The sequence below is a fragment of the Haliotis rubra genome, unplaced genomic scaffold (genome assembly GCF_003918875.1).
Source record: "Haliotis rubra isolate DU_JTF1 unplaced genomic scaffold, ASM391887v1 Scf157, whole genome shotgun sequence".
NCBI lineage: Eukaryota > Metazoa > Mollusca > Gastropoda > Lepetellida > Haliotidae > Haliotis > Haliotis rubra.
In genome coordinates, this window is record NW_025765525.1 from 1731998 (window position 1) to 1804086 (window position 72089).

General features: G+C 40.1%; 3 protein-coding genes and 2 long non-coding RNA genes across 5 annotated transcripts in view; 1 reads left to right on the forward strand and 4 right to left on the reverse strand.

Moving 5' to 3' along the window:
- Positions 1–820, reverse strand: part of LOC124271091 — a 19528-nt gene extending 18708 nt beyond the window's left edge. The window contains exon 1 of the long non-coding RNA XR_006896942.1: positions 636–820. This is a non-coding gene — a long non-coding RNA (uncharacterized LOC124271091). The remainder of the gene's footprint in view (positions 1–635) is intronic.
- Positions 821–5361: 4541 nt separating this feature from the next.
- LOC124271040 lies at positions 5362–8129 on the forward strand. Its single transcript, XM_046706097.1, has 3 exons — positions 5362–5470; positions 7197–7626; positions 7693–8129. Exons 1-3 carry the CDS (start codon positions 5363–5365, stop codon positions 8082–8084), a joined length of 930 nt encoding a protein of 309 aa, XP_046562053.1. The 5' UTR covers position 5362; the 3' UTR covers positions 8085–8129.
- Positions 8130–14178: 6049 nt separating this feature from the next.
- On the reverse strand, positions 14179–34551 carry LOC124271092. The gene is made up of 3 exons (XM_046706166.1): positions 34512–34551; positions 17218–17302; positions 14179–15535 (listed from the first exon to the last, which is right to left on the reverse strand). The coding sequence occupies exons 2-3, from the start codon at positions 17290–17292 to the stop codon at positions 14651–14653; spliced, it is 960 nt and encodes a 319-aa protein (XP_046562122.1). The 5' UTR covers positions 17293–17302; positions 34512–34551; the 3' UTR covers positions 14179–14650.
- Positions 34552–35875: 1324 nt separating this feature from the next.
- Positions 35876–36915, reverse strand: LOC124271093. The gene is made up of 2 exons (XR_006896943.1): positions 36799–36915; positions 35876–36764 (listed from the first exon to the last, which is right to left on the reverse strand). It is a non-coding gene; the product is annotated as an uncharacterized LOC124271093 (long non-coding RNA).
- An 18293-nt stretch (positions 36916–55208) lies between these two features.
- On the reverse strand, positions 55209–55844 carry LOC124271041. The gene has a single exon (XM_046706098.1). It carries the CDS (start codon positions 55842–55844, stop codon positions 55209–55211), a length of 636 nt encoding a protein of 211 aa, XP_046562054.1.
- Positions 55845–72089: the final 16245 nt, after the last annotated feature.

A 72089-nucleotide genomic window follows, 5' to 3' on the forward strand; every position in this document is an offset into this window, starting at 1 on the left:
TATACATGTGAGTGCCACTTTATATATGTGAAAGTCCACTTTATACATGGGAGCGCCCACTTTAAACATGTGAGTGACCGCTTTCTAAATGTGAGTGACCGCTTTCTAAATGTGAGTGCCTCCTTTATACGTGCGAGTGTACCAAGTCAACGAGCCTGACAACCCAGTCGAGTTAGTCGCCTCTCTTCACTGGTCCTATATCTCTTGTCCAAGGATATATCGGAGGGATAACTACACCCGTCGTTATAGCCACTGCCGTATTAAAGCCAAGTTATTGATATTGATAAAACAAAACTAGATATACGAAGCTTGAACGAACCGCATAAATAGTGAACTCCTCTGTTGTGGATATTACATGTCATAAAGATATAATAATCAGCAAAAAATGGAGACAAATGTGCAAACTATTTCTTTGTGACAAGGCAATGAAATAAACAGGGATCTGGTACATTTTTAAAATGGTGAAACTTGAAAATGAGCAGTTATCAACTATTTGCAAAATGTTCTATGGACTTGTATTAATTTTGAAAATCAACAATGTAAAAATCGAACTTCAGAAATAAAACCTTTGTTACAACGTATTCGAGTCTTCTAAACAAGTAAAAAAAGACCGTGTTTGAAAGTGATGCACCTACCGTACACTCAGTCCATAGTGTGCGTCGCCATGTCGTTACAGACACTAAACCATCAGCTGAGTGATCCTCGTCGGTCTCCCGATCGGTCTGTCAACTCAGTGGCATCGACCAGGACTGGGGATGAAGCTGATATGTCGTCGACGAGGACGCCTATCAGTAATTGTAGGACATGCAGTAGGTATACAGTGTCGCGCTGAAGTAATTATGACTGCTGGGAACTGAATCTCATCAAAAGCTGACCAATAAAAACCTCCGTATCCCGCTGTACCCTGCAGGCGTCTCCCGTCGCCAGACCGACTACATCCGTCACTTTTCCAACATGTCACTGACTTAAGTACAATCATAGTTAATGTTAAAGTCTTGGAAATTTATGGATTTCAACTTCTGTATGATGAGGAACAAGGCGTATATCCTTACCCCTCAATTTTACCTTATGTTATAAGCTTGAATGAAATTTCCAGGCAAAAGAAAGTAACTGTAATGGCGCTATAACGAGGGAGGCCAAGTCGGTCAAAACCAAGTCCATTAATAGATGTACATTTAATAATCTGAATCAGGGCACTCATTTGCCAAAAATAGTATCACCAGAGAAACAATACTAAAGGATTCATTCTTCATGAAGGTTAACGAAGGATGGAACAACTCACTGACTGTTGACTCCCAACAGCTCGTGTTCTGGAGCTGGCCACTTGGCAAAAACAGGTTAGCGTTATAACAAGGGAATTGGAACATTTGTCTTGACAAATGTTGGCGGTGGCACAATAAAACTAGTTTGACATTATGCCAAGTGAAGTTTAATGGTGGGAAATCTGTTCTGGCATCATAAACCCCATTTCACCTCACCTCACGTTGTTGTACAGATGATTGTTTGTTGTTTTATGCCGCACTCAGCAATATTCCAGCTATATGGCGGTGGTGTGTAAATAATCGAATCTGGACCAGACAATCCAGTGATCAACAGCATGAGCATCGATCTACGCAATTGGGATACGATGACACGTGCCAGCTAAGTCAGCGAGTCTGACCACCCGATCCCGTTAGTCGCCTCTTGTGACAAGCATGGGTTACTGAAGATCAATTCTAACCCGGATCTTCCCGGGTGATCACATACAAATGTCGGTTGTCACGCTTAAGTGCAGGATTTGATTTAAATTATTGCTCTAATTTTCTTGAAATTAACTCACTGTTCTGCGCTTTATAATGAGCTAGTTTCACGCTTCAGCAAAATACCTACTCGTGGGTTCAACCAAAGAAGTAAAGGTCTTAGACCTTCAAAGCGATGTTAAACTAATTAAACTAACTGGTATGTAAGAGTTTACAGGTTTCCTAGGAATATACAAACACGTTAGAGCACAAGAGTTATGTCCCTTCCATTTGCAGCGTACAAAAAATCATTCGTAATTATTAAGCGAGCGATAAATTACGGCTGAGATATTAGGAAAATATAATATAGAATATTAGTTTCATCATGATCGGTAATAGCTTAGAGAAAGACACCAGTTTAAAGTAATGAAAACTCATCTCACAGACATACTATTCAAGAAGGTATAAGTTACGACTACATAGTTTAAAAGATAATCCTAGCCTAAGGTAATAAGTACTGTACATGTATACTCATCTCTCAGACACACCTTTCAGAAAGACAAAAGCTAAGTCTACATTGTTTATTAACTGCTTTGATGTATAAAGTAAACATGTCATCGCCTATATTAGAACAACATTAAGCAAACACTTCAATTTAGTCTCACTAAGATCTAGCCCAGAGTAAGCGTCTACTGTACGTTGTTTTCAATATATGTGAACGACCTTGCTCACGAGATAAACGGTTTAGGATGTGGCATTGAAATTGATGATGTTAGGCTCAGTTTGTTATTATATGCAGACGACATAGCACTTATCGCTCCTGACGAGGTGTCATTGCAGAGAATGTTGGATGTTGTAGCTGATTGGTGCTCCCGCTGGCGAATTCTGGTTAATATTCAGAAAACCAAAGTTATTCATTATCGTCCTAAACGGTTTATGAGATCTAAATTTGTTTTTGTGATTGGTGATGATTATGTTGATTACACTAACGCCTATAAATATTTGGGACTTTGGCTTGAGGAAAATCTTGATTTAAATTACACTGCTAAAGAAATAGCGAAGTCTGCTAACCGCGCGCTGGGATTGGTGATGTGTAAGTTTAAGTCCGTGGGAGGTATGGCTTATAACGTCTATAATAAGCTGTACAACAACTTAGTGCAACCTATTCTGTCTTACGGTGCAGCACTCTGGGGAACTAAGGATTTTAATTGTATAAGTGCAGTACAGAACCTTGCTTGTAGATTGTTCATTGGCGTAAATAGCAAAACCCCTAATTTGGCAGTAAGGGGTGATATGGGATGGACTAGTACTTTGTCAAAACAAAGAACAGAAGTATTACGTTTTGGGGTTGCACCGTATGGCACCTGATAGATTGCCTTCTGTTATTAGCAGCTGGTCACGGCTTTAGCCAAATCATGGGATAACACAGTGTCATCTTTATTACAATCGTTGCAACTCCCAGTGCAAGACTTGCTACACATGTCTAGTAGTGAATTGACTTTGTCATTTCAACGTATACAGTTGTTAGATCATCAGGAGTGGCTACGGGAATTGTGGAATGACCAGGGTAATCCCAACGGTAATAAGCTACGCACATATAGACAGTTTAAGTACACTGTTACTCCAGAACCATACATAACTGCTATACTGCCCAGATGGCACCGTAGCGTTCTAGGTAAACTTCGCTGTGGTACACTTCCATTAGAAATAGAACGTGGTAGATTTTCTCGTCCTGCGACGCCACTTGCAGACAGGCTTTGTCGTCACTGTAGTAGTCAGGCTGTCGAAGACGAAGTCCATTTCTTAGTTAGCTGTCCTTATTATTCTGATCTTCGGTATGATCTGTTTAGAAAATCTAGTATCTTACACCCAAATTTTGCTCAGTTATCAAACACTGAACAAGCTACACTCCTCTTACAAACAGAAATTATTGTTAATCCACTGGCCGCTTTAGTTAGCCGTATGTATCGGCGTAAGCTATCATCCCTATAAATTTCTTTCTTTTCCTTAATTCTTTCATATGTGTGATACTCCTTAATGTTTAAATCTTATATTTTATACATTTTATGCACATATTGTCTCGTGTGTCTCATTGGCCATCTGGCCTTGTGTCTGTATTTTTCTATGTCTTTTTACCGTTGCCATTTTTTGACATGTACATTCACGTGACACATAAACATACTATTTTGTCTGTCTTTGTCTCTGTAATACTATAATCATTCAAGCATCCAGTAAATGTGTCAGCAAGACCTCACTTTGCCAGACAGCTGATGTGATGATAACCGAGAGTAACGACCCGCAAGTTTGCCGGCTTAAGGCTTTTCATTGAGTAGTTGTTACCCGTAGTCTCATTGGAGCGTTTGACAGACTGAGGGGTGTCGGTCCGGGAAAGAATTATTTCAATTTTTAGTATACCCGGGAAAGCGTCAAACCAGGTTCTGTCGGGTATTGCCGGGAAAGCGTCAACATGATAGAAAACATCAGATTACCGTAAATGAGTTGAGCGTCCATGTGTTTGGTATGTTAAACAAACATGTGAAAAGTTCTGTTTGATCCAAATGAATCCTATTAAAATGTGAGAAGCCATGTTATAGGTAAAGACAGATTTATCAATGCACGCAGGACAGAACCAGTCAGAAAACGCAATATTGACGCTCGACTCCAGTCGTTGAAGAGTGAGTTTAGTTTTACGCCGCTTTTAGCAATATTCCAGCAATGTCACGGCAGGGGACACTAGAAATGGGCTTCACACACTGTACCCATGTGGGGAATCGAACCCGGGCCTTCGGCGTGACGAGCGAAGGCTTTAACCACAAGGATACACCATTGCCCCCAACAGTTATTGAGACGTATTACTCCTCGTGTTTTTCCGAAACAGCCTATAAGTTAATCCTCTTGTTGAGGGATTAGCGCGCATCAGTGATTTTGTTTATCTGGAACCAAAGCTTCCGACAAATGGGGGACCCCAACAAGACTATTGTAGTGCCACACGAATTAGGATTAGCAGGATTAATTACTCCCCTTTGTCTGGCCATTTCATTTATTGTTGGATACTGTAGGGCAAACCTCATTTTGCATCATCGACGAAACATAATCGTTTTGTTGTTTCAATTTTAGATAAATACTTAGGAAATCAAAATGTTGGTCAGTAGGGTTTAGACTCTCCCAACAGGTTAGCTCTAGCCCTCAGCCCAGAGGGTTGTGCCGACTCTCTGTGTCCACCCCATGTTATTTCATTCTTGCAGGGGCGGTGGGGTAGCCTAGTGGTTAAAGCGTTCGCTCGTCACGCTGAAGAACCGGTTTCGATTTCCCACATGGGTACAATGCGTGACGACCATTTCTGGTGTACCCCGTCGTGATATTGCTGCGATATTGCTAAAAGCGGCGTAAAATTAAACTCTTCTCTCACTGTTTCATTCTTGTGAATAAAAATGTCATTAGCTTCTTGTGACTTCGAACTCTGTGCTGAGCTAAATCCCACAACGTCCGGCACGCCGTTTAGAAAAGGGGTTTCACCAGAAACCTCATCGGTACGTTACACAGGCGACCATAATAGTTGGTATTATACCGAGTATATTGACTGTGACGAAAATAGACGACCAGCTTCACTTGTTTCCTATCATGTGACAACTGCACTGTGCTTAATGTGTTCTTTTTTCTTTTCCAGTCCTTCGAAAATGGGTGCACGCAGAGGCTGGGTCCGATTCCTGAAGTTCCTTGCCTGTGGTGGCCTTGTCTTCCTTGTGATCCGGGTAAGTAGCAGTAGCAAAAGCATCTCTAATTATCATATTACTGTTTATAAAGACCTGTTAGAATTGGTCTTCAGCAACCTATGCAAGGGCGGGTACAGCTATTTGAGAAAGGTGGGATGCACAGTTCATTTTCATCCGTTTTCACTAGAGTTTCAATGGTCATTTAATAAACTTTCAGGACAAAAAGTCAGGGTGCGCGCACCCCCACCCCCACCTAGATCCGCCTAAGCCATGCCTGTCCTAAGAGGCGACTAACGGGATCGGGTGGTCAGGCTCGCTGACTTGGTTGACAACATGTCCTCATATCCTAGTTTTCGTAGAGCGATGCTCATGCTGTTAATCACTACATTGTCTGGTCCAGACTCAATTATTCACATACCGCTGCCATGTAGCTGGAATATTGCCGGGTGCGGCGTTAAACAACAAACAATCAAATAAATAAAAACATTTTCAAGAAGGTGCTGGTGGCCCAAAGCGTAAATTCGTTGACTGAGTAACGGCCCTTGGGGATCCAGGAAACCTACGATCGCTGGTTCTAATCCCGGTTCATCCCGATTATGTTTCTAGGTTTGTCTGCACCATTCATGCTGTGTTTCACCAAAGTGGTAAACGCAAACCTGCCTAAGCATTAATCACCTGGAGTGAGTGAGTGAATATGATTTTTCGCCGATTTTAGCAATATCAAATGCATTGTGTGAAGCTCATTTCTGGTGTCCCCTCTGTGGTATTGCTAAAAGCGACGTAAAACCATACTCACTCACTTCATGTAGTATTTGATAAAAGCAGTACATTTATCTGAAGCGTTGCAATTCGTGCCTTGAGTTCGAGACCAGGGCAATGCTGCGTCGTTCGTTTCCGTTGGGACAGTGGGGTAGCCTAGTAGTTTAAGCCTTCGCCCGTTGGCCCCATTCCCCAAATCGAGACACCGTTTGAAGCATATACCATGTCTCCTAGTCGTGACATTGCACGACTATTGCTTAAAAAACGGCATTGAACATGGGTCACTCACTCATAACACAACATCTATCAAATTCGACTTACTTTCCTTCAAGAGCTTCTCGGGGACGAAGGGGTAGCCCAAGCGTTCGCTCGTCATGCTGGATTCGATTCCCCAAATCGTAGGTATATCGGGGAAAAGAATGGCATAACATCATACTCACTTGAGTGATCCTTCCACATAACGTAACACTAAACAGACTGGCTGCGATATAACTAAGGAGCTTTTCAAACTGGCATTAAACTCAATTCACTCATGCTCTGCTTTCATAAAATCATTATGACCAGCTTTGTGATGTTTCACGTAGATACTGAAGTGTCTAGTCCAGTAGTAGTGAGTGAGTTCTACGGCGCACTCAGCAATATTCCAGCTATATGGCGGCGGTCTGTAAATAATCGATTCTGGACCAGACACTCCAGTGATTAACAGCATGAGCATCGATCTGCGCAACTGGTATATGATGACATGTGGCGACCAAGTCAGCGAGCCCGACCACCGGATCCCGTTAGTCGCCTCTTACGACAAGCATGGGTTACTGAAGATAAATTCTAACGGGTGTAGTCCAGTAGTAAAGGCGTTTGCTTGCTCCCCGGGGTTTTCCAGTTCGAACTCCAGATTAGTTGAGTATGTAAAGCACCTTTGTTGTTTGTGTTGTTGACGTTATATCATGTTTGTGCTATAAAGTCCTATATAACTGTTTGCTATTAAAATAACGTATTTCCGTTCCAGAAATTGCAGTTTCAACCATGTTCAGCGGACACCGACAACTTCTTCCGATCTTATCCCAAGTTTACCGGAGATACCCGAGTACCTCCGGACGTAACGGTAGTGACTGCTTTCTTCAGCCTGGGTAACTTCATAAAAGGTAAAGATGAGACGTTTGGTCCCACGTTGTATCTGGAGTGGGCCACTGTGTACAAGCATCTAAGGAACCCTCTGGTTGTGTACACCGACTCGGACCAGTTTGTCCGACTGTTCACGGACATGCGACAACACTTGATGAACATCACAAAAATCATCAAAATTGAGAAAAAACAATTATGGGCGTTTGACCATTTGGACAAAGTCCGTAACATATACTCTGACCCGAAGTATCCAAAATACCAACCCAATACAGTGGTTCCAGAATACCCATGTGTTCAAAATGCAAAATACTTGCGTGTGTCGAGAAAGCTATAGAGAGTGACTTCTTCCATACCAAATATTACATGTGGGTTGATGTTTGGTTACTTCCGGTTAATCACAAGCAGAAAAAGGGACTTCCGGTTGACACTTCCTCGCGACTTTGATGAGAAGAAAATAGCTATCAATAAAGTGGCTCGATATTCTTTGGAGGAACGGCCAGAAGATATTTTTAAAAATATGTACGTGTGGGTGGGAGGGGGAGTTCTTATCGCTGAGAAAGGCGTGTTTCGCCAGTTTGTGATTGAATACAGAAAGGCCGTGGAACATTATCTGGATTTGAAGCTGAGCAACTCGGATCAGCAGGTTCTGTTTGCGATGTACTCAAAAGCGGAGGTACACTTGAAACCTACTGTGCAACTACAGCCATATTCGTCTCATTGGTATGGAGATTGCTGGTTCTATCTCGGGTATATTTGCTACAGAGAAGTGTGAGTGAGGGGTTTATTCCTTTTTGGATGGTGTTTCAGTTATATTGCATCGTGTCAGATACAGACATAGACACAGATACAAACACAGGGACAGGCAGATACAGATACAGGCACAAATACAGACATAGACACAGATACAGACATGGATACAGACACGGAGACAGACACAGATACAGATACAGACATAGACACAGATACAGATACAGACATAGACACAGATACAGACATAGACACAGATACAGATACAGACATAGACACAGATACAGATACAGACATAGACACAGATACAGACATAGACACAGACATACACATACACAGATACAGATACAGACATAGACACAGATACAGACACAGATACAGATACAGACATAGATACAGACATAGACACAGACACACATACAGATACAGACATAGATACAGACATAGACACAGACATAGATACAGACATAGATACAGACATAGACACAGATATAGATACAGACATAGATACAGACATACACATACACATACACATACACAGATACAGATACAGACATAGATACAGACACATATACAGATACAGACATAGATACAGACATAGACACAGACATAGATACAGACATAGACACAGACATAGACACAGACATAGATACAGACATAGATACAGACATACACATACACATACACATACACAGATACAGACATAGACACAGACATAGATACAGACATAGATACAGACATACACATACACATACACATACACATACACAGATACAGACATAGACACATATACAGATACAGACATAGATACAGACATAGACACAGATATAGATACAGACATAGATACAGACATACACATACACATACACATACATAGATACAGACATAGACACAGACATAGATACAGACATAGATACAGACACAGACACATAGACACATACACATACACAGATACAGACACAGACACAGACACAGACACATATACAGATACAGACATAGATACAGACATAGACACAGACATAGATACAGACATAGACACAGATATAGATACAGACATAGATACAGACATACACATACACATACACAGATACAGATACAGACATAGATACAGACACATAGACACAGACACAGACATAGATACAGACATAGACACAGACATAGATACAGACATAGACACAGACACACAGACAGACACAGACACAGACACAGACATAGACACAGACATACACATACACATACACATACACAGATACAGACACAGACATAGATACATACATAGACACAGATATAGATACAGACATAGACACAGACACAGACACAGACACATACACAGACACAGACACAGACACAGACATAGATACAGACACAGATACAGACACAGACACAGATACAGACACAGACACAGACACAGATACAGACACAGACACAGACACAGATACAGACATACACACATACACAGACATAGATACAGACACAGACACAGACATAGACACAGACATAGACACAGACAGACACATACATAGACATACACAGACACAGACACAGACACAGACACAGACACAGATACAGATACACAGACACAGACACAGACATAGACACACACACATAGACACAGACATAGACACAGACATAGACACAGACACAGACACAGATACAGACACAGACATAGACACAGACAGACACAGACACAGACACAGACACAGACACAGACATAGACACAGACATAGACACAGACATAGATATAGATACAGACACACACACACACACATACATAGACACAGACACAGATACAGACATAGATACAGACACAGATACAGACACAGACACAGATACAGACATAGACACAGACACAGATACAGACATAGATACAGACATAGACATAGATACAGACACAGATACAGACATAGATACAGACATACACATACACATACACAGATACAGACATAGACATAGATACATACATAGACACAGACACACACATACATAGACACAGATACAGACATAGACATACACACATACACAGACACAGATACAGACATAGATACAGACACAGATACAGATACAGACACAGACACAGACACATAGACACAGACACAGACACAGACACAGACATATACACAGACAGACACAGATACATACAGACACATACACAGACACAGACATGGAGACACAGACAGACATAGACACAGACACAGACACAGACACAGACACACATACACATACACACACACATAGATACAGACACAGACATAGATACAGACACAGACACAGATACAGACATAGATACAGACATAGACACAGACATAGATACAGACATAGACACAGATATAGATACAGACATAGACACAGACATACACATACACATACACATACACAGATACAAACATAGACACAGACATAGATACAGACATAGATACAGACACAGACACAGACATACACATACACATACACATACACAGATACAGACATAGATACAGACATAGATACAGACATAGACACAGATACAGATACAGACATAGATACAGACATAGACACAGACATAGATACAGACATAGATACAGACATAGATACAGACATAGATACAGATACAGACACAGACATACACATACACATACACAGATACAGACATAGACGCAGACATAGACATAGATACAGACATAGATACAGATACAGACACAGACACAGACATACACATACACATACACATACACAGATACAGACATAGACACATACACATACACATACACAGACACAGACAGACACATACACATACACAGATACAGACATAGATACAGACACAGATACAGACATAGATACAGACACAGACACAGACACAAATGCAGATACCAGCGTCTTTCAGTGACTGAAGAAAATCATTTCCCAGAGAAATTAAAGGAAATTAAAGGAAATTAGAGTAAAATATCTAATTACATTCGCGTGATCGTACTGCCACGTGTGAGAGCACAGCAGCTGGACTTGGAGGATATCCGGTCAAACTGTACGGAACAGGTTGAGAGAGATTGGATTGAGAGCCAGGAGACTTGACGTCGGGACCATGCTACGTGGTCACCATGGCGCTCAACGTCTCCGTTATCTAAAATTATCCACTTGGTTGTATAGACATTACCTTGTTCTAAACTGATGTAAAAATTCATTTCTTGAAGTCTATTTGTGGACGAGTTATACATGTTTGAAAATACATTTTCGCACGAGAGTTCTGGGTTATGCGTTTCTTGTTTGGAATAGTATATATAAGACCTACTTTATCAGTATCACAGATAAAATCTACAAACTTGGCACATCAGAGGTGTAAAAGCTCCTTTCTCTCATGTTAGTATTGGGGACACTTAATCAAAGCATGGATCTCATCTTTTATTTGGTCATCTCAGAATGGGCATGTTCTCTCGTCCAAAGCCCTGTGTCGCTGTAACGCCCAGTTTCTACTCTCAAAGGAACAACTCTACTTCTGAACTGTACAAGGGCTCTTCTAAACGATCTCTTCAAATATCTAAAAACGTATATTTCACGCCCAAACACGTTTTTGAAGGTACTGTACAGTCTAAATTTGTTCCCACCACGTCCATTTGTGTTATACTGTCGTGTCGAATCAGCTTTCCACCCATCTATGAACTGTAAAAAGACGCTGTGTTGAACCTCAGCTGAGACGTGGCGACTACTGTAGCGGTTATGTAGAGGTATAAAAAGCTGCAGATTCATCTTCTTAAACTTCTTACGAATCTGTACAGTCTGATTGTTTCTCTCCCTCAGACCCAAGGGTAGACTAACAACTAGTCTCTGAAATGAACATAATTTACTGAAAAAAGTTCATAGTAAAAAAAAATAATATAATGAAAAGGAGCCCTGAGACTTTCTTCATTTTCAGAGACCCTGAAACTGAGGAAATCTAGACTTGCTTTCTTGGATATATTTGCTTCAGGGTCTGTACGACAGACTAACCCCAGGTGTGAGCCCATAAGAAAATCTTATGCGTCAGTCTTGTAGGCTGTAGATTAGGTAGTCTCATGTATAGAGGGGTGACACTTCCCCACTGCCGTACACTAGATGGAGTCCGCCCCATATTACCAATCACAGCATTAGTGGGTCCCAGGGTGCATTTTTACGGAAGCCAAGAAAAAAACTGCATTGCTCTGTTTTGGACAGCCTCTACACTAGAAGCGTCATACGCACCCCATATATTCTCCCCGTAGTCAAGAGGTGAGGTGAAATTGGGTTTAACGTCGAGAATATTTCGCTCATATCACGACGTGCATGCGTGTGTATGTGTATGTGTGGCTGCTTGTACTAGCCCAGACTTTAGCTGGTTTTATAGTGCTAGCCCACTGAGATACTATGCCGCAGTGAAGCATGAATACCCCACTCAGACACATTATACTGACTCCGAGCCGACCAGTCCTTGTTGTACCCATTAATGCCGAGCGCCAGGCAGGGACAAACAAGTACATGTACCATATTTTAATGTCTTTTGGTATGACGCGGTCGGGGATCGAACTCGCGACCTTCCGCTCTCCGGGCGGACGCTCTAACCACTACACCACGGAGGCGGTGTCTGTAGTCAAGAACAGACCAAACCATGGTGTCGTATAACTTAGTGAAAGTGGTGTTTTGCATCCCTCCGAGTATTTGGAGATCAACAGTCCAAGGGATGTGTTTAGCAATGGAAGAGAGACACATTAATGGCGTCCTGTGTCTCTTCGTGAATAGCTCCACATTAATGTGAATAGTATTAATCATACAACATACCTTTAGAGAAATTCAATTAAAGGTAAGATAGACGGAATTCCGAAAGACCAGGTATCACCGTTGCCATGTACACTTGGCTTCCGGTCTCCCTATTCTGACAACACGCTAGGTTAATGACTGGTCGTTCTGAACTTCAAGTCACCGAGCTATTCACTTCTTTAGTGAAGGAAACTGCACCATCATAGACGTGATGGGCACTCAGGGCTAATTACCGGTCCACTTAAAGGGACACCAGTCAGGATCAACATACATCAAAATGTATTTAGCTCCAGTCATTTTCAAACTGCCGTATTTCTTCAAATAGGCGCCGTGCCTCTAATAAGCACAAGGGTAAAGCAGCGGTTTAAGAAATAAGCGCCGGGTACGGTTTTTTTTAACTCTGATAACTCGATATCTCGATATAACATATCTGTCCCGGCAAAATCCTTCATTATTTATCATTATATAAGCTCTTTGAACTCGATACGGATGTCTCAATATTTCGGTTATCTCGATATAATTTCATGGTTCCAACATGCAAAATTACCCTTTTAACTCGATATTTGCAAAGAAACTCGATATTCACCTACCTTTCATGGGTAAGTATCCCTCTGAACTGAGGTTGTTTCCACACGTTTCCACACGGTGCGGCATGAATCAAAGGGATACGGTAGTGTATTCTCCCTTGATCCCAAAATAGATTCTTTAAGGAATGGTCCCTAACTTTGACGTTAACGCTCACTAACAATTAATTGCAGTACACCCAGTAAGCGCAATAAGTGCCGGGTCTTGAGGTCCGGTGAAAAAATAAGCGCCCGGGGCGGTTATTAGAGGAAATACGGTACTTTCTTTGCGTGTAATCTGACATTGTATCAGTTTTACAAAAAGCTTAGCAGTTAATGCGTTCGTTCGTCACGCTGGTGACCCGCGTTCGGTTCCCCATATTGGTATAATGTGTGTAGTCTTTTTCTGGTGGTCCCGCCGTTACGTTGGGGGAATATTGCAAAATGCGGCGTAAAACTATACTCACTCTCTAAACAAGTCACTGATCACAATTTGTGGAGTATTGCCTCCCTTTAAATCTCAAGCTTTGGCTGTGAGATCAACATCAGATGTATAGCCCTCTTCAGTTAGGGTTGTTACCTCCCTTTGGTAAATTGTCTCCCTTCCAATTTCCCATAATGCAACTATCTTCCGGAGAGCAAAAGATGACAACACATAATCCCTCCGATCTTCATGTTAGTTGACGACAGCCCCGCAGTAATTATTGGTGGATCATTGCTGAATGATTCGGTGGGAATGTCTGCAGAATTCAGCATGGAAAATGGAAAACAAACAACAAGAAGTAAACAAAAACAAAACAAAGCAAACACAGAAGATAAAAACGCCTGTGTGTTTTAATTAAATAATTTACTTAATAAGAACACAACTGTGGAGATAGGAATCATGACAAGAGCGGCAAGGGCCCATTTCTAGTGTCCCACGCCGTGATATTGCTGGAAAATTGCTAAAAGCGGCGTAAAACTAAACTCACTCACTCACCAATAACTGTTGAGAATTCATGACTCATCCACGCACTATTCTTGCGAGCAGATTGTCCAGTCGTGTTCCACTCCGCACTATGCTCCTGATACTACTATTATATATGGTGAGTGAGTGAGTGGGGGTTTTATACTTGTTTTGGGTTTTTGTCAGCACCATATATTACTAAAACACCACCCTCACTCACTCACCACATATAATCTCATGAGATTCATCAAAGTCTTAGTTCAAGTCTCCCATTAAGTCTGCTTCAAGCTGACACGATGCAATATAACTGAAACACCATCCAAAAAGGAATAAAACCCTCACTCACACTTCTCTGTAGCAAATATACCCGAGATAGAACCAGCAATCTCCATACCAATGAGACGAATATGGCTGTAGTTGCACAGTAGGTTTCAAGTGTACCTCCGCTTTTGAGTACATCGCAAACAGAACCTGCTGATCCGAGTTGCTCAGCTTCAAATCCAGATAATGTTCCACGGCCTTTCTGTATTCAATCACAAACTGGCGAAACACGCCTTTCTCAGCGATAAGAACTCCCCCTCCCACCCACACGTACATATTTTTAAAAATATCTTCTGGCCGTTCCTCCAAAGAATATCGAGCCACTTTATTGATAGCTATTTTCTTCTCATCAAAGTCGCGAGGAAGTGTCAACCGGAAGTCCCTCTTTCTGCTTATGATTAACCGGAAGTAACCCACATCAACCCACATGTAATATTTGGTATGGAAGAAGTCACTCTCTATAGCTTTCTCGACACACGAGTATTTTGCATTTTGAACACATGGGTATTCTGGAACCACTGTATTGGGTTGGTATTTTGGATACTTCGGGTCAGAGTATATGTTACGGACTTTGTCCAAATGGTCAAACGCCCATAATTGTTTTTTCTCAATTTTGATGATTTTTGTGATGTTCATCAAGTGTTGTCTCATGTCCGTGAACAGTCGCACAAACTGGTCCGAGTCGGTGTACACAACCAGAGGGTTCCTTAGATGCTTGTACACAGTGGCCCACTCCAGATACAACGTGGGACCAAACGTCTCATCTTTACCTTTTATGAAGTTACCCAGGCTGAAGAAAGCAGTCACTACCGTTACGTCCGGAGGTACTCGGGTATCTCCGGTAAACTTGGGATAAGATCGGAAGAAGTTGTCGGTGTCCGCTGAACATGGTTGAAACTGCAATTTCTGGAACGGAAATACGTTATTTTAATAGCAAACAGTTATATAGGACTTTATAGCACAAACATGATATTACGTCAACAACACAAACAACAAAGTTGCTTTACATACTCCACCAATCTGGAGTTCGAACTGGAAAACCCCGGGGAGCAAGCAAACGCCTTTACTACTGGACTACACCCGTGAAGGTCCCGGTTAGAATTTATCTTCAGTAACCAATGCTTGTCGTAAGAGGCGACTAACGGGATCCGGTGGTCGGGCTCGCTGACTTGGTCGCCACATGTCATCATATACCAGTTGCGTAGATCGATGCTCATGCTGTTAATCACTGGAGTGTCTGGTCCAAATCGATTATTTACAGACCGCCGCCATATAGCTGGAATATTGCTGAGTGCGCCGTAAAACGCACTCACTACTACTGGACTAGACACTTCAGTATCTACGTGAAACATCACAAAGCTGGTCATAATGATTTTATGAAAGCAGAGCATGAGTGAAAAGCTCTTTAGTTATATCGCAGCCAGTCTGTTTAGTGTTACGTTATGTGGAAGGATCACTCAAGTGAGTATGATTTTATGCCATTCTTTTCCCCGATATACCTACGATTTGGGGAATCGAATCCAGCATGACGAGCGAACGCTTGGGCTACCCCTTCGTCCCCGAGAAGCTCTTGAAGGAAAGTAAGTCGAATTTGATAGATGTTGTGTTATGAGTGAGTGACCCATGTTCAATGCCGTTTTTTAAGCAATATTCGTGCAATGTCACGACTAGGAGACATGGTATATGCTTCAAACGGTGTCTCGATTTGGGGAATGGGGCCAACGGGCGAAGGCTTAAACTACTAGGCTACCCAACTGTACCAACGGAAACGAACGACGCGAATTTCGACGCTTCAGATAAATGTACTGCTTTTATCAAATACTACATGAAGTGAGTGAGTATGGTTTTACGTCGCTTTTAGCAATACCACAGAGTGGACACCAGAAATGGGCTTCACACAATGCATTTGATATTGCTAAAATCGGCGAAAAATCATATTCACTCACTCACTCCAGGTGATTAATGCTTAGGCAGGTTTGCGTTTACCACTTTGGTGAAACACAGCATGAATGGCGCAGACAAACCTAGAAACATAATCGGGATGAACCGGGATTAGAACCAGCGATCGTAGGTTTCCTGGATCCCCAAGGGCCGTAACTCAGTCAACGAATTTACGCTTTGGGCCACCAGCACCTTCTTGAAAATGTTTTATTTATTTGATGGTTTGTTGTTTAACGCCGCACCCGGCAATATTCCAGCTATATGGCAGCGGTATGTGAATAATTGAGTCTGGACCAGACAATCCAGTGATTAACATCATGAGCATCGCTCTACGAAAACTAGGATATGAGGACATGTTGTCAACCAAGTCAGCGAGCCTGACCACCCGATCCCGTTAGTCGCCTCTTAGGACAGGCATGGCTTAGGCGGATCTAGGTGGGGGTGGGGGTGCGCGCACCCTGACTTTTTGTCCTGAAAGTTTATTAATGACCATTGAAACTCTAGTGAAAACGGATGAAAATGAACTGTGCATCCCACTTTTCTCAAATAGCTGTACCCGCCCTTGCATAGGTTGCTGAAGACCAATTCTAACAGGTCTTGAAAACAGTAATATGATAATTAGAGATGCTTTTGCTACTGCTACTTACCCGGATCACAAGGAAGACAAGGCCACCACAGGCAAGGAACTTCAGGAATCGGACCCAGCCTCTGCGTGCACCCATTTTCGAAGGACTGGAAAAGAAAAAAGAACACATTAAGCACAGTGCAGTTGTCACATGATAGGAAACAAGTGAAGCTGGTCGTCGATTTTCGTCACAGTCAATATACTCGGTATAATACCAACTATTATGGTCGCCTGTGTAACGTACCGATGAGGTTTCTGGTGAAACCCCTTTTCTAAACGGCGTGCCGGACGTTGTGGGATTTAGCTCAGCACAGAGTTCGAAGTCACAAGAAGCTAATGACAGTTTTATTTACAAGAATGAAACAGTGAGAGAAGAGTTTTATTTTACGCCGCTTTTAGCAATATTCCAGCAATATCACGACGGGGTACACCAGAAATGGGCGTCACGCATTGTACCCATGTGGGAAATCGAAACCGGGTCTTCAGCGTGACGAGCGAACGCTTTAACCACTAGACTACCCCACCGCCCCTGCAAGAATGAAATAACATGGGGTGGACACAGAGAGTCGGCACAACCCTCTGGGCTGAGGGCTAGAGCTAACCTGTTGGGAGAGTCTAAACCCTACTGACCAACATTTTGATTTCCTAAGTATTTATCTAAAATTGAAACAACAAAACGATTACGTTTCGTCGATGATACAAAATTGGGTTTGCCCTACAGTACCCAACAATTAATGAAATGGCCAGACAAAGGGAAGTAATTAATCCTGCTAATCCTAATTCGTGTGGTACTACAATAGTCTTGTTGGGGTCCCCCTTTTGTCGGAAGCTTTGGTTCCAAATAAACAAAATCACTGATGCGCGCTAATCCCTCAACAATAGGATTAACTTATAGGCTGTTTCGGAAAAACCGAGGAGTAATACGTCTCAATAACTGTTGGGGGCAGTGGTGTAGCCTTGTGGTTAAAGCCTTCGCTCGTCACGCCGAAGGCCCGGGTTCGATTCCCCACATGGGTACAGTGTGTGAAGCCCATTTCTAGTGTCCCCTTCCGTGACATTGCTGGAATATTGCTAAAAGCGGCGTAAAACTAAACTCATTCTTCAACGACTGGAGTCGAGCGTCAATATTGCGTTTTCTGACTGGTTCTGTGCTGCCTGCATTGATCAATCTGTCTTTACCTATAACATGGTTTCTCACATTTAATAGGATTCATTTGGATCAAACAGAACTTTTCACATGTTTGTTTAACATACCAAACACATGGACGCTCAACTAATTTACGGTAATCTGATGTTTTCTATCATGTTGACGCTTTCCCGGCAATACCCGACAGAACCTGGTTTGACGCTTTCCCGGGTATACTAAACTTTGAAATAATTCTTTCCCGGACCGACACCACTCAGTCTGCCAAACGCTGAAATGAGACTATGGGTAACAACTACTCAATGAAAAGCCTTAAGCCGGCAAACTTGCGGGTTGTTACTCTCGGTTATCATCACATCAGCTGTCTGGCAAAGTGAGGTCTTGTTGACACATTTACTGGATGCTTGAATGATTATAGTATTACAGTAGACATGGTTACTCTGGGCTAGATCTTCGTGAGACTAAATTAAAGTGTTTGCTTAATGTTGTTCTAATATAGGCGATGACATGTTTACTTTATACATCAAAGCAGTTATTAAACAATGTAGATATAGCTTTTGTCTTTCTGAAAGGTGTGTCTAGGAGATGAGTATACAGTACTTATTACCTTAGGCTAGGATTTATGTAGAAACATCTTTTAAACTATGTAGTCGTAACTTATACCTTCTTGAATAGTATGTCTGTGAGATGAGTTTTCATTACTTTAAACTGGTGTTTTTCTCTAAGCTGATGAAACTAATATTCTATATTATATTTTCCTAATATCTCAGCCGTAATTTATCGCTCGCTTAATAATTAATTAGAATGAATTTTTGTACGCTGCAAATGGAAGGGACATAACTCTTGTGCTCTAACGTGTTCGTATATTCCTAGGAAAACTGTAAACTCTTACATACCAGTTAGTTTAATAAGTTTAACATCGCTTTAAAGGTCTAAGACCTTTACTTCTTTGGTTGAACCCAGGAGTAGGTATTGTGCTGAAGCGTGAAACTAGCTCATTATAAAGCGCAGAACAGTGAGTTAATTTCAAGAAAATTAGAGCAATAATTTAAATCAAATCCTGCACTTAAGCGTGACAAGCGACATTTCTATTTGATCACCCGTGAAGATCCGGGTTAGAATTGATCTTCAGTAACCCATGCTTGTCACAAGAGGCGACTAACGGGATCGGGTGGTCAGGCTCGCTGACTTGGCTGGCACGTGTCATCGTATCCCAATTGCGTAGATCGATGCTCATGATGCTGATCACTGGATTGTCTGGTCCAGACTCGATTATTTACAGACCACCGCCATATAGCTGGAATATTGCTGAGTGCGGCATAAAACAAACAACAAACAATCAATTGTAGCTGATAAGTGATGATTTTACGGTACTTCCAACACTTAAATCACAACTTGGCTTCGTAATCTCATTGGGTGAGCATGGTTTTACGCAGTTTTTAACAATATTCCAGCAATATCACGGCGAGGGACACCAGAAATGGGTTTTACACATTGTACCCATGTGGGGAATCGAACTCGGGTCATCGGTGTGACGAACAAACGTGTTAACCACGTGCGCCCCCATCTGGATCCGCCTATGGTGCCTGTTCGCTTACTGAGGTCTGCTTCTGTTTGGCAAATAAACCAACCCACGAAGTCAAACCTGGATTTGGATGGTATACCACATACAGATATTATCACGTACGTACAATATTTTTCAATTTGAAAGCATTTCTAGCGGCAAGACCGACAGGATTATTGACGATGAGTCCACCAGTTCACAAGATTTAGGCCCAGTAGTGAGTGACGTTCCCGATCCCGACTATCAAATAGGTCTACTGCAGACTGAGATGCTAGTTACCTGCCTATCATATGTTGATGGAAACCCGATTAGATACTGAATTGATTTTTCAGCAGTCACGGTAAAATTTGCAGTCATGATAACGGCAGTGTTCGATCAATGTGTTGAGCCTGTCGTCATGTGTACCTATTTGAATATCACAGATGAAGAAATTACATCTGATTGTGTAAACAATCATGCATTAGTGTATGTAAGTAATAACTATCTGAACACATCAGATAAAGAAACTGCATCTAAATGGGTGAAAAATCCCACAGTAGAATCTGCACATGACACCTATTTGAATATCACAGATGAAGAAATTACATCTGATTGTGTAAACAATCATGCATTGAACCATGTGTATGTAAGTAATAACTATCTGAATACATCAGATAAGGAAACTGCATCTAAATGGGTGAAAAATCCCACAGTAGAATCTGCACATGACACCTATTTGAATATCACAGATGAAGAAATGACATTTGATTGTGTAAACAATCATGCATTAGTGTATGTAAGTAATAACTATCTGAACACATCAGATAAAGAAACTGCATCTAAATGGGTGAAAAATCCCACAGTAGAATCTGCACATGACACCCAATTTGAATATCACAGATGAAGAAATGACATTTGATTGTGTGAAAACAATCATGCATTATTGTGTAAACAATCATGCATTATGTAAGTAATAACTATCTGAACACATCAGATAAAGAAACTGCATCTAAATGGGTGAAAAATCCCACAGTAGAATCTGCACATGACACCTATTTGAATATCACAGATGAAGAAATGACATTTGATTGTGTAAACAATCATGCATTAGTGTATGTAAGTAATAACTATCTGAACACATCAGATAAAGAAACTGCATCTAAATGGGTGAACAACCCTACAGTAGAATGTGCACATGACACCTACTCGAATATCACAGATGAAGAAATGACATTTGATTGTGTAAACAATCATGCATTAGTGTATGTAAGTAATAACTATCTGAACACATCAGATAAAGAAACTGCATCTAAATGGGTGAAAAATCCACAGTAGAATCTGCACATGACACCTATTTGAATATCACAGATGAAGAAATGACATTTGATTGTGTAAACAATCATGCATTAGTGTATGTAAGTAATAACTATCTGAACACATCAGATAAAGAAACTGCATCTAAATGGGTGAAAAATCCTACAGTAGAATCTGCACATGACACCTATTTGAATATCACAGATGAAGAAATGACATTTGATTGTGTAAACAATCATGCATTAGTGTATGTAAGTAATAACTATCTGAACACATCAGATAAAGAAACTGCATCTAAATGGGTGAACAACCCTACAGTAGAATCTGCACATGACACCTACTTGAATATCACAGATGAAGAAATGACATTTGATTGTGTAAACAATCATGCATTAGTGTATGTAAGTAATAACTATCTGAACACATCAGATAAAGAAACTGCATCTAAATGGGTGAAAAATCCCACAGTAGAATCTGCACATGACACCTATTTGAATATCACAGATGAAGAAATGACATTTGATTGTGTAAACAATCATGCATTAGTGTATGTAAGTAATAACTATCTGAACACATCAGATAAAGAAACTGCATCTAAATGGGTGAAAAATCCTACAGTATAATCTGCACATGACACCTATTTGAATATCACAGATGAAGAAATTACATCTGATTGTGTAAACAATCATGCATTAGTGTATGTAAGTAATAACTATCTGAACACATCAGATAAAGAAACTGCATCTAAATGGGTGAAAAATCCTACAGTAGAATCTGCACATAACACTCTATTTGAACATCACAGATGAAGAAATGACATCTGATTGTGTAAACAATCATGCATTAGTGTATGTAAGTAATAACTATCTGAACACATCAGATAAAGAAACTGCATCTAAATGGGTGAAAAATCCCACAGTAGAATCTGCACATGACACCTATTTGAATATCACAGATGAAGAAATGACATTTGATTGTGTAAACAATCATGCATTAGTGTATGTAAGTAATAACTATCTGAACACATCAGATAAAGAAACTGCATCTAAATGGGTGAAAAATCCTACAGTAGAATCTGCACATGACACCTATTTGAATATCACAGATGAAGAAATGACATTTGATTGTGTAAACAATCATGCATTAGTGTATGTAAGTAATAACTATCTGAACACATCAGATAAAGAAACTGCATCTAAATGGGTGAAAAATCCTACAGTAGAATCTGCACATGACACCTATTTGAATATCACAGATGAAGAAATGACATTTGATTGTGTAAACAATCATGCATTAGTGTATGTAAGTAATAACTATCTGAACACATCAGATAAAGAAACTGCATCTAAATGGGTGAAAAATCCTACAGTAGAATCTGCACATGGCACCTATTTGAAAATCACAGATGAAGAAATGACATTTGATTGTGTAAACAATCATGCATTAGTGTATGTAAGTAATAACTATCTGAACACATCAGATAAAGAAACTGCATCTAAATGGGTGAAAAATCCCACAGTAGAATCTGCACATGACACCTATTTGAATATCACAGATGAAGAAATGACATTTGATTGTGTAAACAATCATGCATTAGTGTATGTAAGTAATAACTATCTGAACACATCAGATAAAGAAACTGCATCTAAATGGGTGAAAAATCCTACAGTAGAATCTGCACATAACACCTATTTGAACATCACAGATGAAGAAATTACATCTGATTGTGTAAACAATCATGCATTAGTGTATGTAAGTAATAACTATCTGAACACATCAGATAAAGAAACTGCATCTAAATGGGTGAAAATCCCACAGTAGAATCTGCACATGACACCTATTTGAATATCACAGATGAAGAAATGACATTTGATTGTGTAAACAATCATGCATTAGTGTATGTAAGTAATAACTATCTGAACACATCAGATAAAGAAACTGCATCTAAATGGGTGAAAAATCCCTACAGTAGAATCTGCACATGACACCTATTTGAATATCACAGATGAAGAAATTACATTTGATTGTGTAAACAATCATGCATTAGTGTATGTAAGTAATAACTATCTGAACACATCAGATAAAGAAACTGCATCTAAATGGGTGAAAAATCCTACAGTAGAATCTGCACATGACACCTATTTGAATATCACAGATGAAGAAATTACATTTGATTGTGTAAACAATCATGCATTAGTGTATGTAAGTAATAACTATCTGAACACATCAGATAAAGAAACTGCATCTAAATGGGTGAAAAATCCTACAGTAGAATCTGCACATGGCACCTATTTGAAAATCACAGATGAAGAAATTACATCTGATTGTGTAAACAATCATGCATTAGTGTATGTAAGTAATAACTATCTGAACACATCAGATAAAGAAACTGCATCTAAATGGGTGAAAAATCCCACAGTAGAATCTGCACATGACACCTATTTGAATATCACAGATGAAGAAATGACATTTGATTGTGTAAACAATCATGCATTAGTGTATGTAAGTAATAACTATCTGAACACATCAGATAAAGAAACTGCATCTAAATGGGTGAACAACCCTACAGTAAAATCTGCACATGACACCTACTTGAATATCACAGATGAAGAAATGACATTTGATTGTGTAAACAATCATGCATTAGTGTATGTAAGTAATAACTATCTGAACACATCAGATAAAGAAACTGCATCTAAATGGGTGGAAAATCCCACAGTAGAATCTGCACATGACACCTATTTGAATATCACAGATGAAGAAATGACATTTGATTGTGTAAACAATCATGCATTAGTGTATGTAAGTAATAACTATCTGAACACATCAGATAAAGAAACTGCATCTAAATGGGTGAAAAATCCTACAGTAGAATCTGCACATGACACCTATTTGAATATCACAGATGAAGAAATGACATTTGATTGTGTAAATAATCATGCATTAGTGTATGTAAGTAATAACTATCTGAACACATCAGATAAAGAAACTGCATCTAAATGGGTGAAAAATCCTACAGTAGAATCTGCACATGACACCTATTTGAATATCACAGAGGAAGAAATTACATCTGATTGTGTAAACAATCATGCATTAGTGTATGTAAGTAATAACTATCTGAACACATCAGATAAAGAAACTGCATCTAAATGGGTGAAAAAATCCTACAGTAGAATCTGCACATGACACCTATTTGAATATCACAGATGAAGAAATGACATTTGATTGTGTAAACAATCATGCATTAGTGTATGTAAGTAATAACTATCTGAACACATCAGATAAAGAAACTGCATCTAAATGGGTGAAAAATCCTACAGTAGAATCTGCACATGACACCTATTTGAATATCACAGATGAAGAAATTACATCTGATTGTGTAAACAATCATGCATTAGTGTATGTAAGTAATAACTATCTGAACACATCAGATAAAGAAACTGCATCTAAATGGGTGAACAACCCTACAGTAGAATCTGCACATGACACCTATTTGAAAATCACAGATGAAGAAATGACATTTGATTGTGTAAACAATCATGCATTAGTGTATGTAAGTAATAACTATCTGAACACATCAGATAAAGAAACTGCATCTAAATGGGTGAAAAATCCCACAGTAGAATCTGCACATGACACCTATTTGAAAATCACAGATGAAGAAATTACATCTGATTGTGTAAACAATCATGCATTAGTGTATGTAAGTAATAACTATCTGAACACATCAGATAAAGAAACTGCATCTAAATGGGTGAAAATCCCACAGTAGAATCTGCACATGACACCTATTTGAAAATCACAGATGAAGAAATTACATCTGATTGTGTAAACAATCATGCATTAGTGTATGTAAGTAATAACTATCTGAACACATCAGATAAAGAAACTGCATCTAAATGGGTGAAAATCCCACAGTAGAATCTGCACATGACACCTATTTGAAAATCACAGATGAAGAAATTACATCTGATTGTGTAAACAATCATGCATTAGTGTATGTAAGTAATAACTATCTGAACACATCAGATAAAGAAACTGCATCTAAATGGGTGAAAAATCCTACAGTAGAATCTGCACATGACACCTATTTGAAAATCACAGATGAAGAAATTACATCTGATTGTGTAAAACAATCATGCATTAGTGTATGTAAGTAATAACTATCTGAACACATCAGATAAAGAAACTGCATCTAAATGGGTGAAAAATCCCACAGTAGAATCTGCACATGACACCTATTTGAAAATCACAGATGAAGAAATTACATCTGATTGTGTAAACAATCATGCATTAGTGTATGTAAGTAATAACTATCTGAACACATCAGATAAAGAAACTGCATCTAAATGGGTGAACAACCCTACAGTAGAATCTGCACATGACACCTATTTGAATATCACAGATGAAGAAATTACATCTGATTGTGTAAACAATCATGCATTAGTGTATGTAAGTAATAACTATCTGAACACATCAGATAAAGAAACTGCATCTAAATGGGTGAACAACCCTACAGTAGAATCTGCACATGACACCTATTTGAATATCTCAGATGAAGAAATTGCATTTGACTGTTCAAACAACTCCACTATGCAAACTGTAAATAATACTCCTCTGAATATCATGGATAATGAAATTATAACTGATTGTGTCAACCAAGGCAACATTTGAAACTGTACATGACCATTCCTTGAACGTCATAGATAAGGGAAGTGTTAATAATAATTGTGTTTCTTCTGCTGCTGCGGACGGTAATGTTGATGGTGATAGTGATTTTGATGATAATGATGTTGTTGATGATAATGATGTTTTGTTGTTGATGATGATGATGTTGTTGATGGTGATGATGATTTTAATAACAAAGATGATGCTTTTGCAAATGATTATAATCAACAGATGGTAAGTTTTTTAAATGTTAATGTGTGTGGTCTAAGAAAGAGACTTGAATATGCCGAATTTACAGAGTTTATTGAGAAGTATGACATTATTGGTCTGCAAGAAACCAAAACTGACATCTTTGATGATCTAAGATTAGATGGATATGAATTACATATTCATCACAGGTCTGGGTCCTTAAGAAAATCAGGTGGTATTGGTTTTGCAATTAGAAATACTTTAAAAGATTTAGTCACATGTCTAGAAGAAGAAAGCACTTATGTTCTGTGGATTAAGATATCAAAGTCTGTGTTTCACATTGATCAGGATATGTACATTGGTATTGTATATCTCCCACCTGGAGGTTCTAAGTATGTGAATTGTAACCCATTTAATGAGATTGAACAATCCCTATTCCACTATCTATCTGTCAGTGATTATGTAAGCCTTATGGGGGATTTTAATGCCAGAACTAACACTATGTGTGATTACCTTTTACTTGATAAGCACATTGTTAATGATTTCGAAATGGACGTACCACAACTTGAAAATGATATTAACCCTCTGAATATATAAAACAAACTGAGCCTACCACACCAGAGGTGCACACAAGATAAAGATAGGGCTAACAACTTTGGGTTTAAATTGATAGAATTGTGTAAGAATTTAAATCTCTTTATCTGTAATGGAAGAGTTGGTTCAGACAAAACAATCGGCAAAGCAACATGTAAAGGCCAATCTGTTGTGGACTGTTATTTCGTCACCATCATGTCTATGTCTTCTTGTTAATTTTGAATAATTGATTACTCACCATTATATTCAGATGTCCACTGCCCTGTTCAATTTGTTTTAAAATCCCATAGAAACATCACCAATGAAAGTATCCATCCCATGGTAAATCCAATGGAAGATAACATTACTATAGGCAAACCGTTACGATATGATACCCATAAAATCCTACCTCGACTGCAATAATATAGATGTTGATAATATCGCACGCCTCACTGAGTGTACACAATGCGCAAGCGAACGCGGTGTTGACCCAGATCTGGTCAACGAGCTTGCAACAGACACAGCGCATGTGCTGGTGGACGCTGCACGTGAAACTTTCGGCGTCAGGAGTGTTCGCGCGAATCGTCCCGAACAGAATAGAAAGAAAAAAGATAAACCGTGGTTTAACAATGAGTGTAGGAAAATGCGAAAATCATTCCATAAAGCTAAAAGAAAATATAAGTCACGTAACATTCCATTAAATAGAACGCACTATCATCAAACGTCAAGAGCATATAAAAAATGTATGGACAAAAGTATGCGACAATTTCAAAATGAGACCACTAAACAGTTTCGTGACCTTATGAAACGCTCGCCCAAAGAATACTGGAAGCTACTGAGTAAAGAGGATGTCACTAAATCTGATAATACACCTGATATTGAAACATTCTTTGAGTTCTATAAAGATATTAATGAATCCCAATCTAATGAGGATATATCAGATGATGTTGTAGATGATCAACAATATGACACTGATGTCTTAAATAAGGTTATAACGGGTGAGGAAATCCTTTCAGTAATTAAAACCTTAAAAGAAATAAAGCTACTGGACTAGATTTTGTTGAAAATGATTATATTATTGATGCTTCCACACATTTAATACCACTCCTAACCCTTTTCTTTAACTTGATACTTTGTTCCGGATTTGTACCAGACTGTTGGCTAAAGGGTATAATCAGACCGATATATAAGAAAAAGGGCGAACACCTAAATCCAAACTCATACAGACCAATAACAATTCCCAGTTGTTTCGGTAAACTATTCACAAGTATACTTAATGCGAGGCTCACTAAGTTTGTCGAAGTAAATAATATTTTAACTCCAGCTCAATTGAGTGAGTGAGTGAGTTGAGTTTTACGCCGCACTCAGCAATATTCCAGCTATATGGAGGCGGTCTGTAAATAATCGAGTCTGGACCAGACAATCCAGTGATCAACAGCATGAGCATCGATCTGCGCAATTGGGAACCGATGACATGTGTCAACCAAGTCAGCGAGCCTGACCACCCGATCCCGTTTGTCGCCTTTTACGACAAGCAGTCGCCTTTTATGACAAGAATAGGTTGCTGAAGACCTATTCTACCCCGGATCTTCACGGGTCAACTCCAGCTCAAGCAGGATTCAGAAGAGGTTTCTCTACAAGCGACAACGTATATGCTCTACATGCTATTAGGGAAATTTTAAAACAAACAAAAACGAAAACTCTATTGCGTCTTTGTTGCTTTCACAAAAGCGTTCGACACTGTGTGGGGGGCTGGTCTGTGGTATAAACTGCTAAACTGTGGAATATCCGGTAAATTTCTTAACTTAGTAAAGAACATGTATAAGAATATAAAATCCACTGTCATGTTACATAATCAAATATCCTCATTCTTCCCATGCAACACGGGAGTAAGACAAGGGGAAAATCTATCGCCACTTCTGTTTCCACTTTTTATAAATGATATTGAGCCCTTTGTACTGAAACGAGGAAGTAAAGGTGTTAATCTAGATTACCAAACCGAAACCGAATTGATACTTTGCCTGCAGTTTATAGTCTTGCTATATGCAGATGATGCTGTCGTATTCAGTGAAGACCCTGAAGACTTACAACAATCACTCGAAACTTTTCATGTATATTGTTCACGATGGAAACTAAAAGTAAACTTGTCCAAAACCAAAATAATAGTTTTGGAAGCGGGCCTGCTAAAAACAGTAAACAAAAATATAGATTCACATTCGGCAATCAAACTATAGAAATTGTTGATACATATACCTACCTTGGAATAAAGTTACACAGAAACGGGAGATTTGTAGAAGCCATTAAAGTCTTAGCAGAAAATGCAACAAAAGCTATGTTCTTATTATTAAAAAAAGCACGACGAGTTAATCTACCGTTGGACTGTTTAATATCGGCATTTGACACTTTGATTGCTCCGATCCTAATGTACTGCTCTGAAATCTGGGCATTTGAAAACATAAAACTAATTGAAAAAGTTCATTTAAAATTTCTTAAATTGGCAGCAGGTCTTCGAAATTCAACACCAAACTATATGATTTATGGAGAACTTGGTAGGGAACCCCTCTACATCAAAATATATAAACGTGCTGTTCTATTCTGGCACAAAATGGCAAGTCATAATGAAACTCCAAAACTAACAAATATTATCTACAGATTTATCACCAGTAATTTCACTGACAACACTGAAAAACTACTATGGACAACGTTCGTTAAGAAAATATTAAATAACTGTGGATTAGGTGATATATTTGACAATCCGTTTATGTGTTCTTCACGGTGGTTGGCTTCAAAAGTTGAAGACATATTGAAAGACCAGTTCCTGCAGAACTGGCATAGTTCCATTATTGAAAGCCCGAAAGGTGTGTACTATAAAATGTTTAAAGAAAATATAAGTTTTGAAAAATACCTCTATCTACCTAAAAACGTCTATTATCCAATCTTGAAATTTAGAACAACAAATCACAACTTACCAGTTGAGACCGGACGCTGGTCTGATACCCCTAGAGTGGAACGTTGGTGCCATCTATGTAATTCCCCGGCGGTTGGTGATGAGTTCCACTACCTGTTCAGGTGTGAAGCCCTTCTCCAGCCGCGGTCTATACACACACGTAAAGATCTCTACGAATGGCCTAATATGTTCAAGCTTAAAAAATGTTTATCTAGCACCAGAGTAAAAAATGTGAAAAACCTGTCTAAATTCATCAACATCATCTTTAGTTTAGTTGCAGCTGCATGAGAATCATGTTAACTTATTTTGTCATATTTCATTGAAAATTTCACTATATATATATATTTAGATATATGTATTTACCTTATATTGCTGTCATCTTGATTGATTATATTATCATATGCGAATTTATATTGTACTTTTCTCATGTACCACCGTTGATGGGTTCTTTTGAGAATAGTCTGTCTGTCTGTCTGATACTGGGCACGTCTCTGTCATCGAGGGGCGGTGGGGTAGCCTAGTGGTTAAAGCGTTCGCTCGTCACGCCGAAGGCCCATGGTTCGATTCCCCACATGGGTAGAAAGTGTGAAGCCCATTTCTGGTGTCCCCCGCCATGATATTGCTGGAATATTGCTAAAAGCGGCGTAAAACCATATTCACTCACTCACTGTCATCGAGTATGCCGAAAGGGATAACTTTGTTGAAACGTACATCACTATGACTGTTACATACGCGAAGTTGTGTCACATCATGTGAATAATGGTGTTATACATATGGTTATTTATAAATTGCTTGTTAAAAAAACCCGGCACAATTTGAAGATGTCATGTTACATTCAATCAGATATATAAATGTACTAGTAGTTTTGTTATCGACATCGCCTGTTCATACATCGAAGGGACTTAGACAAACATTCGCTCGCCCATCGGGAAGGCGACAGCATTCGCGGGAAGACGAAAACTAAATTCGCTCAATGTTTGTTTATACACGCCGTAAAAAGTCGCCTGACCGCGAATGAACCGTCTAATTTAACATAGGGGTGTTGTTAGGCATCGGCTGCTTAAAACAACCAATGAATAACTTCAATCTGAAGAGCGCATCTTCAGGAGACAATTGGAACACGGCGGTACCAGACGTCAGCGGTCCCGAATCTACAAAGAGTGAGTGAGTTAGTTTAACGCCGCACTCAGCAATATTCCAGCTATATGGAGGCGGTCTGTAAATAATCGAGTCTGAACCAGACAATCCAGTGATCAACAACATGAGCATCGATCTACGCAATTGGGAACCGATGACATGTGTCAACCAAGTCAGCGAGCCTGACCACCCGATCCCGTTAGTCGCCTCTTATACGGCAAGCATGGGTTACTGAAGGCCAATATTCTAACCCGGACCTTCACGAGTGAATCTACAAAGACTTGGACTTCAAAATACAAAGACGGAAAGACCAGTTGTCTACAGGCAGAAAAACACCGCTGCAGTTTATTGACGCTGTGGGACATCTAGTCAAACTTCAGTGACATTGAACATTTATTGATCTTTGTGATAATGTGACTTCAGTGATGTCAGTGACTTTTGTGATTATGGTGACTATGGTGACTTCAGTAGAACTGTGCTAATAATGCTGTGCAGATATTAAAATAACACATACTGTAATAATTATTATTACTTATATTAAATCTTATTCATCCAATGAGTTCATTTGCTAACATAGGTTAGAATAACCCAATACACAAACACTCATGCATTGATTTTTTCGATAGCAGTGTAGGCAACCTGGGATGTTGGCACATTGGGAACCACCCTCTGAGATAAATTGTGATAAATAGGATAAACACTTCAGAAGGAAGCTTCTACTATTAACTAACTTTAGGTTGAGATTTGAAATATGTTTTTTAAATAAAAAAGGAAAAAACTTGAGAAGGAGACTTTACATTGAGAAGGATATATTAATATATATAAATAAATGGCCCCAATACCAGAAGCCGACGTAAAACCCCAAATCATTATCATCATCATCATCACCGTTAGTCATTGCTAGAGATGGCAAGCGTATTAGTAGCAATATCATTCCTAGTAATCTCCTACCTCATCAACGTGGCGGACGCCATGCGTACCACGGCTGGCTACAGATGCAAGACCAAGAAGGTAGACACAACTATTGGTGTTGTACCGAGTTACAGTGCAAGGGACAGACAGTAGATGATCGCCTAGTGAAGATAGGACCAGAATAAAACCATCATGCTCCCTACCTCTATGACGTGGTGAAGATAGGACCAGAATAAAACCATCATGCTCCCTACCTCTATGACGTGGTGAAGATAGGACCAGAATACAACCATCCTGCTCTCTACCTCTATGACGTGGTGAAGATAGGACCAGAATAAAACCATCATGCTCCCTACCTCTATGACGTGGTGAAGATAGGACCAGAATACAACCATCCTGCTCTCTACCTCTATGACGTGGGGCTAGTGAAGATAGGACCAGAATACAACCATCATGCTCCCTACCTCTATGACGTGGGGCTAGTGAAGATAGGACCAGAATACAACCATCCCGCTCCCCACCTGTATGACGTGGGGCTAGTGAAGATAGGACCAGAATAAAACCATCATGCTCCCTACCTCTATGACGTCGAAGTAAGGCTAGCTCAGCAACAAGGACATCAGCGTGAACCCAGAAGGAATAGGAAGTATGTCGCTGTTGACAGTAGATTACCGCGGGCGAAGGACGATTTGACCTGGAGCGAGATCTGTGTGATGGACTAGGTGTACAGAGTCGAAGGCTCACCTTGCACAACTTGAAGTGATTTTACTGTGTGATAATGAACTTGACTTGTGTGATACAGCCCACCAATGTTTCAACGTGAACTCTTCCACACCCATACCGGTTATCTCCCAAAACTTAGACAGCCATATCTTACACAGCCACAACTTGTGAATGAATGGGATTAATTAAGACAACACACATGGCTGAAATGGAACAGTCCTAATTAGTGTTCCCAACTGAGTAGACCCAGCTATAGCTTGTATTAATATGTAAGTGATGTGAACTGTACAAGGGGGTTAAGCTTAAAGATGCATGATATCTTTTCATTTGAAAATCTCCTCACAAGATGAACGGGGTCACCTAAATGTCATCAATTAACCAACCATGACTAACCAACTCCACCTACTGGCCTACCCCTACCTAATACATACAAATTAGGCGGTATGGGTGGACACCACACACACACCATAGGCCCCCCACCCTCTGTCCTGAAAGATTTATTACATGACCATTGAAACTCTCTTGAAAACGGATGCAAGTGAACTGTGCGCGCGCACACACAGGCACCTGTATCCTCCCCTGAAGTTCGCACGAAAACAGTAACCTATCGATGCCCTTCTTGTCAAATGGAATTGCTCAGGAAATGTACATCCGTGTAAACGACGTGTTTATTACGGAAATGGATATAGTGTACACCCATATGCTACACAATAGATAAAGTGCACTCTAGCCAATGGATAATCATGAAAACTCGAAGTGCAGTTGTCAGTTTCGAATAGGGTAGCTTTGTGACTTATAGTGCTGTAGCTGACCGACTGCCAATACTCATGTTAATTGAGATGATCTCAAGGTCAATGAATCCTTAAGACCCTCAAGTGCTTTTGTGTGATAACGCGGAAGTGGTTGGGTTATAAATGGATAAAATGTTTGTGATTAATTACTCTGTCAAGGGCTATAAGATTATAACGCGTGTTGGGGTCGCCTAGTGGTGAAAGCGTTCGCTCGTCACGCCGAAGACCCGGGATCGATTCCCCATATGGGTACAATGTGTGAAGCCCATTTCTTGTGTCCCCCGCCTTGATATTGCTGGAATGTTGTTAAAAGCGCCCTGACAAAATAAGCAATCAGTTTTATCAAGCTAACCGCATAATCACTTTCTTTGCCCCTCACCTATTTATGTAATAAGTCATTGCACGGAAGTATTTTTCCCACTATATGGAAAGAAGCTTCAGTATGTCCTTTGCATAAGAAGGGCAGTGTAAATGAATGTCACAATTACAGGCCCGTTGAACGTACGAGATGTATTGGGAAGATATTTGAAAAATGCGTATTCAAATATGTTTTTAACTTTTTAAGGGACAATAATGTTTTAACAAATTTGCAATCTGGATTTATGCCCAGGGATTGTACTGCTAATCAACTTATATATCTATATGGCTTTACAGCAAATGCTTTGGATAATGGAAAAGAATTTACTTCTTATCCATTATCCAAAGCATTTGCTGTAAAGAATTCTGTGACATTAGCAAAGCGTTTGACAGAGTGTGGCACAATGGTATATTTGTTAAAACGCGAGTGTTGGGGAATTAGCTCGCTTGGCAAGAGGTCTGACTATACCAACCCACACACAACACAACACCTGAGTAAAATAAACAAGGAGTTTAATACACAGCAGTCACAGGATGATTTCACCTAATCAATCAATGATAGTATGGTTTATAATTAATTATTAGAACATGTTAACACTGTAATCATCTATCAAAGTACATAAACATCACACTTGGATTCGTTACACATACTACATTAATCATGATACACATTCAAAAGTAAACCACGTAGTGTGATTGTTCAGTACTCTACACACCAGCCCAGTGGGGGTTCATACAATCTACATTCTGTAACGGTCCCAACCAGCATAGTATTCACAACGTAATACAATAGTTAAAATATCCGACACACTCTATACATTCTATAATAGTCAGTATTAATAAACAATCCTTAACTTAATACAGAAGAGATGAGACACATACTAAGGGATGCCTCGTTCCACATAAACCTGAAGGTACTGCCAAGGGTGGTAACATATAGTTAAGGTATTTACAATAGGTTAAAGTTAACATAGAATAGCAATAGTATGTCAAAGTAGAAGAAAGTAAAATTTCTTACCTGAGTGAATTTACTAGACAGCCACCCCCTGATTTGTGACTGTCATCCGTAATATATATCTATTCTAGCTATCGCAAATAATCACGTTTACAGATAAAACTTACGATAATGTTGTTATTGTGAACGTGAGATTATGTCATTTAGTTGGACCGAAGCATCGATGGCCAGTCGCGAGTATGCCACGAAGGTATATGTGGCACGCACGTGATTTGACCAACGTGGAATACAAACAGCCGTAAAGACAGATAAACGTAATGCACCTTGGTTCTGTTAGCTTTAGAGATACTGGTCCCGGATTAAGTCCGATGTTCGTTATCAATGTGACCCTTGGCAGGTTTAAGATTGAGGAACGTAGTCGGTTAGTCTGTAATATTTCCAGTTTTCAATAACGCATATCGTTATGAAATATTGGTAAAACTTTGTCTAGTTTTTCCGTGTTAATAGTATCCCCCTGTTCTTTTAAAGTTTCGTCCCGAAATTTCAATAAACAAAAATTGACATCATACAGTACATTACGAGTGATGAGTAAATTGCGGTACGGAAACAACTGGTACCGCGGATCCATAAATAGTCAAATGATCGTAATGGTTTTAGATAAGATATACACGAACGTACAAGTAAACACATAAGTCGAATTGCCAACATCGGCGTAGCAAAATATAACAATAACAAGTTCAACGGAATTTCTGACGTGTACACACAAAACACAGGTGAGCGGCCTTCCAGCTCGTACAAACAAAACACTGGACGTTTCCACCGAGCGGCAAAATCCTGCTCGCGGTTGACCAGATAGTCGGAATACCTGACTGATAAGTACATATATGACATATAGAAACAAAAACATAATGTGCGCAATGCGTCGTCGTTTGCATATGAATGTAATATTTTCATGATAGCAGTAAGATCCTTGAAGTTGGGAGTCTTATATTGTGAGCCTAGACTCGGCAAGGCTAACAGATATTGTGATCTGCTCTAAACAAAGTAAGGACATGAAGAGAAGGGAACCTAACCAACTTCAAAAGCCTAAACTGACATATAATGAAAAATTCATTCAAGTGAATTTGGCTCGACGATATTTCTACGAATCGTTTATGTGAGCCAGGGACCCGAAGTTACTTACTTCCGCCGGTATCATAGTTAAAGTAAACTCACAGAGGCGAAACGAAGTACATGTAGTACGATACAGACATGGTATACAGTCTCCACTAAATAGCTCGGTGAATATGCCTAGCAATGGGTCTCCATAACATGGGTATTCTTGTATAGAAGCTGTTACGACAGGGAACGATATGTCATATCTTTCATAATGAGTACTTATAAATTTGATGCTCACATGTTCAAAATGGATGACATGAAAATGTAAGCAGGAAATCATATTGTATTGAATAGCTTATGGAAAGCTATTATCTATAGTGACGGTTATAGACCTACAAAGTATGAGAAAAATCCTTGAAACCGGGAGTCTGGTTTGTATGGGAAGACTCGGATCCCGCAGATAACGTTGATCTGCACTAAATGCGTACATGTGTAGGGCGTAGGGTGTGACCAGATCGTACCGTAGAGTAAGAACCTAGCCGATTTCAACAACTTAATCTGATAAAGATGTATGTCTGATAACATCACATAGATTACAATACATACTCAATATATGAAAATATGACAAATGTGAACACAACGAAACAATGACCGGAGAACATACAACATACCTCACATAAACAAGAACGTCCTTGAGAAGTTCACGTACACAGTTCACGGTGAGAGTCAGAACCAAAGTTCACAGATATTGTCACACACATCGGAAGAAACTTGCAGATGATTCGTGATGTATGCCTAGGTTGACTTGAACTTGAAAGTTGGTTCACTCACATGAATGTTGGGTTACCGATGATGTCCTGATTATCGGCTGACATCTTGATGATGACGGGGTTGTCTGGGCTTCTGACTCTGGTCATCTTCTTCTGTGATCCGTGATGACGACTGCCGTGACGCTGCCTTTGTCGTCCATCATGTCAACTACCGGTGCTTTACTGCGATATGGACCGTGTAGGAAGTGGGACCCCATATATAGTGACTGGAGGAGTGCCTGTGGTGTTGGTACCTGGGGCATTGGTTTGCGGGATCCTCCAGTTGCTCGTCTGTTCCGTCCGGTTCTGTGGTGGAGTCTTGGGTTGTCAGTGGATGGGTCGTCTCGGTCCTGCGTCAGGTTTTGCCATGTTTGTGGGTTGGTGTGTCGCCATTGCCACTTTCGGTCCCCTGCCACTTATTAAGAGCGAGCTGAAGTTTCAACTCGCTCAGCAGAGGTACCAGTGGCACAACCAACCCACACAACACCCGAGACCCGAGTGAATTTACTAGACAGCCACCCCCTGATTTGTGACTGTCATCCGTAATATATATCTATTCTAGCTATCGCAAATAATCGCGTTTACAGATAAAACTTACGATAACGTTGTTATTGTGAACGTGAGATTATGTCATTTAGTTGGACCGAAGCATCGATGGCCAGTCGCGAGTATGCCACGAAGGTATATGTGGCACGCACGTGATTTGACCAACGTGGAATACAAACAGCCGTAAAGACAGATAAACGTAATGCACCTTGGTTCTGTTAGCTTTAGAGATACTGGTCCCGGATTAAGTCCGATGTTCGTTATCAATGTGACCCTTGGCAGGTTTAAGATTGAGGAACGTAGTCGGTTAGTCTGTAATATTTCCAGTTTTCAATAACGCATATCGTTATAAAATATTGGTAAAACTTTGTCTAGTTTTTCCGTGTTAATATATTGTTTAAACTAGAGGCTTATGGAATACGTGGTTGTTTAATTGAATGGTTTCGCAGTTATCATAGAAATAGAGTACAAAGAGTACTTATAGATGGCCGATCATCAGATTTAAAACATATCGGTAGGGGTCCCCATGGATCAGTCTTAGCGCTGCTATCATCAGATTTAAAACATATCGGTAGGGGTCCCCAGGGATCAGTCTTAGAGCTGCTATCATCAGATTTAAAACATATGGGCAGGGGTCCCCAGGGATCAGTCTTAGAGCTGCTATCATCAGATTTAAAACATATCGGTAGGGGTCCCCAGGGATCAGTCTTAGGTCCGCTACTGTTCTTAGTATATATGAATGATGTAGATGGCATCAACAGCAATATTCGACTATTTGCTGATGACACATCAGTGTATATAGTTGTAGAAGATCCAGAGAAAGCAGCAGTAAGAATTTTGATCAATGACTTAAATCGTATTTCTGATTGGGCCGATATGTGGCAGGTAAATTTTAATCTAACCAAAACTGAAACGATTTTATTCTCCCACAAATTGTTTAAGAAGCTTTAAATAATGAGATTAACGTATAGATTAACTAGACATACATTAGAATGTATGTACACCTATTATATACTTCCACACTTCGATTATTGTTGCCACATATGGGACAATATGGGACAACTGTACGAAAGAACAACCAATGATTTACAATTAGACGCTCTAAGAACGATTTCTGGAGTCTTGAGAGGAACGAGTCATGAACAAATTACAAGGAGACCGATTTCCATTAGTTAAGCGTAGAGAAATGAAGAATCTTACTTTATTTCACAAAATGAAAAATAACCTTACTCCAAACTACTTATCTGATTTAATTCTAGAACATGTTTCAGTTTTAAGTTCTTACAATCTGAGAAATACTGATAGTATTCGCACAATTCGTTGCCATACAGACTCGTATGCACGTTCCTTTTTAACAGACTCTATACGTTTATGGAACAATTTACCAACCGAAATTATTAACTCACAATCAGTAAATGCGTTCAAAACACGATTACAGACCAAACAAGGAAATATTCTCATTGATAAAAAAACTTGGGATCTAGATTTTGTCAAATAATCCATGCTCTCCTCAGGTTGGATTGTAGTGACTTGAACGCTCATTGTTTATCATATTTCAAATAATCCGAATTGTGCATGTGGGTATCCGTGGGAATATTCTCTCCATTACTTCTTTTCTTGCCCTTGTTATGACTTAATAAGATCAGATTAATATTTCTACACTAATTGTTTTGACTTAAATTCAATTCTTCAAGGTAATCAAACTTCCAGCAACAGAATTAATCAGCTTATTCTTGACTGTTCATAAATGCATACTACTTTTAAATAGATTCAAATTATTCTAAACTCATATGTATGTAATTACTATGAACCATTTAATGTAATTTTGTAGATGGTTTCCTATTAATATGCATTTCATGCCTTTGTGGAAATTATTGCTACTGTACTTTGTTTGAAATTAATTATTGATTGTATTGTGTTATATTTGATGGAGCGGCACTTACATAAGCCGTTGGCTTGTGTCAATCCATATTCATGATATGTTTATAATTCATGAATAAAATATGTTCATAAAAAACGGCGTAAAATCATACTCACTCACTCATGATCACTCACTCACTATAAGGCTATACACTAAACTTGAACGTTCATGTTACTTGTGTAATCTGTCTTCATAAAACCCAAACCATCAAATTCTAATTTTGCTTGTGGCATATTGCACTGCTTTGTATCAGCTTCTTATGCTTTTCAAACATTTTATCAGATTTCCCACAGTAAATAGTTAATAATAAATATATCAATTTATAAATTTGAAAATTTCATTTGAAGGGACGGCGGATGTTATGTTGTGGTTTTATTGATTATAGTCCATAGTTTACCCTCTTGTTTCCCTTAACTTGTTGAATAATTATATTTATAAGACCAGCTTATTCAACATGATTGTTGATTTGAGGTTCTTGATTATGTAATTAATTACTGTCGGTAAAGACCATGGACACCATAGAAAAGTACTAATTAACGTTTTGGTCACATGACTCTGTTGTCAATACTGATTGGTGGTGTGGGTGAAAAACACGAATAAAGTTCAAGTTCAAGTTCAGTTTATTCTCAAATAACCACGTTTGGTGGTACAAGAGAAAATCAAACATAATCCATTTAAATACATATAAATAAACATGACAAAATGACAGGTAGAACAGTTTAAAATGAAACATAATAATGCCATAAATTAAGATCTGTTAAGTGATTTGTTATCTATAGAAAGAGCTGATTGAGGTTTAACCATTTTTGACAAAAAGTTCATCTAATACTAGCAGATATTTGGATAGATTTCTTATTTCTTTTGAATTTCTACTATTAAATATTTTCTTCAATGTTGATAAATTGGGGAAGTACATATGTCTAGTTGGTAAATATTTCAATCTTATATCTGTAAGGGCTTCACATTTAAATAAGTAATGAAATTCGTCGCCTATTGCTGGTGACTTGCAAAGTTTACATGTTCTGTTTTTTCTAGCGATACCATGCCAACGACCAGTTTCTACCGGGAGATTGTGATTACAGGTTCTGTATTTCAAAATAGGATAGTAAATATAAGCTGGGAAGAGAAGATAGTTTTCAAATATGGGAGTATCTTTAATATGTTTATAGTAAAATCCCTTAGAGCTATTTTCAATATCAGCTTTCCAACTTTGTTGGAACTGGTCTTTTAATACAGTCTCCACTTGTGAAACTAGCCATTGGCATGGTACGCTTACAGGGTTATAGAATACAAAAGATAAGCCACATTTATCTAACAAAGATTTAACATGATGCATCCAGGGATCAAAATCATTCTCAAAGATACTTTGTGCATATGCATAATTGTTGATCAGTTTTGATAATTTCTGCTGCATTCCAGGATTATTAAGTTTATGCCAGTAACAAATAATACGCTTAGCTGCAGTGATATATAAAGGAAATCTTCCGAGTTCTCCATATACCATAAAAGTAGGGGTAGAATTTCGTAAACCGCTGGCCAATTTCAAAATTTCAAATGGGTTTTTTCAATTATATTTAAATTTTCATATGCCCAAGTTTCGCAGCCATACAAAAGAATTGGGGCTATCATAACATCAAATGCCTTAAGTAAACAGTCCAACGGGATATTATGATTTCTAGATTTTTTTAAAAGACAAAACATTGCTTTGGATGCGCTTGCTGCAAGGTTTTTGATTGATAGATTAAATTTCCTATTTCTACTAAATGTCACTCCAAGATAAGTATAGTTATCTACAATTTCAATTGGAGATTGTTCATAGACAAAATTAAGTTTACTATTATTAGCAGGGCCACTTCCAAAAATTAAGACTTTCGTTTTATCAAGATTCACTTCTAATTTCCAAATTTTACAGTATTTGCTAAAAGAATCTAAGGTACTCTGTAGTTCGGATGCGGAATCAGCAAACAGGACAGTGTCGTCGGCATAAAGAAGTACAATAAATGATAGACATAACTGTATGTTTACCTTCTCGAGCATAACACTTTTACAACTGTCATCGATGAGAAATTGTTCTAAATCATTTATGAATAAACAAAATAAAAGAGGTTAAAGAGTTTCCCCTTGGCGGACGCCCGAATAACATTGAAAATAATCTGAGAACTTATCATTTGAACATACACAAGATTTGATATTTGCATACATGTTTTGTATAAGCGTAAAAATTTACCTGTAATTCCATTGTTAACTATTTTTGCCAAAGTCCAATCCTCCATACATTATCAAAAGCTTTAGAAAAATCAATGAACGCACAATATAACTTTCTTTACAGGCCTTTAAAATCTGAGTAAGCATGTTGAAAACAAATATGTTGTCGTTTGTGGAATGTTATTTCCTAAAACCTGCCTGCGCAGGGTTAAAATATTGTTTGTTTCAAGAAAATGTTCAGTCTGTTGTTCAATATACTAGTGAAAAGCTTTCCAAAGCAGCTTAAAATAGTGATTGGTCTATAGGCATTGGGGTCTGATTTCTGGCCTTTACCTTTGTAATATAGGTCTAATAGAGCCAGTCAACCATGCTTCAGGCATTATTCCTGTGGAGAATATCAAATTGAAAAAATCAACAAACAAAGGACCAAGTAGATCAGAGAAATCAATAAGATAGTCATTTTCAATGTCATCAATACCAGAAGATTTATTTCGTTTTAGCTTTGATAGCATGTGTCACTTCTATCAAGGTAATATCATCATTTAATATGTGATCATCATAATCTTTAATTTCTTGATCTATTTCACAATCAGGAGTAGTCTGTTTACTGTTGATATGCTTGAAATGTTCAAAAAATTCTTTTATGTCTGGTATTTCAGAATTATCATATTTGTTACCTTTTGTTAGTATTTTCCAGAATTCTTTAGGGGAATGCTTTTGTTTTTTTCTTACCAAGTGAGAGAATTCATTTTTATACTTGTTTATATGTTTATTCAGACATTTCTTATATTCTTTTGAACATCGGCGATATTCAGCCTTATTAGAATTCGTCTTACTTTTAAAATACCAACGTTTTGATTTTTGAAAGCATTTGCGATTTTCTCGACATTCTTTTCCAAACCAAGGCTTATCATTACAATCTCGTTTCGACACTGGTGGAGGCGAGCGTCTCACACCAAATGTTGCACGAGCTGCGTCAGCCAGAAGGTGCGCTAACCCAGAGGCAAAGTCATTGACTGCACGTGCTGGGTCGTCTTGACTTGATGTTGATTGCAATAAATGGGTTAATTCCAGGACAGAGTTTTTGTTAATATTATTTACAAATGTTTTTGCTTCATTTATGTCATACCGCTTTGGTTTTGTAGAAACTTCTTTTGGTGAATTGTTTGTTACATTTTCCCGCCTATTCTCAGGTGGTTTTGAGTTAGAGTTTAATCCTATATTTAATGAGAAAGTGATGGGAGAGTGAACATCTGAATACAAAGGTGCAAAATCAATAACATCAAAATCAACAAAACATGGAAGACATTGTGGCGAGGATAAACATAGTCAATTAAACTTGAGTCATTACATGTCACTTTACCTTTATCCTTATCTTTTTATAGTCTCCCATTGCATATAAACATATTAGTGGTTTTACAAAGCTCTATGAGCTTAAGTCCTGAAGCATTAACCTTTCCTAAATCTTGGTTAGCTCTTGTTATAGGGAGAAAAGAGGCATAAAGAATATTTTCAGGTCAAAAAAATATCTGTCATAGTTTCAATATCAATATCAAGTTCTTCAATTATATGCTTGTCAACTGTGCAATACTCTTTCAATAGTCTAGTCCTAGCATTGAAATCACCCATAAGTAAAATGTAATCACTCTTAGCAAGCATTTGTAAAATAGATTGTTCTACAAGGGGAAACATATCATCTTTTGCATATCTAGAACTATCTGGTGGTAAATACACATTACCTAGATAAAGATCATTATCAATATTGAGCAATTCTTTAGATATTCTATACCAGATAACATATTCACATTCATGGTTATATAATGAGATATGGTCAGAAAAGGTGTTTCTTACTGCTAACACAATACCACCAGATTACCTACGGAAGCCTGGTCTATGGTGAAGATATAATTTGTAGCCTTCAATTTCTAGCTCATCAAGCGAATCTGTTTTTGTTTCTTGTAGGCCAATTATATCAGCACTGTTTAATCGAGACGTGAATTCAGGATACTGCAGTTTTCTTCTTAGCCCACATACATTTAGATTGATAAATTTTAGTTTACTGGCAGAACTTGATGAATCATCATTAGTTGCAGTTTCATTACTAAACTGGTTGATTGATGTAGGTTGTGTCTGTGGTATACTATATTCTCCAGCTTCAGCGGTGTGAGTGAGTGAGTGAGTTTAGTTTTACGCCGCACTCAGCAATATTCCAGCTATATGGCGGCGGTCTGTAAATAATCGAGTCTGGACCAGACAATCCAGTGATCAACAGCATGAGCATCGATCTGCGCAATTGGGAACCGATGACATGTGTCAACCAAGTCAGCGAAACTGACCACCCGATCCCGTTAGTCGCCTCTTACGACAAGATAGTCGCCTTTTATGGCAAGCACATGGGTTGCTGAAGACCTATTCTACCCCGGATCTTCACGGGTCTTCAGCGGTGTGAACTGACTTAAGGGGAGTTGTGCTGGTGTGGAGTTCATCAGTCTGGCTAGTGGAATTATTATCATAAGCATGTGTCATAGTTTCTGATGATAATTCTGATACATCAATAGTGTTTATGTTCATTACAGATTCATCATTTACATCATTTGTCAAAGTGTTGTGATCATAGCTAGCATCTTCATTGTTAAATGCAGCATCAATGTTACTAGCATCAATCATATGGGTTGAGGATTCATATACACACATGTTTTTATCTGAGAGACATGGATTTTCAGGGGTAATAGATGTGTTGCTAACAGTGTTAGCATCAACATTATTAGGCACTGTATGTTCAACACTTGTATCATTCACATAAGAAGTTGATCTATAAATGTTCTTAGGTGGAGGGATAGCATGACTATCATCACTTATTATGGTATTGTAAAGGGTACTTGAATGGTGATCTTTATACATACAGTGTATATTACTATGTGTATCAACATTAGACATACTTTTACACTCACTAGTGTCCACACAAGGGAACATAACACAATTAGTGACAGTCAAAGGAGTAACACAGTGTACAGTGCATGTATTTACACTGAGGTGCATATCATTTACATACCTGGAAGTATTCACAAGATAAGATGCTTCATGTGCACAAGTGTTCACATGTGGGTGGGTAGCACTATATGAGTGTTCCAGACAGATGGGACTCAAGTTCTCAAGACCACCATCGCACCCCCTATGGGTACCTAGGGTGGGGCCTGGCACAATGTCATTTAATACCTGGTAGAGGTACTGGGTGCTCTGTATGGGGGTGGCACAGGCACAGTTTGCAGTCTGTTCTCAACATAGAGTTTGTCAACAGTGATATGTGCCTTCTTATTGTCTCTCCTTGCCTCTCTAAGCAGGGGCATGAGAACATCCTTCATATAAGTGCTCACTTCCTCAGGCAACTGTTCAAATATGCTGAACTGCTGTCCCTTAAGTTCCCTCCCAGCCCTCTTGACATCATCCCTCTCAACAGTGTAGATAAACTTCGCTATCATAGGGCGGGGTCGCGGGGTAGCTCCCTGGGGTCTCCTATATTGGCCAAGGCGGAGTACACGATTAAACTTAATGTCCCCACTGTTACTCATGTGTAACTTGTCTTTTATGAAACTCCTCAGGACCTTTTCACACTCTCCATAGCTGGAGTCGGGCTCAGACTCAGGAATGTTAGTGAAGATGAGATTGTCTCTCATACTGCTACATCTAGAATCAATCAGTGATTCCTTCAATTTCAAATTTTTTCTAATTTGAAAGAGTCTTGTGTCCTGTCTTGAGATAGAAGTTGGTCCTTTAATTGTTTAACATCCCCTTCCATTCTAGTTTTGTCTGTTTCCCAAGTGTCGAAACTAGCACTGACAAATGAGACACTCTCTCTAACTTGTCCACCCTCCCCTCACCTCCTCAAACTCCCTCACACGTATCTCTAACGAGGCTACGTCAGCTTTGATGGATGAAATATCGGCTACGATCTTATCCAGTTTACTCAGTTTCTTATCCATACCTTCAAGTTTGGCCATAATGAGTGTCATGTCGGGTACCGGGGTGGGAGCAGCGTAGGTGTAGTTGGGACAAGTGTAAGGTGTGGCGCCCGGGTGGTTGTAGTGTCCCTGGGGGGGCAGGGTAAACATGGGGCTGCAATATATGTTCCTGAGAGTACAACGTGTCTATAGATTGCCGTACCAGGTTCCCCGTGCTTCTTTCTTGAGAAGCGGGTGGGCTCGGGGTGTCACCCATATTCGTGTCTGTCTCGCTCACTGACGAAAGGGACTCTTTTTTCCTCTTGTTAGCCTTTCGAGAATCGCTATTTTTGCCTTTAGACATCTTAGTGGGTAAACAGTTCAAATACTAACCACATAGTGTAACTAGATGTCTCTTGTAGCGCTAAAAACTTGTATATTAAAACACAATGAGACTCATAGCAGTGTTACCCGCCATGTTGCCACGTCATGGTGGTCTAAAATATTTCCAGTTGTTTGTTCAACGAAGATCACACACCATCAGCTAGGTAGCCTTAGCTTGCTCCAAGGCTGTACTGAATGAACCGAATATACCGAGCCCATGGATGTATAGTAATTCTATCCTTTGAAGAGGCAAGTTTAGATAAGCGGACAGCAACGGTCCAGTACCCCAGTCTGTTATTTATCATATTTTAGAAATGATCATTTTACTATTAGTATTTACCTTAGAGACGCGTGCAAGTCTAACCATCAGGTTAAAACCCCTCGCACTAGCATCACAGCGCGATGCGATAAGGGACCGTTCATAATTTATAGCTTGTGTGTGTGTGATGATGATGATGATATTTATGGAGACGCATGTGTATGACCCCACTCCCTACCCCCACAAAAAATAGTACAAAGTAAGTAACTCACCCATGCACAACATCAATAACCCCCCCTACGTTTTAAGCAATTTTTTTTATGCAACTGTGTACAAAATGTCTTTCTATCTCTCTCTCTCTCTCTGGTGAGTTATACATACAACAAAGTGTGACATTTCGACCTAGATTTATACACCGTTATCAAGCTAAAATTGATAATGTTCAGTGTTTGAGTCTTCACCGAAAGGTCGCTCTATGCAGTACACTGAGTTGTAAGTTTTATATTTGACGTGTCTAAATAAGACTTCCGTAGCAACACCGTCATTTACACACATGTTGTTAAGATTCTAACTTGAATTTCATCCATCACATGTAAACCTGTTCAAAATCAATGAAAACAACTGAAAGACGTACCTGCGTGACCCGGTTCACTGAACCATAGTTGTTGGTGGCAGGCCGGATTACAAAACATAACAGTGAATGGCTTCATTTACAAACCTTAGTAAATCTCCACACCTATCCTTCATCGTCGCGGACACCCGAGCTGTGTTACATCCCTTTTACAGACCGTGCAAAATCATCGTGTCTCAAACTGCATATCCCAAATTGTAAGCGACGGATTTGATTCAGCATGGCGTGTCCGACAGCGTGACTGAAGCAGACAAAGGGTTGCTAGGCACCTGTGTTTGCTACCCGGGAGGCTCTACACAGGTGGGTGGAAAATCTGCTTACAATTGTCTAGCGTGTATATGAACGAACGTGCACATGCTATCCAATAGAAATCTCGCGTTGGTAGCCTCGCTACGCACAGTTTCAAACAAACGTTAACGATGGACCAGGATACCCAATAACCATTGTGTTACCGACAAGGTACGTGCTGCAGGGTGTATTCAGCCATGGCGCTTTTAAGCGTTACGGTTGGCCCCCACCTCGTGGACACGTAACCATGACAACCAGCCTCCATTGTTACAATTCTCCCACCAGCATCACCCATGAAGATCTGGGTTAGAATTGATCTTCAGCAACCCAGGCTTGTTGTAAGAGGCGCCGTCTAGTTAACGGGATCGGGTGGTCAGGCTCGCTGACTTGGTTGACACATATCATGGTATCCCAGTTGCGTAGATCGATGCTCGTGACGTCAATAACTGGATTATCTGGTTCAGACTCTGTTATTTGCGTTTGACAACATAAATAATGAAATGAACATATAAGTACTGACCTCTTTTGATTTGATTGAAAACTATTGGAGCTCGAAGGGCTAGTCACATAAGCGGATTGCAATTGGGCACAGAGGACCGCAAAACTGTCTCCTGTAGTATTTCCTGCCGAGGTCAAGCTCTCAGAAAACCGAAAGTGAATATATATATAATATTGTATTTTTGTTTCTGTTTTGCGAACTCGAAACCTTCCTGTTTGTCTCACGCATACTATCTCTGCTGCAAAAAGGACTATCGTATTGCAATGTGTCAAGAATTGAGAGAGAGAGAGAGAGAGAGAGAGAGAGAGAGAGAGAGAGAGAGAGAGAGAGAGAGAGAGAGAGAGAGAGAGAGAGAGAGAGAGAGAGAGAGAGAGAGAGAGAGAGAGGTTGTACATATTGTTTCTATGTGAGAAACCGGATCTTCGGCGTGGCGAGTGGAGGCTTTAACCACGACACTGCATGTACCTAACAACATATATAGCTCCTTGTTTAAGACCACGTCCGTGGTTTAGTGGACAGAGCATCTGTCCCAAGAGTGAAAGACTAGTGGTTCGACCCATGACCCATGGCACTATAGTGCTTGAGTGAGTAATGTCTTACGCCGTTTTTAGCAATACTCCAACACTATTACGGCAGGGGATACCAGAAATGGACTTCACACATTGTGCCCAGGGGAATCGAACCCGGGTCTTCGGCGTGAGGAGCGGACGCTTTAACCACTAGATTCAGAATACATATCCAAGAAAAAAGGCAGATTCTACTGCGTATTTATAGATTTTAGTAAAGCGTTTGATTGTGTAAACCACAATGTTCTGGTAATTTTCTTGATTTTATTGTCTCTATGTATTCATCTTTATCATGCTGTGTAAGAACAGGTGGTGGATTAACAGAGTACTTTAAGTGTAATATTGGAACCCGCCAGGGGTGTATTATGAGTCCTCTTATATTCGTTATCTTTATAAACCAATTGTCTGTAATGCTCGAAGAGAAAGGAGGTAATGGTATACTTGTTTCACAAGAACATCCAAGTATTGTAGCATTATTCTTTGCTGATGATGTATCAGGGGTCTCTGATTCTGTTATCAATCTACAAAGAAAAATAAATGTTTTAGAACAATTTTGTGCAGCAACTGGTATGAAGGTAAACATACAAAAAACTAAGAAAATGGTATTCCGAAGAGGTGGTCCTCTAAAAAGTTACGAGAAATGGTACTTTAAAGGTAAGAAAATTGATGTTAATAATAATTATAGGTATCTTGGGGTTGTCTTCACTCCAACTTTGTCATGGTCTAAGGCACAAAGCTGTTTAGCAGCTCAGGCTAACAAGGCACTAATGTCATTATATAATTATCAAAGAAAGCATTGTTTTGTCTCTTGTACTGATGCCTTCAAGATATTTGATACAGTTATTGTTCCAATTATTTCATACGGAGCTGATGTTTGGGGTACCCACTATTGTAAAACCATTGAAAGAGTACAAACTAGCTTCTGCAAGCGAACACTAAGGTTACATAAGAACACATGTGATGTTATGGCACTTGGTGAATGTGGTAGAGTACCACTTCAGTATAACCATATGTTAAAACTAATAAAATATTGGTGTAGAATAATTCAATTAGATTATAAACGTTTACCTTGTCAGTCTTACTTAATGCTTAAAAACCTTGATGATGTGGTAGAACTACTTGGGCCTCTCATGTGAGAAACATTATATTTCAATTCGGTTTCGGAATTGTGTGGCTAGGTCAAGACATTGGCAATGTGACAATGTTTATTTCTATCTTTATACAGCGATTGTTTGACTCCTTGAGCCAGGAATGGCACTGTATTACTCCACACTTGAGCAAGTGTCAAACTTATTGTCAATTTAAAACAATGTTACATGTTGAGTCTTATCTTTCAATTGACATTCCACTACATTTAAGAACTGTTATCTGTAAATTCAGGTGTAATAATTTCAGGCTAGCAATTGAAACAGGAAGGCATTGCAATTTAACTGCTGGTGAAAGATTTTGCTTATATTGTCATAGTAAAAATTTATTTCTTGTTGAAGATGAATTTCATGTCTTGATGATCTGTCAGCGTTATGAAGCCGAAAGAAGAGAATGTCTTCATAGTGGTATAAGAAATAGCCCTTCTATTGACAATTTTGTTAGAATTATGTCAAGCACTGATAAGATTGTAATATTACTGACTGACTGAGTTTGGTTTTACGCCGCTTTTAGCAATATTCCAGCAACATCACGGCGGGGGACACCAGAAATGGGTTTCACGCATTGTGCCCATTGTAATATTAAGTTTGGCAAGGTTTTTATATAAATCCTTTAGGATAAGAAATGCAACAAATTATAATTAGATCTTCAGTATATATGCTGAAATATTGTGTGATAGTTTAGTGTAGCATCTCTGTTGTTATTTTACAAGAGCTTTTTTCGTGTGTCTCGTCCGGTGACAAGATACCTGTAATATGACCAGCATGAATACACCTGTTAAAACCCTTTTGTAATATGGGCCATGGCCTTGAATACTCAAATATATTGTCTGTCTGTCTGTCTGTTTAACCACGAGGCTACCCCACAACCCCCATGGTACTATAAGATACTGAGAGAGGGTACATGTTGTTGCTGTACCTGGTGCTCGTCATTCTGGGAATGATAGTCAACTCTGAGTACAATGTGTTTGAGGAGGATATCAGTTTCAAAGAGCTAGGGCCGGTTGGGTAGCCTAGTGGGTAAAGCGTTCGCTCGTCACGCCGAAGACCCGGGTTCGATCCCCCACATGGGCCACATGCGTGATATTGCCGGAATACTGCTAAAAGCGGCGTAAACCTAAACTCACTCTCATTCGTGACCAACTCGTGTTATTTCGGGACAAGCCGATTCGTGACCAACTTGTGTTATTCCGGGACAAGCCGAATAGCGACTCGTGCCCCTCTGGAAGGATTTCATATTGTCACATGAACATCGGAACTACTTTAAACAAGAACGATAACTCTATCCCTGTTTGATTCCAATGTTTCTTAATTATCACCGAAGCACATGTACATTGTATTGCTAGGTTGTTGTTTGGGGGGGTTTGTTTATTTATCTATTTTAAAGAATTAAACCTCTTTGATACAACTAAAAGAAGGAGAAAAACATATTTCTTAAAGACATATTCTCATGTAATTATTACCAGCTGTTAACCTAATTTTTCCAATTAGGGTTTACTAATCACACCTGGGAATTGTTTTATTGAATATGCCAATAAAAGTTTAAAAATTTCAGCTATATTAAATCCCAAAGCACATACTCAAGAATGACTTTAATATATTTCTCAAACTGAACATTCGTGTAATCTTGCTGTCATACCCCTGGTGGAATTTTAAATGGAGTCGCTTAAAAAAATATGAATGACCAAAAGAATAGTCAGACTAAAATATCCTCCGAGATGTGAAATATAATCCCAATGTTTGAGATTAAAGTTGATTAGTTACATGCAAATATAATGTTATTGTTTTGAAACTCGTGGCCGCCTCCGTGGTGTAGTGGTTAGAGCGTCCGCCTGTAGAGCGGAAGGACGCCGGTTCGATCCCCGACCGCGTCATACCAAAATACGTTAAAATATGGTACTTGATGGTCCCTGCCTGGCGCTCGGCATCAACAAACACACGTGCGTGTTTTTGAATCTCTCACCGTCAATCGCATGATTCTCATTAAAAACTTCATAATATGCAGCAAAATCCTGTTAGCTACGTTCTTTGTACTTTCAAAATCAGCGATATATATTGTTCATGATTTTTTAAACAATGACATAATGCCATAAACGATTTAAGTACTCGGGATTATTTTTATCAAAGCACCGCGGTCATTTGCGCGCGTTTTGATTGGTTTGTCGAGAACAAGCATCAAGAGGGGGACGAGTCTTCTTGGAGTTTACGAAAAGGGGCGAGTGGTGACGAATGTTCGTCAATCGTCAAGCAAATCCACATGACCAAGGTAGATAACTCCTCCTAAACTGATAGAACCTGATGCAAACAGCGAGGATTGTACGTCCGCTTTGGTCCATTTTACTACTATTTGATTGAAAACCTGTTTTTGTCTGAAACCATGGTTTTGTTTCAGGACCGGTATTGGAACTGTCTAATCTCACTGAGGCTATCTGTTACTGAATATGATCAAACACATATCTTGATGGTGCAGCTTGGAGCAGACGGCAACATTTCCAGAGCTTGAATTCCGATGAACCCCCAGGATCCATTCCACTGGTTCCTTGTGATCGCAGATTACCTTCCCTTGAAATCCCCCAAGCAAATCACCACCCTCATTCGTCACCGCACGGTGCCTCCTTTCCGTAACCGAACCGTAAAGATTCGTGTTAGAATTGGTATTTAGTATCCCATGCTTGTCTTAGGAGGCGACTAGCGGGATCGGGTGGTCAGGCTCGCTGACTCGGTTGACGCATGTCATCGGTTCCAAATTGCGCAGATCGATGCTGATGCTGTTGATCACTGGATTATTTACAGACCGCCGCCATATAGCTGGAATATTGCTGAGTGCGGTGTTAAACAACCAACCAACCAACCAACCCTTTCCGTAACCTCCAAGAAGTTCTTGTCGTGAGGAATAACACGAAGGGGTCACGAGGTGAGGTGAGGTGAAATTGGGCATGCCGCAGTGAAGCACGAATACCCAACTCAGACACATTATACTGACTCCGAGCCGACCAGTCCTTGATGTACCCATTAATGCCGGGCGTCAGGCAGGGACCAACAAGTACCATATTTTAACGTCTTTTGGTATGACGCGGTCGGGGATCTAACCCGCGACCTTCCGCTCTCCAGGCGGACGCTCTAACCACTAACCACGGAGGCGGTCTGAAGGGGTCACGAACAATGGGAGAGGTGTATCTTCAGAATTCAGTCCTTTCCTGATAAATCAACAAACAACCAACAAAACGCCCAATTGTAATACTATTTTCATTATGAACACGAAACCTTCGGCTTTTGAAAAATAAACAAAACAAACAAAAACTGATATTGCATATAAAACACCTCGTATGGAAGCATCCATTTTGAGTTGGTGTACCTACATTGGATATTTTCCCAAAGCTGTATACAAGAGACAGTAGTTCGTATTTTTTTCACTGTGTGCCATCAAAGTCTATTATCAACTGTCATGGCGTTTGACGTCAACTCTTTTCACGTTTAGGTATTATCACAAATGAGGTAACTTCATGTTCAGTGAACACGAGCCTATTTGTTGACATGGTTATCTTTCACTTATAAAACAGACATTAAAAACTAAACATAAAAGTTGAACAAACATTTATTTGGAGCATTTTATGACCATGTTATTCATCTAAAAGTTCCCATCCCTCCCAGGACAATAACCGATGCTTCTGTAGCAAGTACCAACTGACGCATTCTTTCCAAATTCTAAAGTAAATAAATAAATAAATAAATAAATAAATAAATAAAAATAACACGCCTCTGCCTTCGACGAAACAATTTACAAGGGCCCCATGCTACAGTACGTATATGACTTTTAAAAAAGGTGATGAGCGAACGCTTTAATCGCTTGGCTGACCCATCGCCCCACGAGTTTAGTATGTCGTCTCGCGTTCAAGATAATGGCACTTACAGTGAACATAGGTTTACGCCGCGCATCGCAATATTCAATCAGTTTGTATTCATGTCGGGAATCGAACCCGGGTTTTCAGCGTGATGAGCGAACGCTTTATCCACTAGGCTGCCACACTTGCCACAATGGTATGTAGCGACGTGACTTCTCTTGACTGGTGTCATGATACCCTAGCAAGGTATTCCGCTAACGGTTATGAGTGAGTGAGTGAGTTTAGTTTTACGCCTCTTTTAGCAATATTCCAGCAATATCACGGCGGGGAACAACAGAAATGGGCTTCACACAATGTAACCATGTGGGGAATCGAACCTGGGTTTTCAGCGTGACAAGCGAACGCTTTCACCACTAGGCTACCCCACCGCCCCTCTAACGGTTATGTGGGCGCTGTGTAGACTCATAGTTAAAGCGTTCGCTTTTGACGCCGATGACCAAGTTTCGAATCCCCAAATAGCTACAATGCGTGAAGCCCATTTCAGGTGTCCCTCGCCGTAATATTGCTTAAAACACGGCGTAAACCCTTACTCAAACCCTCTAACGATTGTTGCGCTGTATTTAAAGATGTATGAATGTCACAGGCAGTCTCACCTATATGCATTTCAACATTAAACCCTTCCCTAAAAGCTGGGCCTCGTCCAATAGAGAATATTTCCTTAGCTTTGTGATACGACTGCAAAACTGTGTCTAATCTGGTGACGTTGTCCTTTGACCTCAGTACTAGTTCCAGCAAAATTACAAAGGTCACATGGATCCCCATAGACGGACAAGCTTTAATCTCAATAAACATTGCGAAGTGGACAACGGTCGAGCGGCGTTGGTCAATTTCAGCCAAAACCTCTCGATTCATACTGCTGATAATATAATTGCACTTCGTATGGCATTGTTTCATGAAAAAATTAACAGCTGGTACGATAGTTCTCGTAAATTCTCGCGCGACCACACTGACAGAATATCTGGTGGGAACTGAACATCAGCCATTTAAGTTGACGATATCCAGCTAGTCCAAAACTAATAACTTGTGCTGCGGACAAGCTAAAATCTCAATGATAGTAGTCCATACGGATTAATTTTGTTAAAAATTGGAATTAAATCAAAGCTGAAATTTTCAAGAAAGATTGAATTTTCACTTCCGCTGTGAAGTGGTGTTCCCTTATTCGTTGCCATGAGTATATTTTGTCCAATTTGGGCAAAAATGACTTGCATCAAATTAACCAGGTCTTTATAGACCTCGCAGCTTTGCAACTTTGTTTGTATGACACTAAAGAAAAATGATTGATACATCTATTCCACACAAGCGGTTTGAAATATGATAAAAGATCAATGATTCTGTTAATCCACATTGTTAATACAATCATAATTATTGCAAATATTCAGTAATTAATGTCATCAGTTATTCTTGACTGAATGCATGCTGGCTTGGAATCTTCTGGAAAATACGAGCCAAATACTGCTTATATTGCACTGAAGAACCGCACAAAAATGGATTCAGCCGGTAACAAATTACCTCCCTTGCGCAGAAAATGACCAATAATTATGTATTTGGGCATATACAATTACGCTCGTCCTTATCCAATGGACAGTTTGAGTGAGTGAGTGAGTTTAGGTTTACTCAGCCGCATTCAGCTTTGTTCCAGCTATATGGCGGCGGTCTGTAAATAATCGAGTCTGAACCAGACAATCCAGTGATCAACAGCATCGATCTACGCCATTGGGATATGATGACGTGTCAACCAAGTCAGCAAGCCTGACCACCCGATCCCGTTAGTCGCCTCTTACGACAAGCATGGTTACTTAAGAACAATTCTAACCCGGATCTTCACGGGTACAATAGCCAGCTTGCTGACCCAGAGCATGCCAGCAGGGGCAGCAAGACAGCGAACCCCCGTTAACCCGGATGATACATTTCCCAATGAAATCACACAGAGCAGAAAAGCATCTGGTTAAACGAGGTATTAAAGAGCATTGAGCTATGCAGGTGTTATACCTTCCCAACAGGTATCGGTCAGATAAAAGTGTTTCTGGATTAACGGTGGTAGATTGTTTATGACATTAACGTCGGTTGATATGAACGATTGTATCTTGTGTGTAAATCGCAAGGCACATGAAGGTAAATACACCAGATGGAACACGAAACACACTATGGAGGAACACGAGTATCAAATGTCATTTGATCATCAAGTCTGTCTTTATAAGATCATTTATGAGAGATGAAGTATTCTCCTGGACCAGAACAGCAGAATACAACTTTGTAGATTTTGTACATGTTTAAAGCCCTGTACGGTGGCCTTCACTTCCTGATAAGTAGAATTGAACAAGCACTTTGCTGTGTAAACCCCTGGTTTATACACTTTGTGATAGGGTCAACACTGAACTGACGTACACGTGTTCGATACACCAGGGTGTTCGATACATCAAGGTGATCGATACAACCGGGTGTTCGATACATCAAGGTGATCGATACACAAGGGCGTTGGATACATCGGGGAAAATTCTTGGTTGACAGGAGCATGGATATCAGGCATAGGTGTGTGTGATGCATGGAAGTGTCCTACACAATGATGTCGTCAAACCTCCCTGTAGCACTGGTAGCCGAGGTAGTACCAGCAGCTGCCCCAGACGTCCCAGACGTAGGGTTGGATCTGTACTGTCAGTTTCAGTTTAGCACGTTCCGCCTTTGTTGACATTGCAAACAGAACTTGCTGGTCCGAGTTGCTCAGATTCAGGTCCAAATAATGCTCCACGGCCTTTCTGTAATCCTTAATGAACTGGCGAAACACGCCTTTCTCAGCGACAGAAAGACCCCCTCCAACCCACACGTACATATTTTTAAAAATATCTTCTGGCCGTTCCTCCATTGAATAGTCTAGATTGACTTGATTGAGAGCTATTTTCTTCTCGTCAAAGTTCCGTGGAAGTGTCAACCGGAAGTCCCTTTTTCTGCTTGTGATTAACCGGAAGTAACCAACATCAACCCACATGTAATATTTGGTATGGAAGAAGTCACTCTCTATAGCTTTCTCAACACACGAGTATTTTGCATTTTGAACACATGGATATTCTGGAACCACTGTATTGGGTTGGTATTTTGGATACTTCGGGTCAGAGTATATGTTACGGACTTTGTCCAAATGGTCAAACGCCCATAATTGTTTTTTCTCAATTTTGATGATTTTTGTAATGTTCATCAAGTGTTGTCGCATGTCCGTGAACAGACGGACAAACTGGTCGAGTCGGTGTACACAACCAGAGGGTTCCTTAGATGCTCGTACACAGTGGCCCACTCCAGATACAACGTGGGACCGAACACGGTTCCTCGGTCCCCTTGTTGAAACGGCCGAGGTTGAGGGTAGGCGGTGACCACCGTGACATCGGGTGGTACTCGTACATCTCCGTCAAATAGCGGAAACGTCCGGAGTGGGATGAAGCCAAGTATGCATGGTGGTTGCTGTAATGAGAATGATAATGAATTAATCGATGGAAATAAATCATGCAAAAATCTACCCGATTCATTTTACTGTATATCCAGATATCGTTTTTATTATATAGGTAGCATTTTCCTGTACCACGATTGGTCAAAAGACCGTCACATGATTGACTACAAAACACGATACTGACTTGAGTTTTCTGATAAATTACGATATTGACTTGGGTTACTAAAATTAGACAAGGAATCCCGTACGAAGGGGCTTCCCCCGCTTTTCAGCCAATCAGATCACTCGGATAGATGGCACAGTGTGTGCATTAAAAGTTTATGTTAAAACCCGTTTCTCTTTCATTATATAATAAAACAATTATAGACTCTTGTAGAGGTCGATATCGGTTTTATGGACCTGAAAAACAATATCGACCTCGCAAGCTCGGTCGATATTGTTTTACTCAGGTCAATAAAAACCGATATCGACCTCTACAAGAGTCTATAATTGTATAATGTCATTAGCTGTAATTTCTATTCCTTTGTTACTCAGCGTCGTTAACATGAAAATCAGATCTTTGTTCTCTGTTCCTAAAGAGTGAGCGAGTGAGTTTAGTTCTACGCCGCGTTTAGCAATATTCCATCATGTTTACAGCGGGAACACCAGAAATTGACTTTCCCCTGTGGGGCATCGAACCTTTGTTTTCGGCGTGACGAGCGAACGCATTAATGCATAACCACTAGGCTACCCAACCGCCCCACAAGTGAACGAGAGTACGGGTGTACGTAGTACAACGAACAGCGTCTAACTGAATCCACCGTTCCTCTCTTAAACCAATAAACCAGTGGGAGAAAGTGGGTCATAACGGTCGACATTAGCGGTCGACCCGTGACGGTCCGGGTTAGAATATTGATCTTCAGTGAGTGAGTGAGTTTAGTTTTACGCCGCTTTTAGCACTATTCCAGCAAAATCACGGCGGGGAACACCAGAAATGGGCTTCACATATTGTACCCATGTTGGGAATCGAACCCAGGTGTTCAGCGTGACGAGCGAACGCTTTAACCACTAGGATCAGGTGAGTGAGTGAGTGAGTGAGTGAAGTAATACGCTGCTTTTAGCAATACTCCAGCAACATCACGGCGCCAGAAATGGGCTTCACATATTGTACCCATGTGGGGAATCGTACCCTGGCCCTCCGAGAGACCAGCAACATGTGATGATGATACTTACAACAGAGAACCTGACACACACGATGAAAAGAAGGAATCCGACTAAGATCTTCAAACAGCGTCGCCAGGTTTGTCTGATTATCATAGTGCATCCGAACGTCGACATCCTACAGAAAACACAATACAGAATATACAATTAGTGAGTGAGTGAGTTAAGTTTTACGCCGCTTTTAGCAATATTTCAGCAATATCACGGCGGGGACACAAGAAATGGGCCTCACACATTGTGCCCATGTCATGGGGTTCGAAAAAGTTTTAAAATCACCATAAATACATGTAAATTATAAAAACCTGTCAACGAAGGACAGTAAAACCAACTAGAATATCACAGTGTCAAGAAATAAAACTAGCATCTCTCTCTAAAACTTGATTTCAAATTAGGACAACACAGTATTAAAAAAACGGGCTATAGATCGCCAACAATTGAAGGTAGATCACTATATAAGGGACCATGGGGACTTACAGTGCCTTTGCTACTTGCATGGACCCTAGTTGGATTTATACCATCCCTTCAGCCGCTGGCGATGGTTGGATGAGAAAGACTAAGGAACACAATGTGGTATATATAGAGATTATTACATTCGTGACCAACTCGTGTTATTCCGGGACAAGCCAAATAGCGCCTCGTGCCCCTCTGGAAGGATTTCATATTGGCGTATGAACATCAGAACTACTTTAAACAGGAACAATAACTCTATTCCTGTTTCATTCCAATGGTAGTTAATATCACCGAAGTACTCATACATTGTATTGCTGGTTTTGTTTGTAAAGAATTAAACCTCCTTGATACAACTAAAAGAAGGAGAAAAACATATTTGTTAAAGACATATTCTGACGTAATTATTACCAGATGTTCACCTTATATTTCCAATTATATTTCTGAAAAGGGTTTAATAATCACAAATGGGATTTGTTTTATTATATATGCAAATAAGATTTATAAAAGTACACAGCTTTATTAAATCCCGAAGCAGAAACTCAAATATGACTTTAAAATATTTCTCAAACTGAACATACGTGTAACCTTGCTGTCTTACCCCAAGTGGAATTTAAAATGAATTCGCTGAAAGATATATGAATGACCAATTGCAAAATAAAGTTAGACTAAAATATTCACAGAGATGTGAAATATATGCCAATGTTAAAGATTAAAGTTGATTAGTTTCATACAGATATAATATTATTGTTTTGAAACTCGTAGCGATTTATAATTACATTCTCTACAACTGTTGGAAGAGCACGTACAATTACCACAACAAGCCCACAGGATCGTCAGAAATACACTCAGTTGGACCAGTGAGAGCCGTTATGTCAACAAACGCACGTTCGTGTATTTGAATCTTTCACCGTCAATCCCATGATTCTTATCAAAAAGTTCACATAAGACAGCACAATTCTGTTAGCTATGCTTTTAGTACTTTCAATATGACGAAACATATTTTTATTATTTTTTAAGCAATAACATAATGCCACAAAGGATTTAAGTAGTCGGGATTATTTTTATCAAAGCACCGCAACCATTACGCGCGTTCTGATTGGTTTGTCGTATTTTCGCACATAACAAGCATCAATAGGGGGACGAGTCTTCTTGGAGGTTACGGAAAGGTGCGAGTGGTGACGAATGAAGTACGGACGCTACTGAAGTCCCTTGTTCCGCGTTGCGGCGGTGGACAAAAAACTCTTGGCAACCAAATTTTATTTTGAGACGCATTTGTCGAAATATTGCCATTGGTGTGACGTAGTGGCAATGGAAAACTCTACCGCCATATACCAATACACATCGATTCATCTGTTCACTTGGCAATCCTCCAGAAACGAATCCTATTTCAATACAAACAGATTCATTCGGAGAATCAAACCGATTAATTCATTCGTTGTGTAAGCATAGCCAATGTCGTCTCCATGACAACGGATGAAGCCAAAGTCCTAATTCCCGAGCTCACCAATGTGCAGAGTGGAGATAGAGACTGTGAACCGTTCTGGGGAATAATACACTCAATCAATAACCACTTTCCATATAGCGACAAAATATGTCAAATCACGGAACAATGTCATGCCGCCGAAACAGGTTCTCTCAATACGAACACAGTTTAACTATTGTCTGGTCTGGTTTTTGCAAGAACTGCAGTTTAGAGCACGTACATTTTTAGCAGTGCTGCACTAAGTGCCGCAGACTAACACTCAGTCTCTGAATATATATAACGTTGATAGTAACAAATAATCAGGTTTAATTTGAAAAGGAGTCCCAGTGAGGCGGAACCTGAGGAAATCTAGATTTGCTCCATCAAAGGCTTTGGCTGGGCAGAAGGGGAGACATATAATGTGTTTTAAAGAGCTGTGAGAGAACCCTAGCGGTTAAAGCGTTTGCTCTTCACTCCCAAGACCCGAGTTCGGTTCCCCATACTGGTACAACGTGTAGCCTTTTCTTGGGTCCTCGCCTTTCTAGATTGAGTTACTGCCCTAAACGGTGTCAACTTGTGATTCTGCCAGAAAGTAATGAAATAGATGCTATTCAATTATGATAAGAATAGTATTAAGGGCTTTTCGCCTAATGCCGATGTTGTACATGTGTCAACTCGTATATGAGTGAGTTTAGTTTTACGCCGCACTCAGCAATATTTCAGCTACATGGTGGCGGTCTGTAAATAATTGAGTCTGGACGAGACAATCCAGTGATCAAACTCGTATATGCGTCGATAGGGGAATTAGCTCGGACAATAATACCTTGACGAAGACGAAGAAATACGTTGAGTTCAGACTTCTTTAGTTGATTATACAGTACCTGATAAACAAGTATACATGAACGAGGTGAGCAGAGTTCCAGCTCAACCCCAGGGCGTTTCCTACAGCGACATTATCCTGCTCGCGGTCGCCCCTACACCCGACTGGTTGACAATATAGATGTGAGCATATATACAGTTTTTGACAACAATGGACAGGCGAAGACTCAATAATGGACAGACAGAGAAACAATAGCAGTTCCTTGGACCATTTGAGGCGATGGCAGGCACGACCAAGGGGGATGACCAATTAAGGCTATAAATGTTTTAAATAGTAATTAAAAGAAGTGACAGTGGCTGACAAGACAATGTACACTTCGGTAGTGATAAGGATTAAGTATGCAGATTAGCGTCATATACATAAATACAATTAAGTCTCACATGGCTTGGCTACATAGTTTTTGGTCTTTAAAAATATTTGGACGATGGCTGTCCTGAATTAGACGCTATGACACATGCCATGGGTGTAATTTCGTATATATGCCATTTCGTTGTCAGTTCAACAGTTATATGCACCAGAATCGTAGCACCCAATTTCGTATTTAAAAAAAAAAAAATCTTTTTGATGTAACCACGTGCTGCTGATAGTGTGCACTGCCCTGCCCTGCCCTGCCCTGCCCTGCCCTGCCCCGCCCCTGGGATAATATCAGATATATCCTTGATAATTTGTCTTTTTGTTTTTGACATCCTATTGTTCCTACTTTCACTTTAGAGATGACGCCAGCTATTCCTAACGAGACAATACGTCGAGCGTTCTGGAGCAGTTTTTGTAAACGAGAGCCAACAAACACGGCTCTGCACACCTTATAAGCCGCGATAGACAGTTCTGCTCCTCTAACTCAACTGCAGGTGTTGGCTTTACGCACCATCGGACTTGTCATTGTAAACAAAAGCACTTAGTTTGAAATAAAAACAGGTGGTCCCAAGCATGTCGGTGCACTTTACGTAATGTGTTGCATAATTCCATAGCTACGACAGTGACATGCATGGTTTCCACGTAGGGCTGCGCAATATAACCGGTTTACCGGTATTTACCGGTTCAGACATGAAAACGTTACGTATTGCGATACGCTGATCGAAAACCGGTATTTTGACATGCATTCGGAAAAGTTCGTAACACTCGGAAATCTTCCGATATTTCCTTGTTTCATTTGTGCCAAATATTATTCACATTTTTATTTTATCATGATTAAAATTTGTTATTAAAGCTTAATCAAGCATAGTGATTTTGTTGTGTTTTTGCTCTATAAATCAGGACCAGGTGGTATACATATTCTATTGTGAATTGTATGCGATTTGTATACCACGGGACACGTTAATAAACTTTCTTCTTCTTCTAACGCCGCACTCAGCAATATTCCAGCTATATGGCGGCGGTCTGTAAATAATCGAGTCTAGAATAGACAATCCAGTGATCAACTGCATGGGCATCGATCTACAAAATCCGTAGCACGGAAACCGACTGGTGTCTCACTTACACCTTGCCGGGATCTCGCGCGATTGACAAACCCTTTTTTTCTGTCTCGAAATGACGTGCAAGTGTCTTGCTTAATCCGGTTTAAGATTGAGGTCGTTTCCAAAGCAAAGAGCAAACGAATTCTGGGGTTAATGTAGATACGTTATTGCATTCCATACATTGCTCTTTATTTTCTCTATTTGCATATACATGTATATAGATAGACTATCAAACGTTTTTTCACAAAGATTCACCTCACACAGGAGAGCTGCATTTATTGCTGGTTGAAGTCGCTTCGGTCCCAAACGACAATGACGGCCGAGTGAGTAAACTTTTACGACGAATTTAGCAATATTCCAGCAATGTCACGGCGGGGGACACGGCGGCGGTCTGTAAGTGATAGTGATTGGACCAGACAATCCAGTGATCAACAGCATGAGCATAGATCTAGATAATTGGAATACGGTGACATGTGTCAAAAAGTCAACGAGCCTGACCACCCGATCCCATTGTCCGTCGCCTTTCACAAGATAGGATGCTGAAAACCAGTTCCAACACGGATCTTCACGGGACACCAGAAATGGGCTTCACACATTGCACCCATGGGGAATCGAACCCAGGTCTTCGGCTAGACGAGTGAACTCTTTAACCGCTTGTCTACCCCACCCCTACAAAATACCGGATACCTACCAGCCATTTTGTTTAGTGTCACGTCACCCTAACCCTAAAACTTACCCTAAACAAAAGTAAACTACCGTGCTTTCAAAGATGGCCCAAGGTATCCGGCATTCTGTAAAAAATAATCTTACCGAAATTTGAATTTGACAGCGGAAGAAGAAAGTTTTGACAGGACCACCTGGGAAACAGACAAAAGAAGCTTATATCCAAATATTCTCAGTTTGTTCCACGTCTTCCTTAGACTCTTCTATTATGTTTTTCATTAGGATAAGGAGAGCAAACGGTAACGGAAGTGTGGGCAAGCGCTTCGAGCTGACCTAAAGCGATTCTGATATTGCAACGCAACTGTTCTGGTGAGTTCAAACGGGAAGAGGTATCATCTATATACACCTCCTTTTTTCAAGAAACTGACACGACCTCAGCCATTGGCGGGTCATGGGCATTTTCTGTAACACACAACACATTTTTGTAGTCTTACCAGCGGTAATCATGCGGCTTGTCAACACGATGCCACATATGACAAAAACAAAGATGACAGTGTCCCTTGTAGCATACACAAAATCGGTGGGATAGTCTAACCGGGGTTATCTCCCCTTACTGTAGGTTATACGAAACACCTCCGTGGAAATTGACTCCAGATGACCAGGTTAAAAATTTAATAATAGGATATTTTTCCAAATGAATTTGTTTAAATCTAAATATATGGTATTGAAAGATAGTTCAGAAAACACACGTTTATTAAAAATGACAAGGCTAGTGGTCATCGCCTGTGTTCTACCTAGAGTAAAACATTGTTTCACTGCAAGTACCATAATTATGTTGGTAAATATTCTTGTTGTCATTTGAGAAATGATAAACTTGCATGGAGTCTGCTTGTTCATGTACTTGTACATGGTACATGTAGCTTAGCAAACGCTTGGATATGAATACTGATCCTTCTCTTAAGGATGCATGATATCGAACCTGTTAAGTGAATGACTGAGTGAGTTTAGCTTTACGCTGCACTCAGCAGTATTCCAGCTATAATGGCGGCGGTCTGTAAATAACCGTGCCCGGACAAGACAATCCAGTGATCAACAGCATAAGCATCGCACAACACAATTGGGATACGATAACATATAATGACAACCCGATCCTGTTAGTCGCCTCTTACGACAAGCATGTGTTACTGAAGATCAATATTCTAACCCGGACCTTCACGGGTTCGACCTGTCAAGATCCGGGTTATAATATTGATCTTCAGTAACACATGCTTGTCGTAAGAGGCGACTAACGGGATCGGGTGGTCAGGCTCGCTGACTTGGTTGACACATGTCATCGGTTCCCCATTGCGCAGATCGATGCTCATGCTGTTGATCACTGGATTGTCAGGTCCAGACTCAATTATTTACAGACCGCCGCCATATAGCTGGAATATTGCTGAGTACGGCGTAAAACTAAACTCACTCACAGGTCGACCATGTTTTAACGGTACATTATAACGAACCTGCTAAGTTATCATTATCAAAATTTAGGAAATAATTGCAGTCACCAGCATTTTCTACTTTCTACCCTGGACATGAATCAATTTAGATCAGACAGATAACTAATTGTGTAATAGTATTAGGGACCTAACGGTGCACGGTTCGCTCTGGATCGATCTCTGTTGCATTGAAGCAAGTGTAATCAGGCTGAAACCGTCAACGTTGTATTTTGTTGTCAATTTGAAATATAAATGAGCCAACATAAAAGAGATTGTAACTGCAAGGGAAAGTGCCGAAGTTTAGTCAGAACAAAACTGTAGACAGAAAATTAGTATCCGGTTGGAAAAAGTCATGTGACTTTAACCTTTTAGCGCCTATAACCTTCTGACAGGCAGCTTGGCTTATCCGGGGTAATAATAATCAGATTCTGATAAAGCGCCGCGAGCAATCACGCGGTGTTTGGAGACTGTGCGCTATAGAAGATGACTCAATATTTTATTAAAAATACAGAATGACCAATGCTCACCCACGGACCCGATAGGCAAACGTTAATAGAGCAGCCCTTTAAATTGTAATCAAACAAATAAATAAAAAAAAAAAATCTCTCCATGGCTAACAGAAGAACTCATTAGAGAATTGCTACATAACGGTATTGTCCTGCTGGAACAAAGGGCCTGTGTATCCAAACAGGTCAATCATGAATGTAGACTCACCCGACCGGCATTGCGACTTTGTGGCAGACAAACATCTAATTTACCCCCCCAAAGACAGTGGCTCCCAAGACGGTTACATTCAATACCAAACCCATATACCAAATTAAACTATGAATGCACAATGCCAGGGCGTGGTCAAATGTATCACATGTTATATTTGGGATAACACCTTCTTCGTAAAGTACAGATTCAAAGTACTATTTTTGGGTTGAGTCCTGTCATGGTTTTCGGCCCTGGGAGCCGTGCCAATTTACACTCATCAGCAGGGTACAGAGGTCCGTGATCAACACTACCTTTTCTTGGACTGACTGACTGACTAAGTTTGGTTTTACGCCGCTTTTAGCAATATTCCAGCAACATCACGGCGGGGGACACCAGAAATGGGCTTCACACATTGTACCCATGTGGGGATTCGAACCCGGGTCTTCGGCGTGACGAGCCAACGCTTTAACCACTAGGCTATCCCACCTTTTCTTGGAAGCCGCAGTGGCTGAATGGGGTGGGTGAGTGAGTATGGTTTTACGACACATTTAGCAATATCACGGCGGGGACACCAGAACAAGCGGACGCATTAACCACTAGGCTACCCCACCGCCCCAGTTGTCCGACTTCCATTTTTGTGGAAGCTGCGCTGGCTGAGTAGGTTAGATTGCTGACTTTGTGTGCTGGCGATTAGGTGCCTGACTCTGTTGAGTGTGGGTTCGAATCCTGGACGGGACTCAACTAGGGCTGCGCAATAAAACCGGTTTACCGTATTTACCAGTTCAGACATGAAAACGATATGTATTGCGATACGCTAAATCGAAAACCGGTATTTTAACATGCATTCGGAAAACTTCGTAACACTCGGAAACCTTCGTATAGTTCCGATTTTCACTCCGGAAATCATGTTGTAAAATGATAATGGTGATGGTGATGGTGATTATGATGATGATTAATGATGATTTTGGTAAGGTGTGGTGCTGATGCTGATGAAGATGTTCATGATTGATCGTGGTGAAAATCATATTTAACTGCATGGATTGTTGTTCGGTTTGAAGTTGTGTTCTGAATTTTAAGTGTTTCGCAATGTTTTGGATCTGAATGTTTCAATATTTACTCATTAATGACCAGTGATCTCTGATATAGCCTGACCAGGTCCAGCTGCTGTCTCTAAAATCTCAGGGCGTTTTTAGAGAGTGGAGAAACAAGTTCAAACTAGTAACCACTGTGTTGGTGTTAATTGTTCTTTTCCTTGCTTCATTTGTGCCAAATGCATGTATTATTTACATTTTTATTTTGTCATGATCAAAATTTTTGATTAAAGCTTAATCAAGCATAGTGATTTTGTTGTGTTTTTGCTTTATAAATCAATCATTAACTCAATTATAAGTAGTCTTTTGTGAAAAAAACAACTGCTCACAATATATTGCAATACATATCGCAATATATGCTTTGGCATCCCAATATATCGCAAGCGGCGGTGGGGGTAGCCTGTATTAAAGCGTTGGCTCGTCACGCCGAAGACCCGGGTTCGATTCCCCACATAGGTACAGTGTGTGAAACCCATTTCTGGTGTCCCCCGCCGTGATGTTGCTGGAATATTGCTAAAAGCGGCGTAAAACTAAATTCACTCACTCAATATATCGCAATATGAAAATTCTCAGCAATACCCACCCCTAGACTCAACCCAACCCAACTCCTGGCATCAGTACTGTCTCTGTATAAATAGCAAAACAGCGGTGGATATTACAGAATTGAACCAATGGAAATCAGTTAACCCCTTTTAATGAACGACATTATGGGTAATATCGTCCTTTCTGGATTTATCGCTCTATGGCTTCATCGTCTCCATCTCTACCGCTTTCTAGCTCCGTTGTATCACGTTGTTATACCGTTTTCTCCTCTGGCCGTATCGCTTTCTTGTCTTCACTTCTGGTCTCGCGTTATCTTATCGCGGTCGTATCTTAAGGCGAACACGCCACGCCCTCTCTCGGCCTCCATAAATATCACGTTAGTCTGTCATACAGACCCTGAAGCAAACATATCCAAGAAAGCCCACGCAAGTCTAGAAAATGTGGCACGTCTAGATTTCTAAAGCTTCAGCTGAAAATGAAGAAAGTCTCAGGGATCCTTTTCATTATATTATATATTGTTTTTACTGTGAACTTACTTTCTGTAAAATGTGTTCATTTCAGAGACTAGTTGTTAGTCTAATATCACATTGAAGAGAGGCAGCATCACCACACACACGCATAATCAGTTGGCAAAATGTCAAGAATATGTAAAATTCCGGTTCGTTCTAACCCAAGGGTAAGTCAGCGACGGAGAATCAACGAGCACGTTCAACAAGGAAAATTAAATACAGATCCCCAGGCTTACATGGTTTCCAAACCACGTTTGAGAGCGTCGTGCAATGTATATAGTCTGTATCCCGGCCCATGAAGCCCTTCATTTCCGACTACGGAGAGCACTACTGCAATGAATCAGCCTTTGAAGAAACAAGTTTCAGGATGTCTGAATCATCAACCTCAATAGGCCTCCTTTCCGATATAAATAGAATCCTTTGTATTTATCAAAATTGTAAATTTTCAGAAACTAAACGTTTGTTTGCGCATGTAGGGTGCAGAGCTGATGCAGACGACAACTACTGCAGACGACAATTACAACCTACCTCAACGATACATAATGCCGCAGACGACTCTCACTGGCGAGCGTGGTGAAATCCTAGACGAAAACACGGACCGAAAACATTCCCCAGCTACATACTCCACGCGCTCCCGTATCCTCTCGTCCCCAACCTGAGTCACGTGGTTCGATTCTCAGCAGGCTCGTAATCACAACAGCGTGACTGGATAGGGTTTGGGTTAACGCAGAGACCATATATTATATGGTCTCTGGTTAACGTGACGGCATCCTGCTCTAAATCCTGCAACCGCTGATCCGAATGAATCACATGATAAGTCGTAGTGACAAAGGGTTGCGCTGATTTAAAGGGGCTACTTGAACTAGTCAACTAAGTCATGCTGCCCCACGGGAATACAAGAGATTCTTGCGATTGGTGACTGAGCCGTTCAAGGAGCCCAGGGGCGATGTGGCGGGTGTATGCCTGCCCCTTTGTTCTGCAAGATGTCAGGGCACAGGCAGATGTGATCGGGCTTCAATTGAATATGCACATGCCTGAAATTGTCTCAGGGTAATGCCATGCTAATCTTACCACGCGTCTGTCTATGAATCAATAAACCCTCGCCTGACGTAGAGGCGGGTTATAGTCTGTCTCACAGTCCCTGAACCACATTATATTCCCCGCTGCCGCTGAAGGGGTCGTTGTCGGCACGGGTACTACAGATGTGTACCCCGGGTACGTTTCTGTATTCAAAAACGTACCTGAGCCAAAATACGAATACAGAAACGTACCCAATGACGTGTCCATTCTGCATTGTGCTATTTACTTGATCAGAATGCATTTGACTGCACTATGTAAGAAACGACAATTTACAGTATGGTTTAATTCAATTGAATTCTATATTCTCATACAACACCTTGGTGGTACAAGAGTGAGTGAGTGAGTAAGTATGGTTTAACGCCGCTTTTAGCAATATTCCAGCAATATCACGGCGGGGGACACCAGAAATGGGCTTCACACATCGTACCCATGTGGGGGAATCGAACCCGGGTCTTCGGCGTAACGAGCTAACGCTTTAACCACTTGGCTACCCCACCACCCTGGTTGTACAAGAGCATATATCATAAACATATACAACAATACAAATTCAAATTCGATATATTCGCGATGCACAATACCACCCGCAACCAGTTGAACAGGAGTGAGTGAGTGAGTTAAAATTTAACGTCACATCGGCAATATTGCAGCCATATCGTGACGAAGTTGAACAGGAACACCGACATAGGGTTCCGGTTTTGGATTGCGGAATAATGGCTTGTCCGACGTTTAGGGTACCGGGTATTTTTCTGTATTTTGACTTTGATGATATTGTTATGTCAGCTGACCTAAAATTAACTGACTTTATTTGAAGCCGCACAATAAACCACACAATCTAGATCTGTGCCCCTTCATGCTTCCACATATCCTTAATTCATTTCGTGATATCACGAATGTTTTTCAGATATATAAACCAAGGGTTTGTTCTAAAGGGATTCTCAAATACAAGGCAAACTTTGGTGTAGAGCTGCTAAAGCCTGATTAAGGTGTATCTTTTCTACTTCTAGGAACAAAAAGTTTACATTCTTTATTCTTTTATGCTTTTGTTCAGGCTGTGTGATTAGTGTAATCCCAAATATAACATACGTTGTATGTATATGCATTTCATACGAATAACCCCATTACAGTAAAAAGTACGATTGTAACGAACTCACAGGTACCACATTCGTTATAAACGTATTCAAGATATCTTCAATATAGTTCAAGGTATATCTAATCTAATTCAAGATATCTTGAAAACAACTGAAGATATCTGTAATTTTCTTGATACAAGTGAAAAGGCTTGCCGTACGTATCAAATCACGGCCATCAAGTATTCATGTCACGACCAAGACGTATTAAATCACGTCTATCAGGTATCAAATCACGGTAATTGTATCCTGTCTTTGCGAGATGCCTGTTTGTTGAATTTGCCATATGAATCTCGCCACGTAATTCAGATTTTATTTCTATTTTCATTTCTTACACATTTGCTACCGCAAACTGTTGCAAAATACTCATTGAGTTGCGTGAGGTTTCAATTATAAATATAGGCATTGTATCTCAGATGGATACTGTATACCCCCAATAGTCCAGGGTAGTGAGTAAGTGAGTTTATATTTACGCCGCTTTTAGCAATATTCCAGCAATATCACGGCGATGGACACCAGAAATGGGTTTCACACATTGGGGGAATCGAACCCGGGTCTTCGGCGTGACAAGCGGACGTTGTAACCGTTGGGCTACCCCTGGGACAGAGTAGTGCCAACACATATAATGAGTGAGCGAGTGAGTGAGTTGGGTTTACGCCGCTTTTAGCAATATTCCAGCAATATCACGGCGGTGGACACCAGAAATGGGCTTCACACATTGTACCCATATGGGGAATCGAACACGGGCCTTCGGCGTGACAAGCGGACGTTGTAACCGTTGGGCTACCCCACCGCCACTATCTGGGACAAAGTAGTGCCAACACATATAATGAGTGAGTGAGTGAGTTGGGTTTACGCCGCTTTTAGCAATATTCCAGCAATATCACGGCGGGGACGCCATAAATGGGCTTCACACATTGTGCCCGTGTGGGGATTCGAACCCGGGTCGTCAGCGTGACGAGCAGACGCTTTAACCATTAGGCTACCCACCGCCCCTACATATCATGAATTCATATAGCCTTTGGTGCAACCTAATATACGTATCGCAAATGATATATTTGAATTATTCAGTATGCAGAAAGATATAAATAATTCAGAAACATCAATGTAACTATGGAAATAGAAAGACTCAATTTCGTCACTTTATAAACATAGGTATATGCATTTAATACGAATAACCTCATTACAGTAAAGTACGGTTGTAACGAACTCACAGGTACCACATTCGTTATAAACGTATAATACACGATATATGTAATTCGACAGCAAATGGTGGGACCGCAATAAACTTCGTTAGATGCATATATCGTTACTACTACCGGGGAGACTATAGAACGTAGTATAGATCATCCCTGCTACTACGACCCACAATTCATGACCTAGCCTTGCTCCAAGGCTGTACTGAAGGTGGCGGGCCGGGAAAGCGAAATTTCAATATTCCTTATTCCCGGTAAAGCGAAAACCAAAGTCGCGAAAGCGACACCTAAATTGAGGAGGTTTTGTCCAGATTTCGGTTTCCCCAGGCCATAACTGTACTGAAGGCTAAGCCCATGCATGTACAGTAATTCTATCCTTAAAGAGGCATGTCTACTTAAAAGGACAAGGACGCCAGTCTCTTATTTATATTTTTTATAGAAATTATCAATTAAACTATCAATTATTATCTTTTAGACTTGTGCAAGTCTATTCATGACCCTAATCATTCCCAGCCACCAAATGGTCTCCTCTCAGGCTTGCGCACGAGAAACAATCCTAAGCGCTTGGGTTTTGCATAGTGACGGAGTATCATATACCCAGTGTTGACATTGACCTCAGATGCGGACAGCTGGGTCGCGCTGTTGATGTCACTCTGAAACCGGTTTGAATTTATAGTTTCGCTAGCTCGGTCTTTAAATAGCAGCACAGGAAATACACGCTATCTCGGCGAGGCAATGCGTTTTAACTACAGTGAGACGTGATTATGGAGGGAAGGGAGGAAGGGGGCACCCTTTGGTTTTGGGGAAGTAGGGGAGTGGTCATCATCAATCTTGTACAGGTGTTCTAGGGGGTAGTCATTGATTTTGTACATGACATACAGGGTGGGGTGGGGGCATTTCTTTGTACATAAATTTGAGGGGGGCATTCACATTGTACATGCAACTCCATGAAAATCAACATCAAACCCTCCACACACACACACACCCCACACCCCGATTATGAACGGCCCCTAACAACAGCAACAGCAATAATCACCCGCTCTATCTTTGTCGCTTTTATTTATTGTGGTCTGTAAATAATAATAATGATAATTCTTTATCCTCCAATATTTCCGCCAGATCAACCGTATGACGCTGGAAGATACGGGGCATAATATTTGAGTCTTCAAAATTTCTAAAATATATGTAACGATATATGTAATTATTGTAATCGTTCAGTTCCATGGAATACGTGTACGATTTCGTGACAACAGTGAATTGACACGAAATATTATCGCACATGTCGTTGCTGTAAATGGGGTGATTGTCATTCTTTATGTCTTTCATTTGCTTATGTCTTTCATGTCTCGAAACTGCTTAAATAATGTCACTATTCTCGTTATATTAGCGAAAACTTTAATCTAAAATTGGGGAAAATGCTAAGAAAACATCTAAATCCGTTCTTGGGTTTTCAATTTTAATACGTTTCAAATAACATGGGCGGATCGATGAATTTTGAAAGCCAACGCAAATAAAATCTTCAGTGTGGTCTTAAGTCATTTTCAAGGGGGGTTCGACACCCACCCACCCACACACACACACACACACACACACACACACACACACACACCGGATCCGCCAATGAATAACCATTTAGTGTCTCGCGAGCAGTAAAGCGCCAGCGCAGGATACCCAGGGAACCAGGCTAGTAAGTGAAAGCCCAAGTTTGAGACAATCCCTCTGACGTCAGCACGCTCGATAGAGGTAACAAGGTTATGTTTAAACGGACAGTCAAGTTACGATCAACCGCTGTGGCCCATCAGGGTGATGGACTGTTGATACTTGTAGTTGTACCAAACGCTTCACTTCTTTGTACAAGTCGGTGGGGTAATGGATCTTTAACATATATCGTACCTGAGGTGAAATCCCATGACGAACACGGTGATGTTTCAAAGTTCAGAAACTTACCTGGGGCGGGAGCCGCGTTGACTGGACCAGGTGGCCAGTCAGCAGATGTTTCCGGGCGACAAGATCGCTGGCAAGGAAATTCGATCGCCACCCCTCAGCACGGACATCGTGCGCCTAGAGCTTCCCCTTCCCAATGTTCCTGTGCCCGCTCGTGATAACCGACTACCGGCTCGGCAGAATCATTCCGGTTTGGTGTAAGCGAGGCAATATTACACGACCCTTCCTGAACCAGTTAATG

Coding starts and splice junctions, on each gene's coding strand:
- LOC124271040 (XM_046706097.1), top strand. CDS start 5,363: ATGTGTTCTTTTTTCTTTTCCAGTCCTTCGAAAATGGGTGCACGCAGA. Junction 5,471..7,196: donor TTGTCTTCCTTGTGATCCGG/GTAAGTAGCAGT, acceptor TTTCCGTTCCAG/AAATTGCAGTTTCAACCATG. Junction 7,627..7,692: donor TCAAAATGCAAAATACTTGC/GTGTGTCGAGAA, acceptor GGTTGATGTTTG/GTTACTTCCGGTTAATCACA.
- LOC124271092 (XM_046706166.1), bottom strand. CDS start 17,292: ATGGGTGCACGCAGAGGCTGGGTCCGATTCCTGAAGTTCCTTGCCTGT. Junction 15,536..17,217: donor TTGTCTTCCTTGTGATCCGG/GTAAGTAGCAGT, acceptor TTTCCGTTCCAG/AAATTGCAGTTTCAACCATG.
- LOC124271041 (XM_046706098.1), bottom strand. CDS start 55,844: ATGCGACAACACTTGATGAACATTACAAAAATCATCAAAATTGAGAAA.